General features: G+C 43.5%; 7 protein-coding genes across 7 annotated transcripts; 4 read left to right on the forward strand and 3 right to left on the reverse strand.

Annotated features, from left to right (window-relative positions):
* Positions 1–376: 376 nt before the first annotated feature.
* arrb2b (arrestin, beta 2b) lies at positions 377–10,722 on the forward strand. Its single transcript, XM_068587772.1, has 15 exons — positions 377–408; positions 563–703; positions 4,594–4,624; positions 4,715–4,775; positions 5,723–5,767; positions 5,856–6,052; positions 6,537–6,664; positions 6,790–6,925; positions 7,012–7,096; positions 7,276–7,348; positions 7,917–8,054; positions 8,185–8,268; positions 8,521–8,597; positions 8,717–8,771; positions 9,036–10,722. Exons 2-15 carry the CDS (start codon positions 681–683, stop codon positions 9,124–9,126), a joined length of 1,224 nt encoding a protein of 407 aa, XP_068443873.1. The 5' UTR covers positions 377–408; positions 563–680; the 3' UTR covers positions 9,127–10,722.
* A 118-nt stretch (positions 10,723–10,840) lies between these two features.
* Positions 10,841–13,227, reverse strand: med11 (mediator complex subunit 11). Its single transcript, XM_068587954.1, has 3 exons — positions 13,022–13,227; positions 12,580–12,710; positions 10,841–12,456 (listed from the first exon to the last, which is right to left on the reverse strand). The coding sequence occupies exons 1-3, from the start codon at positions 13,089–13,091 to the stop codon at positions 12,232–12,234; spliced, it is 426 nt and encodes a 141-aa protein (XP_068444055.1). The 5' UTR covers positions 13,092–13,227; the 3' UTR covers positions 10,841–12,231.
* A 77-nt stretch (positions 13,228–13,304) lies between these two features.
* On the forward strand, positions 13,305–24,514 carry pelp1 (proline, glutamate and leucine rich protein 1). Its single transcript, XM_068588233.1, has 19 exons — positions 13,305–13,449; positions 13,639–13,703; positions 14,375–14,480; positions 14,605–14,754; positions 14,978–15,049; positions 15,154–15,213; positions 15,338–15,494; positions 15,948–16,080; positions 16,169–16,256; positions 16,448–16,536; positions 16,642–16,755; positions 16,884–17,034; positions 17,309–17,462; positions 17,569–17,624; positions 17,727–17,860; positions 18,625–18,727; positions 19,845–21,446; positions 23,097–23,411; positions 24,077–24,514. The coding sequence occupies exons 1-19, from the start codon at positions 13,309–13,311 to the stop codon at positions 24,167–24,169; spliced, it is 3,783 nt and encodes a 1,260-aa protein (XP_068444334.1). The 5' UTR covers positions 13,305–13,308; the 3' UTR covers positions 24,170–24,514.
* A 2,638-nt stretch (positions 24,515–27,152) lies between these two features.
* Positions 27,153–39,088, forward strand: alox12 (arachidonate 12-lipoxygenase). The gene is made up of 15 exons (XM_068588099.1): positions 27,153–27,402; positions 28,846–28,992; positions 29,089–29,290; positions 30,453–30,534; positions 30,626–30,748; positions 31,129–31,235; positions 31,418–31,590; positions 31,721–31,864; positions 32,240–32,443; positions 32,785–32,871; positions 32,949–33,118; positions 34,174–34,295; positions 35,447–35,547; positions 35,632–35,802; positions 37,445–39,088. Exons 2-15 carry the CDS (start codon positions 28,846–28,848, stop codon positions 37,622–37,624), a joined length of 2,013 nt encoding a protein of 670 aa, XP_068444200.1. The 5' UTR covers positions 27,153–27,402; the 3' UTR covers positions 37,625–39,088.
* rnaseka (ribonuclease, RNase K a) lies at positions 38,392–41,382 on the reverse strand. The gene is made up of 4 exons (XM_068588100.1): positions 41,246–41,382; positions 40,450–40,529; positions 39,609–39,732; positions 38,392–38,860 (listed from the first exon to the last, which is right to left on the reverse strand). The coding sequence occupies exons 1-4, from the start codon at positions 41,318–41,320 to the stop codon at positions 38,843–38,845; spliced, it is 297 nt and encodes a 98-aa protein (XP_068444201.1). The 5' UTR covers positions 41,321–41,382; the 3' UTR covers positions 38,392–38,842.
* Positions 41,383–43,005: 1,623 nt separating this feature from the next.
* Positions 43,006–47,812, forward strand: zgc:92664 (uncharacterized protein LOC436695 homolog). The gene is made up of 5 exons (XM_068587882.1): positions 43,006–43,335; positions 44,340–44,434; positions 44,530–44,768; positions 45,349–45,456; positions 46,397–47,812. Exons 1-5 carry the CDS (start codon positions 43,315–43,317, stop codon positions 46,459–46,461), a joined length of 528 nt encoding a protein of 175 aa, XP_068443983.1. The 5' UTR covers positions 43,006–43,314; the 3' UTR covers positions 46,462–47,812.
* Positions 47,813–63,176: 15,364 nt separating this feature from the next.
* On the reverse strand, positions 63,177–64,595 carry si:dkey-6n21.13 (P2Y purinoceptor 3). The gene has a single exon (XM_068588095.1). The coding sequence runs from the start codon at positions 64,593–64,595 to the stop codon at positions 63,177–63,179; it is 1,419 nt and encodes a 472-aa protein (XP_068444196.1).
* Between the last annotated feature and the right edge of the window lie 5,207 nt (positions 64,596–69,802).

The raw sequence follows: 69,802 nt of genomic DNA on the forward strand, positions 1-69,802 counted from the left end.
GTCATGTTTGACATGGATGTTCCACCAGAGAAATACTTCCCCTCTAAACCTCTGATGAGTTCATTTTACCAATATAATAATAAGGAATGTAAAAAAAAGAAAGAGATTTCTGATTATAACTTCTGTTTTTCTTCTTCCTTATTCTATTAGTCATCTCATGCCCCCTTTAGATGTATGTTGTGGCCCTTTGGAGGGTCCCAACCCTTTGGTTGGGAACCCTCACTGTTGTAGACGACTGTTGTCGTAGATATAACTATGACTTCAAGATGACAATGAAGGATTTTAAATACAGAATTTTATTGGAGTAGCTTGACATAATGAAAGTAGTAATAGTACTCTGACTTTAGAACCTCAGTACTTCTTCCACTAGGTGCAGGTACATGGAGCTTCCCTTAGACGTGTACTGAGGTAGAAAAGCCTGTTTCTTATTACTGCCACCAATACTAATATTTGTTTGTGTGTATGTATGCTGGTTTGCAGGTGTATCGCAGTATATTGGGTTATAAGGTGTCCGTCAAAATTACATGTAGGCGTGGTTTTTGTCCCTAAACTGCGGAAACAGGCTGAATTACTCTAAAAAGCAGCAGCAGCAGCAGACGCAGGACACACGGGACCAGCAGAGACAACGGACCAGGACTACCGAGACCCACCGTCTACACGGTACCGAGGAGATAGAGACGATGGGGGACAAAGCGGGGACCAGGTACGAGAACCGCCCCGTTGGCTCTTGTGTTTCTGTCACGGTTCGGGAGGAGAAGTCGCAGCTCCGCTACATTTACTCGTGAGGAAGGGAAAAAGGGAACTGATGCAACTAAACCGGACCAATTCAATCTGCTGTTTTTACCGCTGTCTGCGCAAAGAACTCTATGAAATCACATTCACGTGACTCTGGATTTTAGAGGACTTTAAATTGATTTTTTTTTTAAAAACTATACATCAATAAACATCGATTGATACGTAATGCCGAATTGAAGAGTGGGTGCCAAAAATACGGAAAAGTGTAAAGTCTCGCCTGGACGTGTCCAGTGTGCAGCTGTAACGTTTGCCGTAAAAGAAAAGTATAGATTTTGTAAAGGGGGTCTGGCGTAACTTCCTCTTCTGAGAGAAACGCGCTGGTGTCGAGCACCGGAGCAGAAAGAACGTAGCACCGTTTCTCTCTCATAAAAAGGCGAATACTCGTTTTGACTTTTACGTGGCTGATTGTTTAAGACACGACAGGCTATAAGCGCCATATACAGAGGTCTAACTTAGTTAAAACCGGACACAAGTGGCTCATAACGTCGCTACTCTGCTGCTATCGTATGTTGCTGGTACAACAGAGGAGTTGAACGTGTTTGGTCGGAGACGGTTTTTGAGAAAGACGGACACGTATTCCCGTGTCTCGACGTAAATGTCACTGCGAAAGTCTCCAGTATAAACACAAGAGATATCCCGGGAGATGAAGGACAATTTGACAGGTTTCTGTGACGGTGTCTTTTTCTTCTTCTGTGGTGCCACTTGGAGTCGCCAAAGACAGAAAAACGTCGGAGGGCCTTTAAAGGGTAGTGGTCTGAAAAGAGGTCTTTTGTTAACCGAGGGTTTGACAGAGGTTTGACTTAATTGCTGAAGGCCACCGTAGTAGTCCTGCATCAACCTTGGAAAAGGGAGGAGTGTTCATTTGGTTGCAATCTGCAGCCTCGCCACTAGATGTCACTACATTTGTCACTACATTCCCACAACGTGGTCATTTAAATGTTGATTTAAAAATGTATCGAACACTTTAAAAATGATACATTTTCTACTCAGATATGTTCAAGATGTATACAATAATAACATGTGTACGATTAGCCCTGAGTGTGTGCATCTTATCAACCCTGCTATACACTGAATACTTTTCTTGAGCTACTTGATTTTCAATTAGAGTACAAATGATATAAAACAATATGAGGGGGTACCAGACTACTTAAGCCTCATATTAGCTAGCTTTCGATACATTCTTGCAGGATGGATTGTTATTTTTAAGTGGTTTTAAAGCAAGCTTAAAAATGGAGAAAAAAAATACCTATTGTTAATGTGAAATTGTAAATATGAGAAATCTTTGGAGGTCAAGTGCTGGCTGGCAGTTGGATCATTTCCAAACCTTTCAAATCTCTTGACATTTGATGATTTGACTTTCATGTAATTCCATGTTGTGGGTTGTATTCTGTCCTCGGTGCTGACCTCAGTAGCTTCATGCCTGGCTGAGTTGAGTTTTATGATGATTACATGTTTTCTGTTGCCTGTAGGATAAAGGGGTTGACAGGAAGGGGTTCATGTGTCCTCTTCTCAGGAAGTAATGGACATTTCTGTGGATAATCAGGATGTGGATTTTGTTCTTTGCCCCTGTTTTCTGTCCTCAGAATGTAAACGGCAGCACATTCCTGCTAATGTTCCCAAAACTGCAGCAGTGGGCATAAACCTCGAGCTCACGTGGGCTCCTGAAAGCTCTCAACGACAGCTCTGCTCTGCGACAATCTTCTTCCTCAATAACGTGAACGACGAAGCCACAGTTCCGTGCTTTTGTGATCGTGTACACATTGACATTCATTTAGTTTTTCATGGTTTTATGAAGCGAAGCCCGCGAGCTGGTTCGTCACGATCCCAGTGTTGCGTGAAGCCTGTTGAAATGGCCCTGCGCAAACAATCTAGCCTTGTTGATGCTATCAGAGAATCCGAGGGTGGAGATTTCCTCAAAATGAGTCCTGAATGGTTCCTCGAGTGTGTTCCCCTCGCAACGTTTTCTCCCATTGTCCTTTCGTTAAGTGCTATTGCAATTTTTCCATTGTGGTGATTGATGTGTCCCTCAGGATCAGAACTGTTCCACGCTGTGTGCGTAATCTAATCGGGACACAAGCGCCACGCTGTTGTTGAATCTGCTCTGTTACACACACACACACACACACACACACACACACACACACACACACACACACACACACACACACACACACACACACACACACACACATACACGCCGGTGAGAGTAAATGTAAAAGTAAACTCCCCGTCCTACAGTTCATTCTGCTGCCAGCCATCGCTGCTGCTGTCTAGCTGCTCTCTTTTCTGTTTACGCAAGTGTGTGTGTGTGTGTGTGTGTGTGTGTGTGTGTGTGTGTGTGTGTGTGTGTGTGTGTGTGTGTGTGTGTGTGTGTGTGTGTGTGTGTGTGTGAAGGGCAGGAAATATGACGTGGTTATACAGGGTCTTTAGTGTGTATTGGAGTGTAATGAGAGCTCCCACTAACAGCTTGTTGATGTCCACCAGAGACACTAAGCAGGCCTTGATGTTTCCCTTGTTTACTTTGAAACGAAGGCAACGCCACATGGACAAATACTGTCCCTGTGTTAGTCATGTGACCAGCTTTTCTGACGTGTTGGTCATGTTTAGAGTAGAGACGGGAAAGGTCAGGGTCATCCTGGTCGGTTTGGAGGATTCTGGTATTGGAAGTGTTCTGGTTTTTTGTTTGGTCAATACCCTTTTAGGAGTACAATCACGTTTGAGCAGGCTTCGGTTGAATGCCGATAGCCGATGGCTTCAGAGATTACCCATAATGCAACTCGGCTGTCAGGCTGGGAACTTTGTGTGTTTAGCAAATTCTGCACAACACAATCATATGAATCTAAATCCATGGACAGGATACGGAATCCTGAGAGTCTCATTGTGAAGTGGGTTCAAAAGGAATGTTTAGTTGTTGATCAATGAAAGTTCAACCCAATGAATAAGTCATTTTTAATTCAAAGTTTCACTTTAAATTCTCGATTTGTTTGTTTATTTCTGTTAGCCGGTGTGACATTATTGTCGGCTCCTGACATAAAGACAGATGTGGCTCATGGGTAGAGTGGTCGTCTTGGGACTGCAAGGTAGCCTGTTTGATCCCTCGACCCCCATAGTCCTCATGTCCAAGTGTCCTTGACTACACTTGCACTAAACCCTAGTTGCTTCCCGGGTGCTTCCCAGCAGCCCACTGCTCCTTAAGTAGGAGGGGTTAAACGTAGGGACCAAATTTTGTAAATCGCTTTGGATAAAATGCATTGGACTTGATGAATCCCGGCTGTATTTCTATTTTATTCCTGGTATTTCCCATCAATTCCCATGGAGAAGTTACCATCTTGAATATTCCCACAGTGTTGCTGCCCTACGCTGGGCCATCGGAAAAGCCACAAAGACCGAGCTCCAATAGTGATGTGAGCATCGACCAGCAGACCCTGTGTCACATATCTTCTTAAAGGGCCGGTGCAGCAGACCCTCTGGCACATATCTTCTTAAAGGGCCGGTGCAGCAGACCCTCTGGCGCATGTCTTCTTAAAGGGCCGGTGCAGCAGACCCTCTGCCACATATCTTCTTAAAGGGCCGGTGCAGCAGAAGTCTGAGAGACCAAACCATGACACAGAAAACATCTGTAATGATCTGAAGCAGGTTGCTTGAATAATGTCAGGGGCCTTTTCAGTCACAGCGCTGCTTTGAATTTGTGAGGCTCTGCACCGGTTGCTGATATCAATAAATTCCAATGAATAAATTAAACGCACACAACTCTCTCGCTCTCTGTTTACAACATGTGCTCTCTATCTCGTTTTTCAGAGTCTTTAAGAAGTCCAGCCCCAACTGCAAGGTGGGTGTGTGTGTGTGTCTGTCTGTGTGTGTGGGTCTGTGTCTCATTTCTTCTCCTGAGTTATCGTAATCGCTCTCTTTCCTTCCACAGCTCACAGTTTATCTGGGGAAGCGAGACTTTGTTGATCACTTAGACCACATAGATCCAGTTGGTGAGTCTAAACACACAGTCTTTCTGAATTGATTTCTAATGATCAGCAGGGGGCAGAACTTTGATCCTTTCACGTTGTCGTTTCACGTTTTTACGGTTTGCAACAAACCAAGATGAGGAACTGGAGGCTTCAGGCTACGAAACGGTGGTCCAGAAGCCAATGAGTGACGTGACACCTTTGGGAACATTACATGGAACTTACCCTAAACCTGACTTTAACCACTGACCCCAAAAATCAGCTTCTTCTAAATTGGGGCCACAGCTTTTTTTTTTTCACAGCGGCTAACTGCACAAGCCATCCCCAAATAACTAGTCCTTAGGGAAATGGCTACCTTCAGGTACCCAAGTCAGACACACACACACACACACACACACACACACTTACACACACACAAGCAGTTGAGTGTTTGGTCAACAAATAGATAATTTTTTATCTACTCTAGCTTTCACTTAATTCCTTAAAGGGACACAAACACACACACATTTTCGCGGCGGAAATGCTTTCTTTTCCCGGTGTGTATAATACTTACGCCACAAGTTCAGAGGCGGCATTTCTAAACTAAACACATCTTAAAAGGGCCAACAAGAGCCCCCACCTCAAATGTGAGATGGAGATGGTATTTTGCCCAAATTTGGACACAACACGCGTGTCCTGTGCAGCCTTCGGCATCCTATGATCTAGAGTCAGCCAGAGTGTTGAAGTGAAATGTGCCAGCTCTGAATCATGAATGTTGTTAGTTTGGTCACACCTGGGAATTGATTATTTTCTGAATTAAAAAAGGGACCCTGAATGCATCATAAGTATAGGTCACTGTCAAACACAGAGGGAGGTGATGGGGATGGTCTTGGATGAGAACGATGGACTGATCTAACTGTGTGTGTGTGTGTGTGTGTGTGTGTGTGTGTGTGTGTGTGTGTGTGTGTGTGTTGTGTGTGTGTGTTCTCTAGACGGAGTGCTCCTCATAGACCAAGAGTATCTGAAAGATCGAAAAGGTAGGAAAACGAGACGGACGCAAGGTAACCGAGTGACTGAATGACCGTCCATTTGATCCATTTCATCCATGCCTCCGTCCGTCCCCAGTGTTTGTGACTCTGACCTGTGCCTTCCGCTACGGCCGCGAGGACCTGGACGTCCTGGGCCTTTCCTTCCGGAAGGACCTGTTTGTCAACACGGTCCAGGTCTTCCCTCCTCTGCAGGAGACGAAGACGCCTCCGAGCCGGCTGCAGGAGCGGCTGCTGAAGAAGCTGGGTCAGCACGCCTACCCGTTCCACTTCACTGTAAGACTCCCGAACACCGACACGACCTGAGCCTCCGCTTCACCCTGACCCCGACACACTAACAGATTACCGCTGATTTGAAACGCATTTTGAGCCTAGAACAAAGACACGACCGCAATATGTCACAGCTTGCTGACACGCAATACATGCAGCGTGTGTTTAAAGAGCATGGAGAGATTAAAACTCACGTGGAAGATATTTAGAACATGTGGTCGTGGTGCGCTTCAGCCTCTTGTGGCCTAATTGAACATTACAACAACACACTCTTAATCCTGATACAACTTTAAAACAGTTAACCTGCTAAAACAGGTGGTGAATTTTTATTCACCGACTGTTTCACAGATGATTTGAAATGAAAAAGTTTGTATTATTCTGGTTCTTAAGTCCTGAACACAGTAGAGAAAACAATTATGTTCAGATTCAGAAGATTTCATATTGTTTCATTGCCGCCATTTGGATTTCACCTTGTTTGACCTCGTGTCAGATCCCCCAGAACCTGCCTTGCTCAGTGACCCTCCAGCCGGGCGCGGAGGACACGGGGAAGGCGTGTGGCGTGGACTACGAGCTCCGAGCGTTCTGCGCTAAGACCGCGGAGGAGAAGATCCACCAGAGGTGAGACGCGTTCAGACACCTGAACCTACGACCGCGCTAACCCCCCCCGAGCCCAATACAGTGAGGCGCTCGAAGGAACCGCACGTGAACCTGCTGTGTGTGTGCGTGTGCGTGTGCGTGTGCAGAAACTCCGTGCAACTGTTGATCCGGAAGGTCCAGTACGCTCCAGAGAAGCCGGGTCCTCAGCCGATGGTGGAGACCAGTCGCAGCTTCCTGATGTCCGAGAGATCTCTGCACCTCGAGGCCTCGCTGGATAAAGAGGTGACACACTTGCACACTTTGATGACTCACACACACACACACACACACACACACACACACACTGCTAAGCCTCTGTTTCCCTCCAGCTGTACTACCACGGTGAGCCCATCAGTGTCAACGTCCACGTCACCAACAACTCCACCAAGAGCGTGAAGAGGGTGAAGATATCCGGTAACTCCTCTCGCGCTACGGTTTCAGTTATTACCATTTGAAATGAACGTAGTCAAAGAACTTTTTCACCACAACGTATTGTTGTTTGCAGTCGAGTATTGATCCCACTCGTCCTCGTTGACACGGTAGAGGGCTGAGGGCTAAAGGAACTACTAAAGTAACTCCTCTCTGTCTGCCAGTTCGTCAGTATGCCGACATCTGTCTGTTCTCCACGGCCCAGTACAAGTGTCCAGTGGCCCAGGTGGAAGCAGAGTGAGTTTTTTTTTTCTTCTATAAGGTCCTCTTGTTCATTTCTTGACTTGGAGTCCGGCTCATCTTGGACTTCCACTACAGATGCAGGACAGCAATCGTGGTTATTTCAGCCATCTCTCTGGGGTTTTGAGTCACTCTGTAGTCATTTTGTGTCTCTTTGTATTGTCTTTATATTTCTCTGTGGTCGTCTAGAGTCTTCCTGGTTTGGACAAGTCTCTTTGAGGGACTTTTTCTAGATTATGGCCAAGGGGGGGGCCCTGACAGTTTGGGCCTCTTGGTCTTTGTCCAGTAGACCCATTTAAGAATCCCATCATGCCATCTAGGCCTTACAAGTATTAGCACTTCTCAACATAAAAACGGGTTCCACAGGGATACATCTTAGGTCTTGTTCTGTTTACAATCATCCATGATTGTGGCTAGCATTAGTATGCAGGTGACGCTACATTATTCACAGCTGAACGTTGAATGAAATAGCAGCAACATATCTTACAGCCTCCTGAGGCATTTCATTAACGACGTTCCATTGTGCTCCTCTGTCCCTGACCTTTACCCTCACTCACGACCTCAGTGACCAGGTCTCCCCGAGCTCCACCTCCTGCCAGGTCTACACTCTGACCCCCATGCTGGGTACCAACAGGGAAAAGAGAGGCCTGGCCCTGGATGGAAAGCTGAAGCATGAAGACACCAACCTGGCCTCCAGCACCATGTACCCACACACAAATACACACACACACACACACACACACACATCTGTATCTGTCAGAAAAAGGGGACTATTTTCTCTCCAAACTAGCTCATGGATATGTCTCTCATACCTGTTTGAATGTGCCCTGCAGCGTGAAAGAAGGGACCAACAAGGAGATGATGGGGATCCTGGTTTCCTACAGAGTCAAAATCAAACTGGTGGTGTCGCGTGGAGGGTAGGTGAACCCACTCAAGCTTTGTGGGTAATCTAACCGCCGTGCTTTGACAATCAGGAAGCGTTTGTGGAATAAAATAAAAATGACATCTCTGGTTCGGCTGCATCCATTTGAATGTTGAAATGTTAGCAAAATGATATTGAGTGATATTTTTTCTCTCTTTAAATTTGATTAAAGAGGTAAAAACAGATTTCAGATGTTTTAATATGGTGGGTGGTAACGAGGCCGATGCTTTTGTGTGTGTGTGTGTAGGGATGTAGCCGTGGAACTTCCTTTTGTTCTGATGCATCCCAAACCTTTAGACCAGTCCGGCTCCCAACCACAGACAGGTAGGACACACACACACACACACACACACACACACACACCTCATAACAGTTACTAGTGTAGCGTGTGAGCTGGGAGGATTAGAGAGTCATTTAATCACTTAATGTGTTCTTGTTTGTAGTCGCTCCAGAGCCTGATGCTACCGTGGATGCAAACCTCATCGAGTTTGAGATGAAGTAAGTGTGTGTGCACGAGTGCGTGCGAAGCAGCATTTATTCAATCTGAACAGGTTTGGTGCGAGTTCAATCTTAAGTAACCGCGTAATGGGAAGTTGCCGTAGAGTTTAGTTTGTTTAAGTGCCATGTACTTCCCTTATATTGGAGGAAAAGCAGACTCACACCAAAACCATCTAGATTGATAAACCGCTCCATCATCCGCATACGACTGAATCCTTCCTCGGTGAATCTTCTAGTAATCGTAGACATTGTTTCTCTTCGCAGCACGTCGCCTCAGGTCGATGACTTGGTGTTTGAAGACTTTGCTCGCCTGGGGCTAACGGGGATGAAGGAGGAGGGCGACCCCTTCTGTTAGCAGGGTCACCCGTCTGTGTGGAACACCCGGGACATCTCAACCCTCCAGAACCCACCAAGAAGAACTTGTGAAGACCGCCTCCTCAGTTTTAAATGTCCCATTTATTGTGTCGGCTACTCGATGTTTCTCATACTGGTTCTATGTTCGTGTCTGACTCGGGCAACTATAGTGTCAATTTAGCCAAGCGAGGCTGCAGTGAGATGTGTTTGCAGAAAGTGCTGCTGCTTGACTTTTTCTGCTGGTATCAGTATTATACACGCTGCTGTGATTCAGGAATTATGATTCTAACAACTTTAAACAAAGGTATAAAAAGTGGTATTTTTATATTGACGATAGGCCAGCTGTTGTCTTCAGGGGAACCTCTAACTTTGACTGCTTCCTATTGATTTATCCTCCGCCTCACTATAATGAATTCAATTTAAAAAAAGTGTTTGGAGCAGCGAGAGGGTATAGTTCAATAAACAGGAATGATTTTATTTTTATAGTTATTTTTTGTATTTTGTGGAATATCTATGGAGTGAACTAACCGTGATGTAAACTGATGTTTAATGTCTGTTGAACAGCCAGATGGTTGTTTCAATCTAGCTTTAGCGTGAGATCAACAGTGGTGGAATGTAAGTACATTTACTCAAGTACTGTTTGATGTACTTTGCTTTTGTGTTACTTCATACTCCACTACTACGTTATTTGACACTCATAGTAACTTTGTAGATAAAAAAAAAACATTTATGTTTATCTGATGCAGTATTCTACTGATAATCTACCTATTAGTACAACGTATCTCAAATTGGCTCCACAAACTATAACATTAAAATGTTTAAGAATTAATAACATAATATTCTATGATCATATTACACTTTAAAAGGAGCCATTCTGCATAATGATTGTTTAATTTGTACATTTAGTCCATGCTTATGTATTTAAAGGCACAATGAGAAGGATTTGTTACTTGTGGTTTGTGAACTCCACATTCAAATTAAGCCCCTCCCCCTGTTGGTGGAAAGCCAACTCGATTCCTCCTGGTTTGGGAACGAGTGTTACAACATTGTGCCTTTTGTGTGTGTAACTTTATTTTTGTTTTGTTTTACCTGGTCCCTATCATCCCATATGTGGTCCAATTTCAAGAGGTCCTTGTCCCCATTAGTCACTTTGAGACAAAGTGGGAAAATACTCATGTGACACTTTAAGTTACATTTTCCATTCAGTACTTTTACGTATAATGGAGTATTTTTAGGCGATGGACTTCTTCCACCACTGGAGGTCAGCTCTTCTTCACCTGTACACAATGTGCTATCATCAGTGCTAGCACTGTAACGTTACTGTTCTTGTCAGAGCGCTCCGCTCTATCATCTGGGCTGTATTTACTCTCTGGTGGGGAGTTGGAACAGTCTTTCCGAGAAGATGCATGATTATAATTGATGAAAAAAAAATGTTCTTTTTCATTTTTTCCATAAAGATAAAATGTGAGCCGTGTAAGTGAAAGACACGGCAGCTCTAATCATTCCAACCAAACCCGAGATGGATAAAACCCTTCACATGTAATTTTGAAGAACATATTACAAGATACTCTTATTGAAATTATGTTATTTTACTCAATAAAATGTACAAATAATCAGTTGAATGGAGTGTTGTGTGCTCTTTGCCGAACATGACAAAGACTGAAATGACTCCTTTCAGTGACTAGTGGACAGCTGCGTCATTCACCACAATATAGTTGAGCAAGCGTATCGAGGCCAGATATAAGAGTGACGTCGGGAGCGTTAATGAGGACAGTTTGGCATACGTCACTGAGGTTTTGAAGACAAAAGACACTTGTTTACAGATTTGGGGAAAATAAATGTCAGATAACGTCCATTAGTATCAGGATTCATTCCAATTAGCCTGGTTCAGACACTTAAACGTTTGCTGCTGACTTCAATGAGGGAGAACCTCCTCGGTCGGAGAAAAATCATGTTTTTCTTTGTTTCTTTCGCTGCCTTTTAAGTTGTTAAAGCGATTGTTTTGAAGTGTGGTAGTATGAGGCACTTCTCCATAGCATTAGCACAGTAGATGGAGTTTGGAGAAACAGACGGAATACCAGCACAGGAGAAAAGTGATGTACTGCTGTGGACGTATTTAAAAAGAATTACTGGAAACAATCTACGTCCGTTTAAGTGTACGCCATATTTAGACTATTTCCAATGCTTTACCTTGCTGTAAGACAGCCCTTTCTGACTGGCTCTCTTTAGAGCCACTAGACTCCTTTTGACAAAAACAGAATTTTTACCTCGCAGAACAGAGTTGCAGGTCAACCACTAACTCCATCGTTTACTTTTTTATTGTGTATCTTTGGTGTTTTGAAAGGGGATTAGTTCGGACTAACTAAAGTCACAAAATAACGCACACTAATAAAGCAACGCCCAAGTTTTGTGAAGTAAATTACTTGTAAAAACTCTTTCACAGGGAAAAAAGGGAAGAAGCCTGAGTGACAGCAACAGAGGAGGATCCCTCTCCCCAGATGTACAGATGCAATAGATGAAAATATATATAAAATACTATACTTTATAAATTAGTTGTATAATGTACAACTAAACCGATATTTTAAAAAATTGGGTGTCTAAAATACATTACTTTGTTCCCATGCTGGTTCTCAAAACTACATCGACTGTTGTAATACCCTGGAGAGGTTCCACACACTTCTAAACATCTGAACCATCCCTTGAAGATCCCATTCAGTCAGAGTGCCTGAAATGACCACCCAAAGTCAATTTTCACTATATTTTTGTCACTGGTAATACTCCATCAAAACTGATGGTTGACTGGTTGAGAAAATGATACAATTTGCATTCCGTCTGTTCAAATACGTAAGATCACAGTCTGAATCCGCTGAAACATTTGGGACAACTTTCTTTGTATTAGAGGGATCGTAACACATTACAAACAACAAAATATACCGAAAACATAATCTATTAAACTATATTGTTAAACACAAGAGTTGTTCTTTGCATTTCTTGTGGTACTTCAGTGTTTGTATAAAAAATTGGAAAAGGATTGATGAAAAACTGTTAAGGCTGGTGGCAAATACAGTCATTAGAGTGAAATGCTGCAGTAAACGTCCCTCTGCTCTCATGTCGGCGGCTGTTGTTGTTGTTGTTGCTGCTGCTGCTGCTGCTGCTGCTGCTGCTGCTGCTGTTGTTGTTGTTGTTGTTGTTGTTGTTGCTCCAGCATGACCTCACAGGTGCGACCCAGTTCTCCCAGTTTGACCTTGGCGTACTCGGCTCTGTTCAGAGCCATCTGACAGTCCTTCCTGGCAGAATAGGTGGAACCCTCATGCGGCTGACCAGTAGCTACCTGCAGGAGAGAAAAAAACAAACACAAAAACATTCACCTGAAAGGCCAAACTGCATAATCACGGTGGAACTGTTTCTGGAACCGTTTCCTGTTGCTGACACAAACACCACCAGAGTCTCTGACCTGTGTGAGGTATCGGATCTGGCCGCTCAGCTCGCTCTCCACTCGGTTGACGGAGCCCTGGAACTGGACCAGCTGTCGGTCCAGCAGGCTGGCGTTGTGTTTGTCCTTGGAGAGCTCCAGTACTATGTTACCTGCAGGGGTTAGTGTACAAGTACAACAACGTGCAATCAGCTGTACGTATGACAAGGCTTTTCTGATAATATGCACACATTTCATTCATATGGAGTCATGTTTGTGTCCACATGGTGAACGTAGGTCCAATATTTACGCCATTTTCTTGTTCTTCTTCTCTTCCTGAGAAAGATAGCTGTATCTTTAGCTGCTTATTTTTCCTCCTTATGTTCACCAGCTAGCTTAAACACGATGGACATTCACAAAAGTCATCATAACATGTTCATTGGTGCAGCTTTCGGAGAGCCGCTGCGCCATTTGGCGTCCTCACCGGCGCACTGCAGGATCGTCGCGACCTCCTTCTCCACATCCTCCAGAGCTCTGAGCCGCTCGTTCGCCATGAGCGGGTCCGGGGACGCTACACCGGGTAACACTCTGCGAGAACGAGTGCTGCTCGAGTCCACACGGCTAACCCGGTGCAGAGCTGGGCTAAATGGGCTTTACTTGGTCCGCCTCTCGAAAGACTGGCGCGTGAGCGGGCTGAGCGACCGAGGCGGCACATCAACAAAGACGTCACGCCGTCGCGCTCTTGTGACGTCGGCTTGGCAGTAAGGCAACATGGCTACATCGGCGTGGCTGCGGGAGGCGTCTGGTATGCGGCTAACGGAGGGCTTGGTGTCGGTTCTGAAGGAGCAGCGTCCAGAGCATCTACCCGGCCTGTTGGCCAGCTACAGGGAACATGGCGTGTTCCAGACGCAGGTGGAGTCCCGGCCCGGAGAGGAGAGGAGCCCGTTAGCTTGGTGGCTAGTTACCTGCTTAGCCTGTTAGCCTGCTACACGCTTTGTGGCTCACTGAGCTGACATCTGGAGCAGCTGCATATGTTGCGGTGTTTTTCTTTTAAACTCATAGTTGAGGCATGCATTTTAACGCCTGCGTTTATCTCTGCAGAGCGCGAGCGCCGTCGGGGGTCTCGTGGGGTTCAGCAATGCCAAACTGGGCTCGAACAAGACCAGGTGAGAACATGACATGCCCATTTCGATTTTAAAAAGCCAATTGTCACAATAAACATGGTAAAAGTTCAGAAATGAGACTCGGTATGAGTAAAAAAATAAAAATATTTCCGTCATTATTGAATTAAGCTTTGTATTTCGCTATTAGCGTTGCTATATTAATTGTTGCCTGTCATACATCAACTTGTAAAGTTAAGTAACCTAATCCTTAGACTGGCAAAAACATAAACACTTAACTTAAATATTGACAAGCCTATAGGCTCAATAAAGACCAAACATTTTTTAAGAATATAAAAACATCCAAACTGCTTGTTATATAAATAATTGTGTTATACATACCCAATAGCACTTTGCATTACAACAACGATTCAAGTTTGGCAACATTTTAAGATAAAGATATGACGTTACCACATGTACTATAAGTTCTCTGTGTGACAATTTCATTTTATAATTGAGATGAATATAATTCTAGATTTAAAGGAGGGGGAAAAGTACATTATTAGTGTTAATGTTACATTTATTGTCAAACACAGTCTTGATTCATATATCGATCCAAATTTGAAACCTCATAAAAGGGCCGACAAATAACAAACAAGCTGTGTTAGTGTTAGCATGGAAACTGTTAGCATGGAGACTACATCTGTGTGTGTGTGTGTGTGTGTGTGTGTGTGCAGGTTTGAGGGTCTCTGCCTGCTCTCCATGATGGTGAAGGACAGCTCCAGTGAGCTCTTTCAGCAGCACTGCAACTCCTGGCTGCGCTCCCTGCAGCACGTCATACAGGTATGACTCGTACACACGTTACACACTCACAAACCCGAAGCCGCCGGTCTGCCTCTATTAAAAACCTGAATTATGGCAAAGTGGAAAACCCGAAAGTCTCCCTCCCTTTTTTTTCACCGTTTAGTCTCAGTCTCCGGTTCAGACCATCCAGCTGGCGGTGAACACTCTGAAGGACCTGCTGCAGTACTCGTCGCAGCTGCCGGAGCTGGCCAGGGAGGTCGGCCTCAACTCCATCCTGGGCCTCCTCACGTCTCTGCTGGGCCTCAAGAAGGAGGTGAGGGCCACTATCGAACGCTGCAGATGAACATTTAACATTCTAGTCACCACCGCTACGAGTATTACATTGTACATACAGCCATATTCTGGGTCTTTTTATTATTATTATTACTATTATTATCTTATTAGCTCTGGAAACTTAATCAGGTAGTCCTTAGATGAATTGACAGTGACTATCGGTTGTAGCAGCCATCTTACCTTTGCTCCACCTGTGATCTCAGTGTGAACTGGCAGCCATGGAGGGGATCACGGCCTGTATGACCTTCTACCCCAGAGCCTGTGGATCCCTCAGGGTAAGACACAAAGATGGACGGCTGAGATGAAGAAGACCTTAGCGACGGATATGTTTCTCGATGAAGAAAAACTGAGCCTTTATTTTGAATTTTTATTTTTTTAGGGCAAACTGGGAGCGTATTTTCTTTCCAAAATGGACAGCAGCAACAAGAAAACACAAGCGGTTTGTGACTCTCAAAGCAGATTTCTTTTGACAACATAATAATTGTAACTCTAAAGTTAACGTTATTATCTTATCAAAACTGCTTCTTATATGAAGTAACTCCGCCTCATTGTCATTCTGTCAGATGGCTTGCCTGTGTTATAGCCGCCTGCCCTGTCTGGGCGGCCTGTTGGACAGAGGGGTGGGTGCCGGCAGAGCTGAGGGCTGGACCAATCAGATTCACTGCCTGCTGGCCTCAGCCAATGGGCTGCTGGCTCAGATCTACCAGGGTTCGGAAACAGGTACACGTTTCTGTCTGTGATGGTTACCTTTGTCTATAGAGCCCTTTTCCTGAAATCCTCATTGTGTGTATTGTTTCTTGCTGACTGACACTGCTAGCTGAGCTCACCTAGCACCACGTAGCACCCATAGACCGTATATAAGATGTGGTTGTAGACATCCCATAGCTTTGTACACTGCTGGTTTGAAGCCTCGAGTTAAGTCATTTTGCTATGGATTATGATTGTCACCATGTTTATTTTTGTATAAAAAGAATAGAATAAATCGAGAGAAGTAGAGTCATTTGTATAGACTTCTATACAACCAGAAGAGTCACCCCCTGGTGGTCAGGAGAGAGAATGCATGATTTAAGACACTTCTGCCTCGGCGTTACTTGGCAGAACCGGAGGTTGCTGCCTGGTTGCACCTCAGCCGAGGAAGACGTCATTAAGTGCGGTGTGCTCTCCACCCGACAGATGGAACGGTGCAGTACGAAGGCCCGGGCGTGGAGCTGGCCTTCCCTCACCTCGACCAGTCGGATCCTCTGCTGCTGCTGCAGCTCCAGGACCGATACACAGCTGTCTGTTTGGCGCTCAAACACACACTCAGGTACAACACACATGCACACATACTCTTTCAAGGGATAGTTCACCCAAATCATTTGGAAAAAATATATAACTCTTATCTCTCTTATCAGGATGGATCCAGCCTCCGCAGTCCGGCTGCCTGTCCGAACAATACTCAACCTGGTGTGCCGAGTCCTCGCTGTCAGCTCCAAGAGCATAGTGAGCACACGCATACACACATTCAGTATTTCACAATAGCGGGTGTGGAGGCAAGACCCCCTGATATTTTATCACACTGAAGAACCAAACTCATAAATGAAACTACAAACTTGAACTACCTCCAGACTGGACTCAACCTCTGGCTGACATTTTTAATTGTACATGCAAATAAACAATATTTTGTCTGTCAGCATTTATCAGGAGATGGGAGTATGAGGTTGCTGGTCTTGCCCGTCATACACACGAACACACTGGAGGTCCTATCGGCTCTTATCGCAGCGTGAGTATCGTCGTGCACAAACACACGTTTGTATTTGAGTTCATAAACTTGAACGGCATACTATTTGTGTAGTGCTGATGCTGTGTGTGGTTGTGTGTGTTGCAGTGTACGTGGCGGCATGGTCCAGTACGCCGCTGTGCTACAGAGGCTGTTCTCTCAGACCCTGTCGGCCTGGACGCCTCAACCTGAAGCCAGTCTGGGGCAGCAGAGAGCCTACAGGTAACTTTCTACAAAGTGGGTGGTGGGGACACACACGCACACGTTGCCTGGACCCTTTTTGATTTAGCTCATGCGCTTAAATGTCTTGTTGAAGCATTTGTCCCGTGTGCGTCGTCTTCGTCCCTCAGCTCGGTGCGGGTCTCAGTGTACAGGGCCTTAGAGCTGTGGGTCCAGGTGGCCGGAGCCTGCGCCAGCATCCTTCAGGGGAGCCCCGGCCACTCCGAACTCCTGTTTACTCACCTGCTCAGTGACATCACACCGGGGGCGGAGTCTGTCAAGGTCGGTCCCACGCGGTTACTTTAAATGTTTTATCTTTTTCCCCACATTAACATGTCTGAAAACCCTCTGTGGTCAAACCAACTCCTGAACGATGAACATTGAAATAATAATAATAATAATAATAATCCATATTTAACCACAATGCATCCCAACCAAAACAATCCGCCTGCTTTTTATGGATTAGCTTTTTGAACCCGAGGGTATCCAGTAGTTTTACGGGTGGGACACCCGTGAAGTGTTGTCTTCAGCTCTGTCTCGCTGTCCCATCCTGCAGCTTCGGGCGGGACTGTCGGCAGACGCAGTCCCGGGAGGGAAGCCTGGTCCGCGGAGGACAAAACATTTGGTCATGGCGGACACAGTCGGGCCGTCGCTCCAGAGGAAAGGAGACCAGTTGGCTAATCAGGATACTTGCCTTTTGGCCCTCCGGGGTGAGACGCTGCCTCTCTTGGATTCCGATCCGATACACTCGGCTCTTAACGGTCTGCCGGTCTTCTTCGTATCTGCTGTGCTCACATGTAATTCTTCTCTTCACAGCACTGAGGCAAATCATCCTGACCAGCGGCACACTGCTGAAAGATGATTTACACAAGGTAAATGTTGCTCGCTCGATGGACGTCTCGGTTTGTTCTTGTCAAAAGCAAAAGGTTATTCTGTCTGTGAGTTATTTATTTTTGCTCCAATTGTCCTCGCAGCGTCTCCATGACATCGTGCTGCCGCTGTGCGTGCGTCTGAAGCAGCAGCAGTCCAGCAGCAGCATTCTGTCTGACTCTGCCGGCGGCGTCAGCGGGCAGTACAGCAGCCCGCTGCCCCGACGAGAGCTGTACAGGTACGAGGGTGCAACAATGTTTTGTTATACTTTTAATGTAAATGAAAGATCCTATATGAAGTGGATTATTTATTCATTTGTTAAATAAAGCCAGTGTTGGTGATTTTGAGAACCTAAGAGTGTGCAAGATTACAATAAAATGGTCCAACTTGAAAACCTAGTCCAGTGTTTAAAGTAGCAGCACCAGCTCCAAAAGCTGCTGAAAGTCACCAAGTCAGCGACACTGACGGGCCCCGCCCCCAAACATTATCTTCATAAAGGTAAACTACAAACATCAGATCATTTGGTTAATTGATTGCTGTCAGATTGTAATGAGAATCTCAACAGAAATACCCCAAAGAATTTGACGAAGATTATCAACCCTACCTTTTTATTTAGTTAATGCCTATGATACGTGTCAAGTGCTGTCTGATCATTTGGGTTGCGTTCAGGTGGCCAACATTCCACTTAAAAAAACTTTGTGACCAAATGTTATTTCTCTAATGATCTCTTGGCAGACTGACCACGTGATTTAATTCGATCATACAATATGACGAAAATATGACGGGGATTAGAGAGTAAAACACAAGCAGACATCTTCTGGGATCAGCTAACATCCTAAACACTGGATCCTACATTACCCATGATGCAACTGAAGTTTATTTTCATTAGACAGCTCTTGCCTGAGTTGACCCCTGTGTTGGAGGTGAGACAGATGATGGCTGCTGGATCTTTGCAGTGTCGACGGACTCATATCTGTGTTTTTGTTCTTGTGGCTCTTCCAGGTTACTGCTGGCTCTGGTCCTGGTCCCATCGCCCTGTTGGCCTCCACCTCTGAACTGCGCCGTGTCCATCCTCAGCAACGGACGCAATGACCGGAACCTCAAGGTGACCGCTGAGGCAGTTTGAGGAACGGCTCGATGAGTTAGGACTTTTCATACCTGCAAAACTCCTCGCTGTGAGGCAGCAGGTCGTTCACAAAACTTATGTAGATCTAAAGATGTTTCAGGGCGCTTTCACACTACCGTAAAAGTCGGGTTACAAGCCGCTCCTACCTTCTGTGGGTGTCCCCGCTGTCGCAAGCTAGTGCTGCTGCTAGCAGCTAGCTCCCAGCTGTTGCTGCTACTGCCCGAGGCTGGTCCCGCTACCTTCAGTGGTTAGCGTGGAGCTAGCGGGGAGCTAGCGGGGACACCGACAGCAGTAGCGACTAGTAACCCGACTATTACGGTACATGTCATCATTCACACACTGATGACAGGAGTCCCCATGCAAGCTGTCACCCGCCCATCTGGACTAACTAACCATTCATACCCATTGACAAAGTAACACGTTTATTCAGGTATTGTAAAGGACGAGCACCTCAAATGTGTACTTGAGTATGTCTTTGTTCCTCTACTTTCTCCTTCCGAGATAGATATTATACTTTGTACTCTATATCTGACAGCTTTATTTACGTTGCAAATTCAGATAAACAATACACACTTAATCAATAATTAAGTTATGATGCTATTATCAGTATAACAATATCAATAAGGTTTTATTGGTCCCCAGGGGGAAGTTCACAATCAGTATATAAAGTAACATGAAATGTATATAAAAAAAAATTAAAATGAGCTCCACTTTTACCAGCTGCAACATTAACGTGAATGAATGAATGAATGAATGAATGAAAAGTACTTTATTAATCTCCAAGGAGACATTTTTTTGTCATACTAGCAGCATCCCAATGCAATAAGCTAAGCTAAACACACAGATAAAATAAAATAAATAATAACAGGAACAGGGGTAACAGATCTATACATAAGTAAGAAATAAGTATAAATATATATATACATGCAAGCAAGCGAATAAACACATAACTGCATCAATCATTTTAATCCAATTATATAATATACATTGTAGTGTTATGTAATAATGTATCTCAAAAGGCGGTTTTAAAATGTCATGTACTATGGTTCTATATGGAGCAGTTTTTAATGAGCATTTCCCTCTAAACTTCTCTCAGGTCTCTACATTCTGCTCTGAGGCTCTCACCGTCTGCAACTCCCTCCTCCACCCCCGCACTCCCTCCATCGCTCTTCCCCTGCCCCCTCTCACCCTGAAACCCATCCCGACCGCCTCCGTCCTCCCCTCCTCCCAGGGGCCCACCATTGGACTCACTCTGCCAACGCTCCTCGGGGGCCCCGCCCCCGGTCCTCCCTTCCCCACCCGCCACTCCATCGGCCTGGGTCCCGCTTCCCTGCTGGGCTCTCTGGAGAACCACCTCTCCCTGGTGCCGGGGCTGCCGGGCCAGGGGCCCACCCCGGGAGACATGATCCTGTCCCACCAGCAGGACCCCGCCGGGCTTGGCCTCCCGGAGGGGCAGAGGCCCGTGTTCGTCCGCTACGACAGAGAGGAGGCGGAGGACGTGGAGATCTCTCTGGCCAGCGACTCGGACGACAGCGTGGTCATCGTTCCGCCGGGGATGCTCAACCTGGAGAACCAGCAGGACGAGGCGGCGGCCTCCGGGGCTCAGAACATGACCTCTGCCGCGCCGGGAGGCGCTACAGTCTCGCTAACGGGAGGAGACCCCGCCGCCATCGTGCCCACCGCCGCCACGACGATAGACAGGGTCTCGCTCCCCAATGACCTCGCCACCTCCTCCCCTCTCCTCACCACCTCCGCCACGGCCATCAACTCCTTCCCTCCTCCCAACTCCTCGGTGGTCTCCCTGGTGCCCCCTTTGAACTCCAACACTCTCGCCGCTCCGCCGGGCGGCCTCGGGGACTCGCTGCCCGGCCGACCGCAGCTCCAGCAGATGCTGATGCAGCCCTCGGCGTCGGGCCAGCCCGGCCCCATGGGCATGCCGCTCCAGATGCACCAGCTGCAGAATCAGCTGGGCCAGCAGGGGCGACACCTGCACCAGCACCAGCCGCCGCCCGCCAGCAACGAGGACTCCGCCGTCATCAACATCAACAGCACCGACGAGGAGGAGGAGGAGGAAGAGGAGGAGGACGAGGATCTGGACGAGGAGGAGGAAGGGATGGATGAGGAGGAAGAAGAGGAGGAGGACGTGAGCGATTTCCCCGAGGAGGACTTGTACGACGGGGAGTATGATAATTATGACGAAGAAGAGGGGGAAGAGCTAGAAGAGGAGGAAGAGGAGGAGGACGAGGATGGGGACATACCTCCACTGGAGGGAGCGGAGGACAACGATGGAGAGGCGGGTGTAGCGGGGGGGAAGGTGCTCAGAGCGGCGATGGACGAAGAGGGGTTGGCTGGATTCAGCTTGGAGGGAGAAGCCGAAGGAGGGATCGAGGAGATCCAGACCAACCGATCGCTGTTCGCGGAGGACCGGATAAAGGTGCAGAAGGTGGAGAGCATCGGGGTCCTGGAGGAGGCGCGGGAGGGGGAGGGGGAAGAAGACGAGAGCGAAAGGATGGACGACCCCACCATGCCGCAGATCCTGTGCGTCACCGGGGGAGCACTGGAGGAGAGGGAGGAGACCGAGGAGGAAGGAGGGGCAGCGGGGGTGGTGCTGGACGGGGCGGAGCCCTGGGAGGAGGGAGCCAATGAGGTCGAGCTGACAGCCGCCGCAGAAGATTGCACAACCAATCAGGTTCAACAGGTTAGTCGCAACTTTAAAATTTCCCTTTTGAGGCATAACGACGACTTCAGAGCGTCAGAAAGGTGGAAGGATGAAAGAAACTTCTAAAACTTGAGTTAGATGATGGGAAAGCAATAGTGTGGGTCCTTTGCATTTAGCTGAACAGGGATGCTGCTGAAGTCCAAGCAACCGAAAGGAGTTGAAGGGTGAGTTTTGTATGAGCTGAAAGCTTCCGTGTTAAGTGTGAAGAAAGGAGCTGAACTTTGATTTATAATATACGGTAAACTAAACGTATAAAATCTGAGCTGTGAAAGCAGTTGACGTGATAGTCTGCATGCTTTGAAGTGGGGTTGTATGACGTCTGTCTCGTTAGTCGGGAGATGGAGTTTTGAGAAATTTACTCTTAGAAAAATTCACTGGACCCCCTCGGAGTAAAATCATTAAAACAAGAACATTTATTCGTTGCAAGGAAGGAGCAGAGTCAGAAGTACAAGGTGATAGACAAATTGCATATCCAAGACTGCTCAAAGATCTCTCAGAGAACCACCTCTTAAATACTCATCATGACCCACTAACAGAAACCCTCATGACGTCTTCGGCCTAATCGGGAACCTTTCCCGTCGTCCTATAGAGTGGTTTGTAAGAAACGGTCATATGATAACAAAGGAACTGCACGTTCTTTCAGACTGAAACATACAGATTCCTCAGTCTCACTTCTATCAGGAGACATGCTGAGTTTGTATGTAAGATTAAACAGAGACAGTAACAAAGGAAGTCTGAATATAACAATGAAATAGTAAATGATTAAGCGTGAATATTGTTTTTCTTCCAACATTTCCCCCATTTTTATACTCAGTATAAACATTGATTTAAAGGAAAACATTTGAAAACAAATAATCACATTAAAAACGTTCTATTTATAGAGAAGATAGAAACCTTATTTTAGGATAAAAGCCGCGATGGCCTTGTCGGTCTGAGCCTGTCGCTCTGCCTCTCTGCTCACTGTCTCAACATTTACCGTCGGGGAAACTCCGTTGACACAAAACAGGGCTGTCCGACACCAGGGTGAAGCTGTGAAAGTATTTCAACTAGGTGTCTAAAATACATCCACAGCAGTACATTACTTCGCTCCTGTGCTGGTACTCTGGTGTCTGTTTCTCCAAACTCATCTACTGTAGTAATATATTGACTCATACTACCACACTTCAAAACATACAAACTATCCGTTCGACAGGACAAAAAGGAGTCCATTAAACATATCCTTTGAAAGGAGCTAAAGTGGACTAAAAGGAGTTGAGGTGTGTTTTTATTTTTAGCTGAATTTAGTCGACGGTTCACTTGGTAGAAGGAGGTCCGGTCCAAGAGGTTAAAGGGGACGAAAGTGGGGGAGCAATGGAGGCTGGTGTTAGATATTAAAAAAGACTTGATGCTTATCCGAATGATCGTGATACTTTTTCTACAATATCTTAAGAAAAGGGGAGTGTTTATAACAAAGGCACACTCGGGCTAGAATGAGGAGTCTTGTTTAAAACCGGCAGAACTCCAAGCACTCGTCCCTCTTCAAGCAGGGGCCTCGGAGCCTCCATCACATGTTTCCGTTCCAGTAGTGGTCGATAAATACAGCTGTTGTTGTTCCAGGGAAACTAAAGCAGACTCCCTTCACCTCCACAGGAGCTGGGAGCTGAGCCGGCACAGGAAGCCAGCGCGAGCGATAAACAGTCGCCCGGCCATCAGGAGGAGCAGCTGTCGGCCGTTCAAGAGGGAGACGCGGCGGCAGCCGATCCCGAAACCTCGACGGGAGCGAGTCCAAAAGAGCCAGAGGAGACGACGGACGCCGAGAAGAGAGAGAGCGTGACAGCTGAGGAGGCGGAGGGAGGAGGAGGAGAAGAGTGTGATGGAGTTGGAGAGGAGGGGAAAGGACTGAAGAGGAAGAGGGAGGAAACACCCATGGAGGAAGAGGCGGGGCCAGTCACTGAGAAGAAAAAGGTAACGGTTCATGGAGATTATTTACATTAGTATTAAAGGTACAGGAGACTTGTCTGTTTCTGTACGGTAATACAAATCACCAGAGTTTATTCTAATGTGAGTACGGAAAGTTTATGCTGATGAAATTAAGACGACCGTAGAAACAATCACAACCTCACAGCCATGCAAAAGTGGCACAAAAGGTTTTTTTTTGTATTGGCTGTTTTAGTTTGGCATAATGGTTCTGGGTCAGGATTTCTGGGAGCAAAACCTTTTTTATTTTAAGCACACTGTAGCCGTTAATTTGTCATTGCACCCCTGCAGAACATGAAAAACGTAAAAAAAAATAAAAATAATGTTTTTGGCTCCAATTCCATAAAAATATCTAAAAGTCTTTTTAATGTGTAAAAATAGAAATTTTTTGACTTTGCCATTCAAAATACAAGTATTGATAACAGTGTCTTTGACCCTGCCAAACACATAACTGCCACACATCATATCTTGTGAATAAATATTTCAGACACCCTTAAATCAAAAAAGCTGCCCCAGCTGGATTATCTTAAACCATCAGGGATGATACAACAGAATCATGTACTAATTCGACACGTGGTGAATGGAACTATTTCCTCATAAAGCTCTTGTCGGTTTGAACATAACGCACCTCTAATGGAAGCGTGCCTCTGCAGGTGGACGATGAAGTCATGGCGTCCATGTTGGCGGATTTCGTCGCCTGTCCGCCCGACGACGAAGACGGCGCCTCCGGGTCGAACCGCTCATAAATAGAGACCAACCTGGACTGATGCGATTTGAAGTTGCCGTGGATACAGTAGTTACTGGATTACTTGTGACATTTCCAGGGTTTAGTTGCCTCCATAGAGCAACTCCCTTTTCATTACAGTCATTCAACAGTGTCCAGATCAGCATCATGCTTTTTTTTTCTTTTAACTGTATTGCCAGCTGGGAGCCGCACTGCGCCGGCCGTTGGGACTCTTTACTGTCCCATCGTAAGTATAAGAAGTGAGTTTTCTTGGATCTGTGCGTACCTTGTATGCTCTTTGTTTTGTCATCACTGTCATTTGCTTTGTTATAAACGATTGAAAAAAATAAATCAAGCGTGACTTGCATACACTGTTTTCACCTGCAGTTATAATCGCATCAGTAATTTAGCTTTTTCTTTCCCCTCATTACGTGAACGAACCCAATGACGTCGGTCGCTGACCCATTGTGACCAGAACGATGGAAAGAGATTGTTTTTGGGAAATTTAAAAAATATAACTCGACTATTTTTTTGTGATGGCAGAAATCTCAGCCAGATGTGTGAACACTTGGACCAATAAAACCAAACCGTTCAAAAGAGACAAACTCCCCCTTTACGTTCAGATGGTTAAGTGAGAAGTCCATACTTCAAAGTTACCGCTATGGCGCTCTTTGCTTGGAGTACGTTTCCTTTAGTTCAACGTCGCGTTTAAGTCACTCTTCCGGTTCACATCTGACCTCACATGCCACATGTGCAGGGTAACTGTGAGAGGTTCTGCTTCTGAACCTTTTTACCTAACTGGAGTCCCTCAGGGATCCATTCTGGGTCCCCTTCTCTTTTGGCTTGACACCAAGTCACTCGGCTCATTTATTCAGTGTAATGATTCCGGTCTGAACCCCAGGTTGCAGCATGGATCTCTGTCTGGCTGCCGTCTCTCACTGCATGTCTGCACACCGCACCATTCAACCTCGACAGCTCTGAGCTGCTCTTTCTTCCAGGAAAGGTGCCTCCCGTCCGTGACCTCTGCACCAACATTAACAATGGTGACCACCTTGGTGGTGTCCCGACTCGGACTGCGAGAAGTGTGACCGCCTCACTAAGGTGTTCCATGGTGGGTTTTTTGTGTCACACATCTGTTATCTATCAGAGACTAAGAGAACCAAGGGAACACTGAATAGAGCCCAATAGTGATTCACAGCTTTATTTGACCACAGAGATAACACAAGTGTGGCTCTGGGGTAAAAAAAAAAAGCCTCTGCACGTGCTTATGAACGCACCCAAAACATAGACTTGAACCACATCGAAGGATGAGCGCAGCTGGATGGGAGCAGATGAAATCCAGATGAGAAAAGAGAAAGGATTTAAAGGGCCTCAGTGAATCATTTTGTGAGATCTACTAGCAGAAGTAGAATATGATATTTAAAAGTATGTTGTCATTTGTGTGTTATCCAAAATTGTCAAGCAAGTCAGGACACGTGTTGAGCTCCACTGGTGCATTCCACGACTATAAATATGAGCTTCCTGTTGTGTTTAGCACCGAGAAGAAGACAGATCTTTGAGGTTGTATAAATTCTCAAAGTGAATATTCCTGTCAGACAAGTTGAGAATTGTCTCCTATACTTCTGAGTGTTGCTGAATCCGCTAAAACCCGTCCTACCTCTCATTGCCCTCTTCCCATATGTCAGCTCCACATTTCTGCAATGATGCAGGTTTGACTTCCTTGGCTCTTTGCGAAGGAACTAAGTCTTTCAAAACATTTAAAGAAACCCGAGTTAAATGTAAGATACATTTAATACCTTGGTCACGTTGCTGCGGTCCGGCTTTTAACAAAGACTAAAGGAGAGTGCAGCGTGTCAGCCTTCACTGCAGCGTCCATCAAGAGTGTTTATCTGAACCGCTCTGCATGTAAGCCACCAGCTCACACTCGTTGACCGTGTTCAGGGTCCACAGGGTGCTCACACCACTCCCACACACATGCCTCAAGTCTTTGGGGTTACAACATCTGTGCTTCATGGCTGTTACATCATCGCCATCATCATCGCCAAGTGGGGGATGAGGTGATGTAAGCCAGGCTTCCCATATTACCAAATAACTACCAAGTAACTTATTTAGTCCACTTCAGTAACCTGCTCCCGCCTCTTTGAATATAGAAATGTATTGGCTTATTATTGCCTGGTAAGCTTGGTACTTCAAAACACTTTTCATCCTCGACTGTTCGTCCCAATATGTACAAGAAATCCAGCGGGTGTCGCCGTATCTTCAAATAACGCACCTCTTCAAATCGCCAAAAAAAGGTCTCTTTTTGACATATCAGCCTTACTAAACACAATTATGTAACTTGTGTTACATCATTATGATTATTATAGACAAAAATAATAACATAAAAGTAACTAAAAGTGATAAAAGTAAAACGGTTACATCCAAATAATACTAGTACCTGGCAATACTACTTATTTATTAATACATTTACATCTAAAGGCATCTACTAAGATATTACCAGCATTATCACAGCAGACTGATAGTTTCTTTAACTGTTGAATTTGTTGCAATAAAAGAAATAACTAAAAAACACAGACTTTTCTTCCACTGCTTTTTTCTTAGTGAGGACATTAACGGATTCATAAAATATATCCTGCATACGTCGTATTTTCATTTATTCATAGTTTATCATATTATTTAGTAAATGGACAAAACAGGAAATGGAATGAAGCAAAACTCAAATGAGTAAAATTGCAATAAAAAAGAAAAATGTGACGAAAAATATGAAGTTTTTACCATGGAAGATTACCGACTACCATCAGTAACGCTCCTTTAAAGTCAGAATGTGGTCTGCTGAAACGTGAGCGCTATCTCCCAGCCCCATCTGTGCAGCCCTGATATTGACCCAACTTCCCTTTAGCAACTCTCTCTCTCTCTCTCTCTCTCTCTCTCTCTCTCTCTCTCGCTCTCCCCCACACACACTCTGTTGAAAAGCAAGGTGAGACCACACAAAGGACTAGTGTGAGAGCAGTCGGTCGAGCTGTGAAGTAAGAGAGAGAAAGAGAGAGAGTTGGAGAGAAAAAAAGACAGCAGAGGAAGGGACGATGTGTGCTGACCCAGACAACTGTTGAACTCTGAGATCTGCGACGACTTGCAAAAGAGAAGAAATCCGGAGGTGAGAGGAAATAAAGAGGGAAGTGCCACAGTACAAACAGAGCCTGAGGAAATCCAGAGGAGGGGACTGGTCCTCAGCTGGGAAAACTATTCTGGACGAAGGTGAGTGTTTCTCTCTCTCTGGACACTCTCATGCTCACAAACTTAAATTCAAGAATGTACGTAACGCTCAGCTGATGTGAACTCACAAAACAAGTATACTTGGAATGAAGAGCATATTCAAACTCCAGACATGCCTTCAAACTTTTTCCCTCTTGGTAAAGCGTCCCGTCAACCACATGACTTATAACGTGTTTATAACGATGGAAGCAACTCAACGGAGCTGCCGGTGAGTTTTTGGCAGCTCGGTGAATGTGTTTGCTCTCACCACAGTCTGAACCTTCGCTGGCGCTGCCATGGAAACTGTTTCATCACTGAACCCACAGTGTTGGCTCAATGCAGAAGGCACAAGTTGCTGCTTGGAGCTCCTCCACATGCACAAACATACATATAAATACACTCACCGACCACTCTATTAGGCACACCTGTGTAGAAATAGCTCATCAGCCAATCACAGGGCAGCAACTCAATGCATTTAAGCATCTCGACGTGGTGGAGACGGCTTGCTCAAGTTCAAACCGAGCATCAGAATGGGGAAGAAAGAGGATTTAAGTGACTTTGAAAGTGCCATGGTTGTTGGTGCCAGACGGCCTGGTCTGAGTATTTTAAAGGCTGCTGAACTTCTGGTTTCACACACAACCATCTCAGTGGAAAATAGCCAGTGGGCGGCAGTTGTGTGGACGATAATGCCTCGTTGATGTCAGAAGTCAGAGGTGATAGAAAGGAAACAGTAACTCAAAACACCACTCGTTACAACCGAGGTCTGTAGAGCACCATTGGTCCGATGAGTCTGGATTACAGCTGCGACATCCAGCTGGTCGGGTCAGAAAAGTAACTTTGACTTTGAAGCTGCCAAAGAAGAAAGACGAGAGCGGGAGGAGCAAAAAGCTGTTCTACTTGACACAAAGGCTGCTCAAGTCCAAACCCGCTCCAGGTATACCGGTTATCTGTTGTCCCATCAGCTCATTTGCAACGGCGGTAAACATTTGCTTACTCTGGTATTCAAATTATTACCAGGGAGTTGTCCTCATATCAGCACAACAGTGCCCTCGCAGAATGTGTGACCGCTGGTTTATTTACTGTGGTGAGGGGTTTGATTCCTTCAGAGATGCTGCAGAAGACAAGCTTCTACGTTTACAAGCGGTGTTGCAGACTCACAGGGGTCCTCCATCATCTTTTATTGAAGATTTGTATCTGCAGTACACTTCTTGTCACATGGGTCGTATTGTTCTGATAATTGAAGCCTACTTTTAACATTTGTTTTTTACTGATTAGAGGGCCTAAATCCATTTATTAGATCTATTTACAAAGTATTTCATAATGGGTATATGTGTTCAGTTACACATACATAAAACTGAAGGCGGGCCATCAGGTCTAATCAGTGCAAACTCATATGCAACAAGAAGTTCAACGTGCAAATGTGTGTGTGTGCGCTCTTGTCCTCAGATGGCGGTCTACACTGTAAAGGTAGCAACGGGTACATCAGAGTATTCAGGCACCAACAACTACGTCTTTGTGACCCTGGTGGGGGAGAACGGGGAGAGCGAGCGCACCGTGCTGGACAACCCCGGCCTGGACTTCTGTCGTGGAGCGGTGAGTGTGTGTGGAGTGATGATGACGAGCGATGCCGAGTGGACCGATGTGTGTTGGCCGGTATGACTCTCCTTCTCATCCCTTGGTCTCCGTCAGGTGGACCAGTACAAGGTGACCAGCCCTTCGCCTCTCGGCTCCCTGCTACTGGTCAGACTGGAGAAGCAGAGGTACTGGTTGGAAGATAACTGGTTCTGTCGCTACGTCACGGTGGAGCCTCCGGGTGGAGACAAAGTGCTGACTTTCCCGTGTTACCGCTGGCTTATAGGAGACGTCAAGGTGGAGATAAGAGAGGGAACAGGTAGGAAGGATTCTAGGGATTCAGTTGCCACTACTCACGGATGCAGAGGGACAAACGCCTCTTGACAGCCGAGCATCCAGGTCTATTTCGGTGCTGGCGCAAGGCCAATGACATGCAAATCCTGTATGTTTGTGTGTAAACAGATCATTCTTTCAGCTGCAACGGAACCTGCTATGAACCAGCATGAGCCTCGGTGGATGGAGTAGGCTAGACATGGCTAACTTGATATCCACGGTAGCGTGAGCTTGTTACCGTGTTCCAAGGTGGTCTTGTACGTGGATCATATATGCAATCTGTACGGCGGGACCATAGCAAGCCCTGCGCAGCAGGTTGAAAGGTGACTCTCGAGCGACACCCTAACAGCAGCCAAAACTACAAGTAGTGGTAAAACCCCCGATTACCTAGCCATTGTCCATTGCCGCTACATGCTCGACCAGGATTGGCTCAGTCCAGCGGCTAGTAACACAAACGAGGCTCAGACAGATGCAGTGGATTAGAATTAGTGTGCCCCATCGTCAATGACGGGGCTCCTGTATACATGCCTGCTTCAAAGAACTGTAAGTCCACGCCATGGATGCTGGAAGTAGAGAGGTCGTGACTCACTGCCATGGCCCCTCCCTAGTGTGCTAATGCACAGGTCAGGGTTTTTTTGTACTCGCGCTCGTCCCGCCCTCCCCCACAGCCATGAGCAAAAGGAGTAACCCTTTCAGACATGAATCAGACACAGACACAGCTTCACTCTCCTTCAGACCTGTCAAAATAGTACATGACATGTGGACGTCCATGCAGTCTTTGTTAATGTAGAAAAAGTCCAGCATCGTAGCGGTTTCGATGCGCTTTAGGAAGCAAGTTCACTGGACGCGCTTGTTGCTGGATGAACACCGCTGCTCTTTTACCAAGGCCTAGCTTTCCCATCATGCAATGCTAGACTGTTGGCGTCTCACCATTACTGTTTTTTGTGGCAAAATTATTAAGCAATGTGTCTGCACAAAACATTTTTTTGTACTGTAACACTAATATATCTCAAAATACAAATGTCTGGGCAGAGGAAGACCCTCCTGTTGGTTGGTGCCGCCCCTCTGACGTTGCCTCACGGGCCTCACGGGCCCCTGCAGGTCTGCATTGTTGCTTAAGGTGCACTTTCCCTCTGATTCTTGTGCAGCAAAGACGCTGAGAGACGACTCTCTACCCCAGCTGCTGGCACACAGGAAGACAGAGCTGCAGGAGAGACAGGCGACTTACAGGTCCGTGACACACGTAGCGACACAACAAGACTGGGTTGGATGTTATTTTTCTATTCATATTGGCGTCAGGCGGTGTGTCCCTGTCTTACAGATGGGTAACGTGGACCGCCGGGATGCCCCGATGTATTGATGCTGAAACAGAAGCAGATTTACCTCAAGACGTCCGCTTTGACAACGAGAAGAGGAGCGACTTTGAACATTCATTACATTATGCGTAGGTGGTGCACACACACACACACACACACACACACACACACACACACACACGCACGCCTGTCTACCCATACTTGTGAGGACCCCCCACTAACGACAGGCAATTGCTGCCCTCTAAACCTAACAATAACCAACCCGATGCAATGCATAGCCCCACCACTTAACCTAACCCTAATCAAAACCAAATTCTTAGCTTGACCTTAAAACCAAGTCTGAACCTTTAAAGAGTCTCTAAAGTAGTGTCTTCACAATGCATGAATATCCATACTACAAGGCTTTAAAACCGACACTGGTCCACCGCTTCTCCTACAATGTGCTGTCCAATCAGATGTGAAGGCCCACAATGTGATCAAGTATACGTGCACCTTGTCTTCCCATCAGCTTGCTCGAGCTGTCTCTGAAGAAGCTGGCCATCCGGTTCGGGAAGTCCTGGAGCGACCTGGACGATTTCAAACGGATCTTCTGGAAGCTGCGAAGCCCCATAGCTGGTGGGTAAATACCTGGCACAACCTCTTTTAGATTGGCTGGAGGACTCCCTGCCTCAATAATTATTGTCCTTGTTAACAAGATATACGGACTTGACAAGAAAGTACCTCAGATGGTGCAGATTGATCTGACATTGACCTTCAGGGTTAATTACTCATCCAGTATGTGTGTGTCTTTTACTCAGAGTACTGTATGGACCACTGGAAGGAGGACCGGTTCTTTGGCTATCAGTGTATGAACGGCTCCAACCCGAGGATGCTCCAGAGGTGCAAGAAGCTGCCAGACAACTTCCCTGTGCTACCAGACATGGTGCAGAGCTCCATGGCTCCCAGGACCAACCTGGACAAAGAACTCAAGGTGGAGAAAAATTGTCGCTACAAATAATTGTGACACAACAAGTACAGTAAACTGTCTGTTCATTCATCTCATACTCTCGGCTCCTTTTATGTTCACATTCTTCTCAATCTTCTACCTACCTCCTGTCCAGGCAGGTAATATCTACCTGTTGGACTTTGCCATCATGGACGGGGTTCCCACCAACACAATCAGAGGCAAACTTCAGTACATCGCTGCTCCACTCTGTCTCCTGTACCAACACCCAGACGACGGACTCATACCTATTGCTATACAGGTATTCACACCCATCATGCCCAGTAACGAACTCAACATGTCACTGATGTACATGCACACAATGGTTTAGAATGTTTTATTGGAGGATTCAATATTTTGTGAAAGTCTGCCAATATTGAATGAAAAACCTAAAAAGGACATCTGAGATTAGTGAATGCATTCTTAAAACACTGAAAATATACGAATATTGAATGAAAACCTGAAACTGTTGAATGTAAATCTAATAGAAAATATAGAAAAACCTGAAAAATTTGACTAAATTCTGGGGGGAAAAAACTAATTGCAGTTCATCATATGGTCTGGGAGATCCTACACATGTTCCCTTTAATGCGGTGGAACCTGACTGCCTGTAACGGTCCCACCTCCTCATCCCCAGCTGGAGCAGACTCCGGGCTTGGACACGGCCATATTCCTGCCCAAAGACCCGCCCCTGGCCTGGCTACTGGCTAAGATGTGGGTGCGTCACTCTGAGTTCCAGGTGTTCCAGCTGCTGTCTCACCTGCTCAGGACTCACCTGGTGATAGAGGTGTTTTGTGTGGCCACGCTGAGGCAGCTGCCTGCTGTGCACCCGATTTATAAGGTAAGTCTTATTATTCAGAACTGTAGTTTCCAGTTAGTCCTTGGCTCTGATTGGTTGTTTTTCTTTGGGTGCATCTTGCAAATGCCGTAAGGACCAATAAAAACAAGCAGAGGTACCTTGTTTTTTCACATATTATCTGTCTCATGTACTATCAGCATATAGTGAAAGTTTGCGTAAATATGACAAAAAGTTGTTTTCATAAAAATTACTAACCGCAACCAAGAGAACCAAGTGCGGGTCACATGGTACTTCTCCTCCATGTTTTTTCCAGACCTTGACTAATAACAGTTCATTGGTTGTTGCTATTCTTTAAGACTCTGTTCTGTGTCTTCCCGCTGCAGCTCCTGGCTCCTCATCTGCGTTACACTCTAGAGATCAACTGTAGGGGGCGCACTCAGCTCATCTCGCCTAACGGCATCTTCAAAAGGGTGTGTTACTGGGCCCTTAGCCTCCTCACAGACACATTATGCAGTTAGAAACAGTCTGACGGTGGTTGTGTGTGCAGGTTGTCTCTACGGGCGGTGACGGCCTGGTGATTCTGGCTCAGAGGGAGTACAAGGTGTTGACCTACCGATCCCTGCAGCCTCCTCATGACTTCCTTGACCGAGGCGTGTCCCAGCTCCCAAACTACTTCTACAGAGAACACAGTCTCATGCTGTGGGAGGCCATACTCAGGTATTACACCCTACACTCATACAAGCAACTCGCCGGGCACTACTGCTGGGTCCGCTGCTTTTTTCTTAAAGGGAAATTAGTGTCTTTATCTCCCATAATTTTTAAAATTCTGAAATGGAATATGTAAGTGCTTGGTAGTAGTTAACATATTTCACTATATTATATATACCAGTTGTACCAGATGCTCACTATCCACACTGGATACATCTATAAAAGAAATGTCTACAGCACACAGCTACCAGTCTATACTCGTGTCCTCCTATCTATACCCAGACACTTTAAAGTCATCACAGTATTAAAAAGCATAGATGCAGTTTCACTGCAGCTCATTTTATATCTGGATTTTAAAAACATTAACTATAAAAAGTACTTCGAATTAACTTAAAGTGACATTGAAATGGCTGTGGAACACAAATCAAGTTTTATATCATCAGCATAAAGAGATATTTTGTATGAAGACGTTCTGGATTTTCAGTGCATGTGGGTTAATTAATTTTTCAAACAAAATTGATGAAAAGAGAAAGCCATCATTAAAGCTGATGCGATATATAATAACTACTTTGTCACTGGGAACATTTATCATGTTAAGATATTAATTTTTGGGGTTTATTGAATAAAGTCCCGTTCACATTAGTTGCTGCTTCCTCTGCGTTTCAGTAAAAGTCAAATAAAGTACCAAGTATGTGTAACATAGTTTGCATTGTAAAATGTCTATCTTCATTAAATTAACCTTTGTTGAATGAATATACAAATCATTGGCTTGACCAGCAGGCCCGCAGAATGTAGACACTTTAATTTCCACTTCTGAAATATAATTAGAGAATTATGAGTCTTTGGGGTGGAAGATTGAGTTTTTGAACTGTTTACATGAGGTTTTATTAGATTCACATTTCTGTCCCAGGGATTATTAAACACACCATAACATGGAGTCTTGGTTTGGCTCGTCTAGATTTCTGTATGTTGGGTTGAGTTTCAAGTCTTTAGTGTCCATATCCTGCACACAAGCTCCCTTGAGGACACCACTGAGCTGCATTAAGCTGTGCCTCTTTCTCCAGTTTTGTCTCAGGGATGGTGGGCCTGTACTACCAGTCAGACCATGATGTGCAGGAGGACCTGGAGCTACAAGCCTGGATCAGAGACATCTCACTGGAAGGCTTCACAGAACTCCCCAACTTTGGTCGGTTATTAATATCCTGCATTTGTATCCTTATTGCCACCCAGGTAAAAAGCATTCTTCCAGCGGTCGATTTTTTTTTTATAAAGATCTTAACGGCACTATGTAGAGCTCAAAGAAGATCCTTGTGACGGTGGCCATTAAGTGAACTGCAGTCAGCCTCCTGTTGCTTGCACACTGAGTGTTATTACATCACAATCATATATCAAATTTAGAATAACGCTCCTATATTTTATTTGGACCATTGATTTTATTAGCTTGACGATTCAAAAATTGCTTTATTAAGTCCCGATACAAAGCAACAAAAACCAGATCCACGCCGCATAGCTAATGTACAGCCACCTAGCTAAGGTACAGCCAACTAGCTAAGGTACAGCCACCTAGCTAAGGTGCAGCCACCTAACTAAGGTACTGGCAAATAGCTATGGTACTGCCACCTAGCTAAGATACTGCCAACTAGCTAAGGTACAGCCACCTAGCTAAGGTGCAGCCACCTAGCTGAAGTACTGCCAACTAGCTATGGTTCAGCCACCTATCTAAGGTACAGCCACCTAGCTAAGGTACTGCTAACTAGCTAAGGTACAGCCACCTAGCTAAGGTACTGCCAACTAGCTAAGGTACTGCCAACTAGCTAAGGTACTGCCAACTAGCTAAGGTGCAGCCACCTAACTAAGGTACTGCCAACTAGCTATCGTACAGCCACCTAGCTAAGATACTGCCAACTAGCTAAGGTACAGCCACCTAGCTAAGGTGCAGCCACCAAGCTAAGGTACTGCTAACTAGCTATGGTACAGCCACCTAGCTAAGGTACAGCCAACTAGCTAAGGTACAGCCACCTAGCTAAGGTACCGCCACCTAGCTAAGGTACTGCCAACTAGCTAAGGTGCAGCCACCTAGCTAACCTTAGCTTAGCATAGATTACAGTTGGCTAGTAGGCCACCTCTGCCTTGCGTCTCACTTTTCAAGTAGATGTAGGCGGAGCTGTAGGGAGGTAAGGCACTTGGGAGCTAGCGTAACTATCACATCCTTCTGGTGTCTCCATATGTACCGCATGTCAAATTTATATGTAAGTTGCAGGAATCATTCAGATAAAGGGCCATCAGACATTATGCATAGTTTGTGCATGCAATTCTTGATGATGGATGTCTGCTCAGGTCTGCCCAATAAGCTCGGCACCAGAGAGGAACTCTCCACCCTGCTGTCAGTGGTCATCTTCCATAGCACCGTGCAGCACGCCGCCACCAACAACGGACAGGTGAGCACCATGAGTCACAGTCACATCCAACACAGAGGGGCTTTAACTCATTCTCTCTCTACTGATGTTTTTTTCCCCTCCCAGTTTGACTGGTGTGCCTGGGTCCCCAACACCCCCTGCACCATGAGACACCCTCCACCAACAGACAAGGATGCTGTCACCATGGAGATGATCATGGACACCCTTCCGGACGTCAGCCAGTCCTGTGTGCAGATGGCTATCACATGGCATCTGGGGCGGGCACAGCCAGATGCAGTGAGTCCATCTGTCTGGTTTATGTGGCAATAGATCATATATATTACATTCAACTTTTATTAGGCTGACGTTTCTGTTAGTGAAAGGGTCGGGTTTTGGGCAAGTGAGAAAAAAAATATTCTGGTCATCAATTTTCTCAGTCTGGACATAATAGTTTTCTCTGCTGTGTATATGATTTAAGAACAGGGCCCCATTGCTCATACGTGACTTAAAGTCGATCAAAGGCCCTATTATCCAGCTTAAATTGCAAATATTCACAGCGATTTGGCTGTGAATGCAGCATAACACCGCCGCCCCCGCTACAACACATAAGCATCGCAAAATATCAGACAAATTAAATGAGTCAGTGTTGGGAAAATGTATAGGCTAATTTTAAGTGCCTCATCACCCAAATCAATCAGATTGTAATTATTTAAATGTGCCTGCTGGCAGTAGAATATCAATTAATACATGCATAGGTATCATGGACTATATATGTGTATATTCAAGTGGGTGTAAATTACCATATAACTCAGAGTTTGAATATGTGTATCGGTGGATCAGTATGTATGTATTATTCATAATCAGAAATTCAATTGAAGCAGTGAAAAGAAATTGTGTGTGATTCTCTGTGTTCTTCTTATCATGACTCCGCCTTAATCATTTTCTACAATAATGATATGTATGGTGTACTAATAACACCGTCTTATAATTATGAGTGCTTTCAACACATCCATAAGTTCAACTATGTTGTACAAACATGTACCACTCGCAAAGAAGTGCAAGGCTGTGATCCACTCTGTGATCCAGTCTGCATACAGTATGTGAGACAGCCAATGCTCGGCTGGGTGTTAGAATAGATCTTGGTGATCTCAAATAACTCTTCTCTCCCTATAAAACTAATACAACTAATATCACTCCTTTATCAATGAGGAATGGAGCTGGTATTTTTGTCCGGTGGGAGTGGCCAGCTTATCTAGTGAATTTCACAAAGGGATCCAAACTTGCTTTGTGGAACCAAAAAGCCTGACCTGCGTCATCTTATCCTGAAAATTATCCGGCTAACTCAGTAAGCCAGATACGAGGAATAGGGCGCAGGTGAAAAGAAAAGTTTTGTGTTTGTTGTTGTAATACTCATTTTGGCCACAAGAGGCTGAATTGCACGACTATCCCATGTTATAAATAACACACGATACTTAACGTTTGTGTTTAGAGTGCTTGGATACATTAATTTCTAACCTGTTCTCAAGTCATAAACACTGGAGAGAAAACTATTTAGTTAACCAGACTTGTATTCTCCTGACTCCACAGTTGAGTCTCTTTACTCTCTCTTATTTATTCAAGACACAACCTTACAATAAAGGGGAATGGACTTTAATCTATTTGGAAAATAATTAACCAGCCTTGTGTCTTTTCAGGAACAAGGTGTCTGGTACTTCCTGTTTCCATAGGGACCATTGATGTCTACAAGCTGACAAAAAAAATCTGAAAATTAAAGCCAGACATGGTCTGCTAGAACCCAGAAAAATGTATTGTCACGATAAACACAGCTAATTATTTTTGTATTCGGCTTCACATTGCCGCTGATCTTTCAGACAACAAACATCATAATGTTCACGAATATTTTATAAACTATACGTACTGTGTGTTTCCTCCTGCCTAGATTCTTCTGGGCCAATACATAGAGGAGCACTTCACTGAGGGGCGGGCCCAAGAGCTGATTGACAGATTCACAGCAGAGCTGAAGGAGATTGAGAAGCACATCGCGAGTCAGAATGAAGGACTGGAGCTCCAGTACCTGTTCCTCCTGCCCAGCCGCATAGAGAACAGCATCACTATATAGAGAGACCAACGGATCTGTGTCAAAAAACATTCTCATTGCATCTACTGTAAACTACGGAAGCCCCGAGAGGCCAGTAAGAGAGAAATGAATACATTCTGGTTTTCCATTTTCTAAAGATTTTAACAGTGTGTAAATTAATCCCACGTTTCTTTTATTTTTGTGGGATTCATTTCTCACCATTTGCGTTTAGACCAAGATGGCAAACTCTGTTACTTCTTTCAAATTTGTTGAGTCCTATCAGGTAGTGGTGCGCTTCAGCCTCTTGTGTCCGACATGAGTATAGTACAATAACATTGTAATACCAAAGCCCTTTCGGTGCTTCCGTAATGTTGGAATAAACAGATACAATTTTTTAAAGTATTTTTCTTTCTATGAATATTAGACCTTTTATGATTTCTATGACATTAAATTGAACATCCAATGTGTGTAAAAGTCCACCGGAGGCCGTTTGGTTGTGTCCGGGCCACATCAACACCATATCTGCCACGGCATTGTTTAACCCTTCATTAGTGAAGCATTAAATGTACTATTTTGAGTGGAACGCTGGAGATAGAAAAATTGCTTTGGTCTCTGAAAACTTTACATTGGGTGGTCAACAGGGAAGAGGTCAAAGGTCATGGACCAGGGGTTGGTGGTCAGTCGAAAAACCGTGGAGGAGATTTTTGCAGCAGCTGTACACACACCGAGTTAAACTCTTTTTGTCAGTGCGCCCTATTCATTTTAATATTTAGACAATATTTTCATTTAAATGCATTTACCACATTATGATCTTATATTCTGGTGAAAATTGTTGATGTATTGAAAAGCTGGAAAGTCAAAAACAAAGAACTTTCAAGAAAAAAAACAATCTAATCTCATCACTGAGTTATGAACATACTTTTAATGTTTGAAACGGACAAATCAACGTTACAAATCAATGATTTCAAGCTAAAAGAAATCAACATGATTTGACCAACATCCCACACACAGACAGACACTCTTGTACAGTACAGTCAGGACAATAATTTACAGCCTTTTACATTTTTCAAGACAAAGAATCACGGAAACTCTGGAGAACAGCTATTTACGTTCCAGGTTTTTGTTTTAACAAATTCTGTCAAATCATTTCAGCACTTTTGGTGATCAGAGGTAGAATTAATCTCATTTTAAATAAACGGATCGGCCCTCGCACAGCGTCCCAACACTGCCGCTGGGCGCCCTTCAGTCCAGCAGGTGGCGCTAGTGCACCAGGTACTCCTGGAAAACAAGGAGACAAACAAAAGGCATCATTAACAGCAGCAAAAATTATATTTCATAAATGAATTTAATCATGAAATATACTGATGGATAGTTTTAAATAATGCTCATGATATTATTACCTAGACACATGCTCTGTTCCTTATTGTTGATCGTAATGTGTGTGATTTTATGTTCAATCCAGCAAGATTTTATTTGGGGGATTACATTTTCCGCCCCTTTTTTTCCTTTTTGGTGATTCTATATTAAAAACCTGATTGTCTCCTATTTGTTATTTTAAAAAGGACCATATCCTGCTGATATTCAGGTTCATGTTTGTGTTTCTACAAGAACATGTTCACGCGCTTTAATGTTCCAAAAACACATGTTTTCCTCACACCATCTGTCTGAATGCACCTGTATCCCCCCTCGTCCCCCCGTCCCCCTGAAACGCTCCGTTTAAGCGCCTGTCCCTTTAAGGTCAGTCTGTTGTAATTGGCTTGCGAGAAAAATATGGCGCACCTTTGCGAAGGTGAAGCTCTCAAGCCGTGGGCGGCACTTTAACGAGTGTGCCACAGGAAGGGGAGTCCAACCTGAGTGGCTTGTCGAGTCATCGGCTTTCTGATCTCGACACGAGAACCCCTTTGATGTCTCAACGCTTCCTAAAACCCACACTCACATCTGCCCGGTGCAAGGTCAACAGGGGTTTAACAAAACATTTAATTAATTTTTTTTTTTTAAAAAAAAAACACCAAATAGATGAAATCACCTTCTGCTTGTTGAGCTTCATCTGGCAGCACGAGAAGGCTGCAAACAGGATGTAGATACCGGCCGCTATGAAGCAGTTGTAGCCCACCTTGTTGTAGAGGGCGTAGATCCTGTCGGGGTTCTCACTGAGGGGTGAGGACACAATGCAGCATTAAAAACCTATCAAGAAGTGCACATTTAACAAAAAACAAAACACTTAAAAGCACTGTTTCGATATGGGAATGTTACCATTAAAGAAACTGTGTGTTAAAAGGTGCAACGTGTTAAGATCTGGACAGAATTTCAGTTTAGGCTTCAGTGCTGACGCTGCACAGATAGCTACTGAAATGGGGGCATTAAGCAGCTAGCCGTGCTGACCAGCAAGCAGCGCTAACCAGCTAGCAGCGCTAACCAGCTAGCCGCTGCCCGTCTCGTAATACTACTTGTAGCCTGAGACGCGACAATGAGACTGTGTAGTGTTAAGTATGTCATCGGGCCAACAGTGGAGGACGAAGGCGTGAACGTTATAAGATAGCGGTATTGTTTGGAGCGGATCCTTTGCTGCTTTTGCACTACGAGCAGCAGCGTTGCTGGCTCCGTTGTCGGCAAGTAGCTGTTGGAAGCGAACGCAGCATCAGAGTTTTAGTCATTTTTGTTGACTTTTGCGTATTGTCGGCCTGCTGTTAGTTTGGGGTTTGGCTTTTGACTGGAACTTGTGTTCACCCGGCATAGAGGTGAGACGGCGGCCCCTTAACCCCAGCCAGATCTAGCCGACTGGCCCTCTAAGCAGAGCTGCGGACGAGGCATCAAGCCTCCGAGCGGCCGAGTAGATCTGGAGTGAGGTGCGACAGTGAAAGCCTCACTCATGGAAGATGTCCTCCGACACGGGCACGTCCTCAATCAGCACTGCTGAATGGGTGGAGAAGAAAATCCCCAGCATGGCCTGAGGAAGAGGAGGGAGACTCTTAACTGAAGGGCACACTTTAGTCAGAGGAAGATGAAGATACTGAACGAACAACATTTGAGGCTCTGTATGTGATGAAGACCAGGAATCAGGAATCATACCCTAATAACTCATCCAAAGAATGATTTGTCAATGTCAATATTTCATGACACCAGAATCAGAATCGTTTTATTGCCACGTAAGTTATTACAAACGAGGAATTTGTCTTGGCGGAGGGTGCATCATAAAACACAACAACAACAAGGAACATTTAACTGTACAAGTGAAAGTATAAAATTTGGATAAAAAAACAAGTAAATCAAATCATCAAATTAATTTGACCAAACTTGATTAATTCATGGACAACATGCAGGCAGTGTAGAGAACAGTTCACTTAAAAAAAGACGACAGAAGAACAATATCTAGCTTTAAAAAAACTAATGATTGTATTTTTTTTATTCATAAAAAAACTAAAAAATAACCGTATCACGTTGACGTGCTCTGACTTGTTCCTGCAGTAACTCCGTTTGAGCGCAGCTGGTTCAGTTTTATGGTGATTTTGGAAGTTGTAATTTTGTATATTTAATGTCAACGCGAGAACAAATTAAACCCGCGCGTTGTCTCCTTTCGACACGGTTTTAGATGGAGAAAAAAATCCATGCATGATGACCGAGAATGAAAACAAATTCAAAGTAAAGCAAGAGAATCCCACTCACCAACATTATAACGCCCCACGAGCTCAACACGATCCCGCACGCGGCGAGTTTGGGTCCGCAGATCAAGCCACGCATGATTTAAACTCTGTTTTGCGACAAAAGAAAGTTGACTTGCTGGCCCGACATCGGTCACTTGTCCTGTCAGATGACTGTGACTAAAACCCGGAAGTGTTGGCGAGGCTGAGAGTCGAGTTCATTGAAAAACTTTTTTTTTTTTTTTAAGTTAATTACTGGCTTAAAAGTCAAGGCAAGTCAAATCAAATTGTTATGTAAATATGCCGATTCATATATATTTGATTTGGTGGTTTAATGACAAAAAGACAGAGAGGCTCCCATTAGACTTTTAAAACGTTTATTGGTGTCAGAAAGTCTGCGCGTGAGCTCTTTGAGAAGTTTTTCACCTAAATTGTCCGGATGTAAACGTATGCACCACGTGAGTTTGCGATCCTATGTCACGTGACTTTCCTATCGGTGATGCTGCATTCATGTAATGTCTGTAGTGGGAGAGAACAAGAAAACGTACTGTTTATTCACGCGTTATTTTAAAGTGGTCACACTTTGGTTGATAACTCAAATATTTAGCTTTGTTATGAATAGTTTCAAAGTGAATGCAGATACACACTGTGCATATATGCAAACAAAATAGCTGAATGGATGAAGTTGAATATGTTATTCTGTTCGGATGTAACAGCTGCTGGTGTATTTAGCCTGCTCGTATATACTGGTTTAAACGACACAACGACGACGCGGTATTAAGTCCATACGCTGCCTTCAAGTACCGTCGGAATTACTATAATATTCAGTCCAAGCACAACAATTTTCACAGTTTCTCTTTATCCTTCTTTACGTTGTTGCTTTGTGTACTGACTTTTTTTTAAACTCACTGTTGTAGTTTACTGGCATGTGCTAAAGTTGTAAGTAAAGTAAAAAAAGAAAAAAACCAGGTCCTTTAAAAAATAGTGCCTTCGGACAAGTTCTCGTTATATTGTAAAAACATATATTCCCAGTTTATTTACAGAACTGTGAAAGTATTAAATACAAGTTCAGTTCTGAACACGGTCCACTTCAATTTAGTCTACAAGACGTAATAGTCTCGTTGGCGTTGAAATGGGGACTACGGTTTCGTCAAATGTGACATCTGAGTTTGAATAAAATTGAATAAAAATAAAAAGATTTGAATCAAATTGATTTATATAATTTGGTAAACCAACACAAACTTTGGTGGTATTGAACGGGGGAGGCATGCACCCGCTCATCATCTGATGCTATGAGTGGTTTTATGTGTTTTCACATGTTGTTTTCTACTGCCCCATATGTATGTGTGCCATATATCAGTGTCTGATTCTGTAAAGCTGATTCCAAAAAACAAATCCAAAGATCATGATAATATTGTAGAATACAACGAAAACACACTCTTGTTGGGATAGAAATTTATATGGCTGCTATAATTTCTGCAAACCACCAGATGTCACTGTTCTGTGTGATGCGTTCAAGGCCTCTAGTTTTCAGTTTTTCCCAATGGCTTTCAAAAACAAGATTAATTGAAACCACTTAAATGTACATCTAAATATCAGCCCCTTGAAAATTGACCATTAATGTCATCATTGGGTTCCTCCTTTTATTTTTTACATTTCTAAATCTTACTGTCTGTATGTTTAGTGTACTATTGTTTTTAATACAAGAAACCCCAAAGCCCACTGTTGCGCAAATGAAGAGCATCACTGAACGTGAAAATTACGAGGAGACCTTGAAGGCGGCACTCTCCTTGTTGTATTCCGCGCTGTTTGTCTCCAGTTGTAACGTTTTTACAGCAGATACAAATAAACTTTCATAGTAAAATGCAGCTTTTGGTTCAAAAGTTGGACTTCTCCGGGCTCCGACGTGCTGTACGCGGCGGAAGAGGAGATTTCTAGACACCCTGTTCCATCTGGAGGAGCACCACATGCTAACTGTCCTAGCTAGCGCTACAATTAGCGTCGTAGCAGCGGTTCCGTCCACTTGACGGTGTCACTGAGGCTCGTAGACTATAAAGACTACACACAGTCCATGGTACCACCTATATCCGCACAATGACCTCCGCTTCCACTAAAGTAAGTCATTTTTTACAAACGAACTACTGAGGAGTAGTTTTCCGCTGCAGTTAACGAGGTCGGAATAATATGAAGCTCGTTATATATTACTTTCAACGTATACAAACGCTCGAGCCCCTTGGTATGTTTCCCGCCGCCGCTCGCGGAAGCATGAATTGTGAATGAAAGGTCACCGCCCCGTTGGGATATGGATTCAGGGAAGTCGGCTCTTTGATCAGTTTCAAAGTGTGTTTCCATTCAGCTTCTTTTATTAACTGTGCACGCGAGAATCTGCGTGTATGTTCTCACGTTGTTGGAGCAAATCCCTGCTGTTAATAGCGACGCAGTGATACTCATGGAACTTGGTCACGCATGGCTATACTGTTAGTTTGTCAACATACTTTTGTTTATGTAGTCGATCCCTCGCACTGTGCATCATTCCCCGTGGATTGATGCACACTTCCAGACGGGTGAAGCCGATAAGGAAGTGTCAAACTTCAAACCAGCATTTTTTAATTATTCTAATGACCAGCAGGGGGCGACTCCTCTGGTTGTATAGAAGTCTATAAGAAAATGACTCTACTTCTTTCTTGATTTATTCCCTCAGTAAACATTATAAACATGAGTTCATGTCTCACTCTCTAGTTTCAAGTCTTCTTCAATACAGCATGATGTTCATTTAGTAAATTATGGTCATTTAGAGTCAAATAGACCATAAAGCAGGGTATACTTTAGGGCGGGCTTACTGTGACTGACAGATCACTGCCGCTATCAGAGCTGTATGCAGGTTCCAAATATGGTAACTTCTGTTTATTGTTTGCCACAGTTGTATTCCGAGATGGCGAAATTGCGAAACTCAAGATTTTATAGTGACAGTCCACAAACCAATGGGTGACATCACGATGAATACACTCACTTCTTATATAAAGTCGATGCATACTCCATGGAACTACATTTCCAGTTACTCAAGTCTTGCGTTACCAGACACTGTGTCCGGTTTTAAAGCTTAAGTGTGTGTTCCACAGGTTGGGGAGATCTTCTCTGCAGCTGGAGCTGCCTTCACCAAACTAGGAGAGCTCACCATGCAGCTCCACCCAGTGGCGGACTCCAGCCCTGCAGGGTAACGCACTCCCCAAAATTATTGTACATATTAACGATGAATGAAGGGTTTGCAGGTGTGTTGAGGCCGCTAACCCATGTGGCTGCTCTTCTTAGTGCACATCCTCCCTCCAGCGGTCAGGCGAAGGGCACTGTAAAGAGAAAGCTGTACGAAGACGGGGCTCTGCCCGCATCCACGGACGGGCCCAAGAAGGTCATCAAGAAAACGCTTGCCGCTGTTACCGGGAAAGGCACTCCGACCGGCATTGCTGTGCCCAAAGCTCAGGTCATTGTGACATCAGGACTACAAGGTTCCCCCTCCAGGCAGCCCACGCTGAAGAAACAGAAGACCGCAGGTGAGTCGGGAAAACTGCAAGTTTACTATGACCCGTCATCCCTGCAACGTAAAACTTATTCTTCATCAAACCTGACAATTAAACAAAAACATAGAATCCACACATTGTTTCTTTTACTCCTGGGTGAACAATGTTGATCAGCAATCGATCTCCATCTGGCACAAAATATAGTGTTTGTGTGTGTGCCTGTGTATCTATAAATAAAACAAATAAATCTATGAATACATTTTATATATAGTATTTGGAGGAAGTAGTGCATGTGTTAATATATATATATATATATATATATATATATATATATATATATATATATATATATATATATATATATATATATATATATATATATTCCAAAATGCTGACAACAACCTACGGACTTCATTGTGAGCCGTTTTATGTCAGAACTATTTTCTGTCTTACATTTTTTTGTAATGCTTTTAGGACAACTGCTCTTTTTATTGTGATGTTTTACAATATCTACAAGCACATGTTTTTCTTGTGTGTGTGTGTGTGTGCGTGTGTGTGTGTGTGTGTGTGTGTGTGTGTGTGTGTGTGTGTGTGTGTGTGTGTGTGTGTGTAGACGTGACGCTCAGTGCTCTCAATGACTCCGATGTCAATAGTGATCTTGTGGACATCGAGGGACTGGGTGAAGGCTCCAACTCCAAAAAACTCAACAACTTTGATCAAGGTGAAGTTCATGAAGGCATCACACAGAGGGGGTTGATGTGGGAGGAGTTTTGAGGACAGCTGTTCTATTCACAGCATTCTGCCCCGCCCATTTCTGCCCCACTAAACAAAATGGTATTGTTTCTGGTACATCGCCTAGTAGCGCCAGTAACAGTGAATTATATTTGGGAACTTTCCTTAGCTACCTTGCTACTTGCTAGTAAACACAGACAGACAGGCAGTTTACTAAACCAACAGACTGGTTTAGTCAGACAGACAGCTAGCTATCGCCAAAATTGGTAGTTCTTGATTACATTTCATCCTATTATATATTTAGGACTCCATGGATTAAACATGCAGATCTCTGTCTACTTCTGCAGTAAATTCCCATTTGGATATTTGGATAAACCAATCACATATTTTGTATCTAAATGGTTACTTTCTCACCTTTTTTTTAGAAATGAATAAAATGTAATGGCAGCTTTTTGAAAGCATAAAAAGAGATTAAGGCAGACATGTGCAATTATTTGAGTTTGCTTCGCAAAATAATCTCAATTCCACTATGAATCTAATAAAACATTGTGTTTGTGTCAAAGCCTGATAGCTCAGCTTCCTCTGTCACAGAGCTCCATTGTAATCCAGAAACTATTAGAAGCACATTAATGTCGCACTGATTTACATGTTTCTTTCATGTTCCTTTATTACCATTAACAATTGTATTGTGACTCAACAAACAGCATCCTGCTGCCACAAATACTCACCAAAGCACTAAAAGTGTATCAATCCGATGCTGAAAATGATGTCTAACACATACACTACTTCCTCCTGTAACGTTTGTTTAAAACTATAGTGACTCGCTTTTTCCAGAAGTTTCTGAGCATAAAAAGAAAAAATGAAACCATACATCTGCGAGGCTCAGACCGTGACTAACTTCAGACTTGTGTTGTTTTGTGTCCCCACAGATAACCTGAACCTGGACTCAAGCCTCATCATGAACCCCGGTGACCTTCCTTTGCTCTCCCGCTGACCTTTGACCTCCCGTAGACTTGAAATGACGGACTAAATTACGATAATGAGGGCAAAGTTGTGATGAACTGGAGTCTGAGCCAGAAGCTGCCGAGCACTCACATTGGAGTAAATGTAGTCGTAATGTGTTGTAGGACTCTTATCCAATCCAGCACTTCACACTGAGAGACTTGTTGCCACGATCAGAATCATGTTGGATCATGTAAACGCATTGTTTTTTTTACTGAAATAATTTTGAATTGAGACCATTCTCTCTCCTCTTTATTGACTTTTGCTTCAAAAGAACATCCGGAAAATCCCAAAAGAGAGACTTTATGCCACGAGGAAGCTGTTCTAACATTCCTACTTCCTGTGTTTCTTTAAAGAGAAGCCAGGAAAACAAACACCGCAGCAGAGAAAGCTCGGCTGCATCAACCAGATGAAATGCTTTCCATCCAGAAAGGTTGGAAAGCAGATGTTTGTCATTTTTCTATTTCATGTTCAATTCGGTCGTGCAGCATTCTGCTAATGTTTGTATTAGCAGGTGTTCACACAAGTTTGTGTTTGGGTCAAACATATTGTAGAAGTTGTGAGAGTATTTAGAACAACAAAGAGTGATTGGTTCTGGTATATTTTCAGTGTATTGGACGCAGTTACTTAATTCTTTCCTTCTTCTGAACTTGCCAGTAAACTAAACTACAAACTATCCATCGGGGGCAGCGCTAGTTCAGCAACCGCTCGTCTGCAAAGTAAAATAATAATAGTTTTTGTCAGTGGAGTCATGTGTCTTTGAAGCGAGCATAGCAGCTTCAGTTCCTCGTCAGAAACCTCTGTCTGACGGCGAGGTGGTGAAACTATTCTAAATGTAGAGCTTAAACTGATTGATTGGTTTATTACGTTTTATTATGTCACTCACATGCTGGTACTCCTGTTTCTCTAAACTCCATCTACTGTAGAACATGAAGTACCTCATACAACCCCACCACAAAAAATCCAAACTACAACCGAAATATTAATTCAGAATAATAAGTAGTTGCTACTTATATTTAAGTTAAGAGCTGGTATCTACAACATATCTCGTTGTCTTCAATAGATTGAGTTATTGCACTTTGAATAAACGCACAGAGCGCTCAGTGCGTGGGGGCGGAGCTTTGGGGCTCTGCAGGCTCGGGCGTGTCGTTGGCAGCGGCCCGTCGACTGCACCGTTTTGCTGCTGTATCCCGGAGATAGCCCGCTAACGCTACTACCTCTTCACTTCCCTGGAGTCGACGAGTACGAGCGGGTAGCCAACAGGAACAGGAGCCAGTCGGCCATTGCAGCTCTGAATGGTGTAAGTTCTTCCCAAGCTAACGGATATTTTGAACTGAGGCTACCGATGATAATAAAGTAAAAGTCCTGCATTCAAATTCTTTTAAAGTGTGTATTGAGCCTTTTGTTTATTATAGGATACAATGTGTTTCAATATTAAAAATAAAAATGTCATATCTAAACATCTGTTTGGGGCCGCAGACAGCTGCCCCACGATAAAATGTCTATCTACATTGGTGGAAGGTGGAGCCTTCAATTCTAATATGAAGCTGGATATTCTAATGAATAATGATTCATAAATGTAACATTCTGGGAGTCAAATCTGAAACGGCAACATAACTAGTAACATTTATCTTGTAAATTAAATTAGGGTACAATGAGTGAGAATAGCAAACATTTGTTCTGTGGTGATGTAAACATGATAAAGCTGTTTGGGGCCCTTTAAGAGGGGCCCTTGATTGAAAGACGAGGAGCAGGAGGAGGAAGCCACTCGCCGGTGTCTGTCTGAAGTACATGACTCCTCTGAAGCTCACTGGTTAGCATGGTGGTGCTCATTTATTTCTCTTTTCTCACAAACAGAAATGCTAAAAGCACGACCAATGTCACTGAATTAGTGTCGGTTTCAGGACAAAACTTGTAACCAGCCAGTAGCTAAAACGTCATTAATACAGTTTGTAAATACTCACAGGTTTCATATCAGGATATTGATCCATCTTCCTGAAAGCACTCGCTCTGCTTCTTGTCCTATGTTTCCATAGCTATTGCAATCGTATCAAAATCCATATTTAAACTTATAACATTCTGAACATTAAAGTAGAAATGCAATAAGTGATTTATGTGTTTCTTCTCTAGGTTTTCAAATAGCCCGCGGGGGAATAAAAAAAAGAGCTGTGTTATGGTTTTAGCATTTTTCCAATTAGTTGCAATGTAAGTACAACTACATGTCAACTAAAGTAAATCACCAAAATCATTATGTGGCCATTTCTGCCTGTTCAATTTGATAATGCAATAATACAATAATACACAATAGTAACAGACTGACACATGAACATCGTCATTGTTTAAGCAGGAGTTTAGGCCAACAGAAACCACATTTCTGTTTGTATTAATTTACATATTTACACACAAAATGTTCAGTGAATATGTTGGCCATGTACAGTATTAGTTGTGTTACAAAGTTATTGTGCTAATAAATGTTCTATGGCATGTTTAACTGGTTGACAACTAAATGTGATGAATCAGCCATCGGATTCTTTTCATTTCAGTCCAATATGAAAGTAAAGCTTGATCATCATGTCTGACAACAGAGTAAATGACTTCCACTGACGAAGACCCTGAGGTGGGGTTGAAAGCCCAGGTATAGTAAGTAGACTTTGATAAAACATGTTTAAAGCCTCGTGTGGCTCTGCTGACATTTTAATGAAATGATACATGTTCATTTAGACAATGAAAATGTACAATATTCATACTGATCAGATGCTTGCTGGCTATGTGAGATGCACATGTATGTACTAGTTGTGTATGCACGTCATAGTTTAGTAGAAAGAAGTGCTCAAACATCAAAGGATCAGACATTTATATTTTTTATATTTCAACTTTTATTAACAGTCAGTGTAAGAGTCGCTATCCAGTCATACCTTTGTCAGCATTTAAAGACCGATTATTAATAAATGACAGTGCAGACGAGGTACACATCCATTTGATGATGATGATAATGATATGTACTTCATCTCGTGGTGATGAAGAGGAGCGTCTGGCGGCAGCAGCACATATCATACTGGCAATGCAGAGCTACCAGTAATGATGTGCTGCTACAGCCCGACACACAGCGCTCGCCTCAGATATTCATGTTCACTGAATACTTACAGATTATGGTGTTTTATGACGATCAGTAACACACCAGGTTTGGTCCATCTCCACAAACGGCCACTAAAGTCACATGATCAGATAAACAAACCCACACACACACATACACAAAGAACACTTTCACTGATCAGAAGGGCTGCACGGTTGGGTCCGTATTTATTCTGGATGATTCATCTTCTACCAGATTAAGTTGAACTGTAACTGAAGTAAACATTTACAGAATCGGAACTTGCTGCGACTGTTTTTCCCAGCAGGTTGACGTGTCAAACAGAAAAAATAAAACAACTATTTACTACAGGTCAGAACATTTGGCATTTTCTTATAAATCTTTGTTACTTCTGCACCCAAATTAGAGTACTTATTAATATTATATATATATATATATATATATATATATATATATTACCACAGTAGAACAGAAAAACTATTGATGAGAAGTAGGGAAAAAACCTATATGGATATATATATTTAAAGAATGCAATTCCCCATTTTTATTGTTATTTAGTATTTGAAACGATTTCATTGAAATGTCCCCTAAACTGTTTGTTAATCCAGGTTCACAATTTATTAATCACACTTTAGTACCGCATTACTTTTTAATTTTTCTTATGCTACAATACAAAAATGTAATGTTCCCTTTAACAAATCATTTAGCCAATTATCTCATTTAATCAACATCATTCCTTTAAAACAAGAGACAGCATCGGCCAATCACAAGTTCAGGTTTATTCTACTTTTGCAGTCGTGTATCAGTGACCACCAACCATCACCTGTTCCATCCAGACGGCTGCTTGTGCGGACAGCTGGCTCAGCGTGGTGTTCATGCTCAAGCTGACACACACACACACACACACACACACACACACCGAAACACTCTGAAGTTCTGATTGTTACTGATAAAAATATATTTAAAAAATGTTCATGTTGCTACTACAACACCAGAGTAGATACCTTTTTCAATATGTGTTTCTTCAAACCCTTTTTAACAAAATAAACCGGAGTCCAGCAGCAGTAATGGGAGCAGCATCAGCCGGTGCACTGGGAGCTGTTCCCAGTGTGTTGTTGGGAATCCCAGGGCTCACGGTGGCAGCACATAATGATTTGGAGTGATTCAGCACAAAATCTGCAAAACATGATGTGCTGCTAGAGCGCACCCTGGACACCGAGACCAGGAGTCCATCAGCTTCCTGCTGCGGCTGAAACACATCGGTTCAACAGTTTAACACCAGACAGGGACACGGTGCCATTTGTCATTTTATTTAGGAAACTGTTTAAATTTCATAAAACCACCTAAACATCTTAATTTAAATGTATAAGACATGCATATTAGCTTCAGATTTCTTCAAAAAGAGATTCTCTTGGCTTCAGTGGAACAATCAATAGTAAATGACAGAATTAATGTATTTTATTGAACAGTTTTTTTTTTATTATTCTGTATCATTTGTATGGGAATAATAACAAAATGGGTGAAGAGGACAAAATGGAGGAAGAAAAAAAAAGGAGGAAGGACTGGAAGTGAAGAGGAGATGAGACACACTGCTTATCTGCTTCCAGAGCTGCTGGAGAACAACGCTTATGTTCACAACTATACTGTGTGATTACAATCGTGACAGGCCATGACTTTAGCTTTCTTTTCCTGCAGTTGTGTTTAATCAGCAATAAAAATACTTTTGCTGGGGATTAACCTGCTCAATTTTTCAGGCCCAAAATTCCTGCTATTGTACTTTTATTAACACCTAACACAAACCAACTGAATTACATCAGAAAGCTGTACAAATGAAATGTAACATGCATAGGTATGATGCCTGTGATGAACCGCCATGCTGACAGAAACAACACCAGATATAAAAGGCAGAAACTGTCCACAACATTTCCTATAACACTGATGTGTGGATCTATTCCTGATGATGTGTTCTGTCTCCAGACATTAAACACATCTCAACTAAATATTTTTTATTGACGAGACTATTTGATTAGTTAACAGTGTAAAAGTGTCATATCGTCCTGCCGCGATTTCAAGATACTGCAGTAATTTTTTTCAATCTTCTTTCAGTGTCTTAGCCAAACTCTGACATGTGGACACGTGTGATGGAGCTAAAATGAGTTTTTCTGTCCCGAAAATTTCATATTTTAAAGAACCCAACATGAAGAGAATAAAAATGACCTATGGGAGAAAAGGTGAGCAGCATCTCCCCTCCTGAGGGTCACACTCAGATCTCTGGAGAGAAAGATGAGTTAGTGGCACAGATTGGCCGGTCACTTCTTGATGATGTGGCTCAGACTCAGTTTAAGTACCTCTTATTATGCTTCTTGTCATATTGCTTAACACAGTGGACCTCACAGAGCGCAACATCTGTTATGTTATATGTTTTATTAACCGATTCCTCGTTTGTTCTGTAGAACTGAAGTGTCCACCAAAGTGAGCTCTTTTAACTGCAGGTTTCATTTGATCAAAGATATTCTATTAACATGACATAAAAGCAGAGACAAGGCAGAACACAACACACCCCATGGATTAAAAATCACACGATCAGAATGACCTAAACACAAGAAAAGCCAGTAAATGGATTGGATTCCCAGGCAAAGTGATTCCATGAGCAGCCATATTAAAGCCACATAACCAGGGAAAAGCAGCCAGAGCTGAGCCACGAGAGCAGAACGAGGCGGTTCCACCAGACAACTGGAGGAGGTTCTAAAGGGAACCATGTTCACACCAACAACACTACAGTTTTACACTGAGGTTAAAGCAGAACCTTGTCCGCTCTGGAACATAAACGTGTAAACAAGAGCCATAAAACTGTTGTTTTTAAACTGGAGTACTATCAGTTATGGTGAATGATATGATATGGGTAAAATCCTGGCTATTTTATTTTTATTCAGATTTGATATGGCAATATTGGCATAAATTGTGACATAGTACATTTTCTGGCAAATCAATTAATACATATTTCGTGGATAAAAGCCCAGAGTTTGTTTTTGAATACTGGACAAATCAAGTCACACATTTCAATAATTACAACATTTTATAAATATCCAGGACTATCTTACATCTTATCTCCCTAATTTGATTTTAAAAGGGTAGACACTGTGGTGTGAAAACAATATGATGGTTTGTTTATTTTTGATTTGATTTTGTGTGAAGGACATCACTGCAATAAAACATATTGATAAAGCTTACATTTCTTGAAGTGTCAGAAAATAGTGAAAACAAAAAGCTGCTCATCCTGGTGTTCAGAGTCCGAGTATCAGATGTGTGTTTTGGCCAACAGTCCAAACCCAAACATACATGTTTGACATCTTAGCTTGATAAATGAAACTAACTAACCATTGTTTTTATTATTAATTAATCTGCACATTTTCTTTCTTGATAAATTCAATTATGGTGAAGTCTTAACATTTATAATGATATAAAATGCTCACATTTAGGGGACTGGAACCAAATATTGTTTTGCATAAACATCTATCAATAATCAGATTGTTTCTAATTAAAATTGACTAATAAATTAATTGACTATTGTTTCCACACTAAAATACCACATATAAATAACTCATTTTCTAAAAGTAAAGCTGACACAAAGTTTGAGGGCAAGAGAGGAAGGAATCATGGCCTGTGAGCACCACACCCGAGTGACATTTTTACTTTGAGAAAAGTTGGATTTAAATGGTAAAAATGCTCAAATAAATCAAATGATTACCACAAATGAGATTCTATGAAATCAAATACATGAAAAAAAATCTGATCAAGAATTTAAAACCAGAGGAGGAGGAGGGGGGCAACATTTCAGACAAATCAGACAAGATGAAGGGGGGAAAAGCAGCTGAGCCTCGTGGAGCCACACAGTCAATCAGAAAGAGCTGCTGAGGGACGCTGATTGGATTCCAAAACAAGAGGTCATGTCAGCAGAGAGAGCGGCGAGCAGACCCCAACCTACAGCCTCACGCAGGGAAAGAAAAAAAACATAGAGAGACGAAGGAGGGGTGAGGGTGAGAGAGAGAGAGGGAGAGATGGCAACTAAAAGTGTAGTGGAGGCAAAGGAAGGAGAAAGAGGCAACGCAGAGCTGAGAGGAGCTGAGTGGCCGGCTTCTCTCTCCATTCACAGCAACAGAGGCCATTTTAAATGCTTTACAGAAAGAAAGAAAAAAAAGAAAAAAGATTCACTTACCGTCTGCTGCTGGGATCACAAACCGACTAAAGGAAGGACGCACTGACTAAGAACACTAGTTATCTAACACAAGGCCCACCTTCCTCCCCTCACTTGGGTGGATGCTCTCAGCAAAAGGCCGGTGACACGAGCCCGACACCTCAGTGATAACACACGTGAATTCAAACTAAATGGGAAACAACACACGCTCACACACAGAGACACACTAACATTGAGGCCACAGGATGACTAAGACATTCAAATAAAACCAGAAAAAAGCGGCAGGCCGAGACAAAAAAAAAAAAAAACGTCACACCACACACACACACAAACACACGTATCAATGGGAATATACCCAGTCTGCTATAGTGACAGGGAGAGGAGAAAACAGGCCTGTTAAGGGGTTTCTGGTTGCTCCTGCTTCTGTTAGTAAGGGGGGGTGGGGGTGGTGGGGGTGTGGTGGTGGTGGTGGGGTTCTGGTCCCAAAAATTGGCCCCTCAAAAACTGAGGCTCCCCCCCACCCCACCCGTCCCTCCTCCCCCCTTCATCCTTCCTTCCTGGCCCTTCACATGTCGACCTCCTAGCTATGTGAGTGTCTCCCGGTCCTCCTCAGTGCTGCCTGCTGCCTCGCTGGAGCCCCGGCTACGCACACTGAGACAGCGAGGAGGCTCGGTAGGCATAAAAACCTACGGGGCTGCAGCCTTTTTCCCTGGCCATCACTTTCTACAATACGTTCAACATTTTTGGGGCCGCCGAAAAATCGGGGAAAAATCTGGGTGGCCCCCGGGGGTGTGTGGGGGACAGGTGCAAAAGGCGGGGTCCGCCGGTGCCACCGTTGGCGAGTAAAAAATTAATTTGTTTTGGAGGGCGAGAGGGGGGCCGCAGCCGAGCGCTGAGCTGTAAGCCTGCCAAGCAGCTCTGCTGTCAGAGGGAGAGAGGGAGGGAGGGAGAGAGAGAGGGAGGGAGGGGGAGAGGAGAGGGAGGGGAATAAAATGAAGAAAGTGTGGCTTCGAGAGGAAGCTCTCTGCGCTTTCACGGTTTGAGAAGTCCGCTTCTCGCTGGTGAAGTTGCAGAATATAAAACCATGAACCACAGCGGAGGCACGAGGGCACAAACAGGCCCACTTCCACACGCCCGACGCGCAGCAAGAGAAAAGGGGGCAGGTGGACTCGCATTAATGCAGAAACACGCTGGTGTCGCTGCACAGAGGCCGCTCTCGGCTCTCCTGCATTTTCGCGTGTCACTCGGTCATGAGATGGGAGTCGGCGGGAAGAAGGCCGGCCCTCAGACTGGTGAAAGTGCTGCTCTCAAACTACACTGCTTTACCAGGAGGACACGGAGGCCCTGCCCACACACACACACACACACACACACCTATTTTATAAAAGACCATGGCTCTGCTCTCAGTGTGTTGGTTGAATTCTGACAAAACTAATGTCGTCAACTAGACACCAAATGGACTGAATGTGCAGCTTTACTCAGTTTCACACCAGTTCCCACAGAGACGTCCATGCACTAGAAATGATTTACACACAGTGTGTGATAAAGATCACAGGGCTCCAGGCTCACCCCATCATTGCAGGGTGATAACTAAAGTAAGGCATGACATTGAAACTATGGCTATGACGACGCACGGCCTCTAAAAAGTGTCGGTTTGGAGCCTCAAAACGTTTTAAACAGACAATAAAATGTGTTTGAATCACAAATCGAAAACTTGGATCTGAATACCCACGGTCAGTTTCTCACTATACATTTGTATTAATCAAATATTTCCTGATTTTAGTCAAAATGGTGTTTTGTTTGTATTTATTGTGTAGATTTATTTAAGTAAAGTTCTTGTTTGTTTGAAGTTGGGCACTTATTGTCACGTGCAACAAGAAATAAATGTTTTGGTAGAAAAGCAGGTGTTTACTGAACAAAGAGAGTCATTGACAAAAGGTATAAATGAGGATATCTGTATCAAAAATCAGGCACTGACACTAAGAATTTCCATATTAATACCCAGCTCGAGTTTTGAGCTTTTATCTTTTAACTGCTCTGGTCCAATACAAAAATTAATAGGTTAACCAGTTAAACAATTAATAGAATTTTTAAAGTAATTTATCAGGCAAAATACAACAGCATCTCGTGGAAAAGTGGGGCTTTTAAAAAAAACATTTCATATAATTAAACTGAATGTATTTAGGTTTCTGACTGTTGGTCGGACATCTGCACACGTAACCTCAGGCTCTGGGAAACTGGGATGGGAATTTATTGATTTTTTTCTGGTATATTATAGACTTTTTAGTGACCAATCCAAAAATTATCGACAAATGAATTGATGATGAAAACTATCTTCTGCTCTAAACTGCTTTGTAGATTTTTTTCCTTGAAATAAAAAAAGATACACAGTTACAGTGTGTTCAGTAAATAATTAATACTAGTAAATGTAATGTAACAACTTGAATGCTACATTTCACTCTAATATTCAGAGCAGACAGTTATGAACTTGAGTAAAAGAATACCGAGGAGCCTCTCAGGCCGGCCTTTAGTTATTTAATTTCACAGCCTACTCTTGATCCCTTCTTTAAATATGACCTAGCACTGAAACAAATAGACAACTCGTTGGTCAGTTGGCAGCAAACAGATGGATGGGAATTTTGATAATGTCCAGAAAAAGTCCACAAAATTCAACAAGACATTCTGCCTTAAAAGTAATTGATTTTACTATGATTTGCAATGTGGGGATTTAATTCTATAAAATGACAATACTCAATATAATATCTGATAATAAATATATTCCACTTCACTGTTACGTGAACACCTGTTTTAGATAAAGTAGCTCAAAACGAGACTGGCTTCAGTCAATTCAAAAGTCATATTTCAAACAAGTTCAAGGCAGACAATAGCCATTATTCAGGGGTCGAGACCCAATTAAACGTAGGACTGAGCGTTATATTTGTCCAGTTTATCCAACAGTGAGACTGCATGCTCAGAACCAGTCTTTACTAAAGGACTGCTGGGCAGTGGGACATGGAGACAAAGTCTCCTCAAAATTGTTCTTTTATTAATCATATTGGGTGTATTGCTCTAATAACTACCAGCACAGCACATAGCTAAGCTAGTCTTCATTAGATGGTAATACCAGACAATAGCAAAGTGAGCTGTTGTATTCCTATTTTGCATTTTGCTGGGGAAATGCCACTCGCCGTTACTTACATTAAACCACGCCGGCGTTATATAGCTTATTCTAGCATTTTTGCTCTGGCTAAGGGAAAGAGCCTGGGCCCTTCGTATCACTGTATAGTATCATGTGCAGCACACAAGTGACTCCCTTATAAGTATGTAAGTGGTGAGCTAGACGAGGACGTGTGCGGGGCCGCTCCACCGGGACGCTGCTGGCAGCTTGACAGACGAGCCCTCAGGAAACTGCTGAGTCAGTTTTCCGACGAGTTCGTTTGAGCTCCTTTTTTTTTCTCTTCTTCTTTTTTTTCTCTCTCTCCTTCAAAAACCGAACTGGATTAAACTAGTTTTGCACCGTGATGTAGTATAAAGCCGTTTTTTTTTGTTTTTTTTTTATCCGGGTAAAAGTGTCATTTCGCAGCGCATTTAGTCGGGAGGACCGGCGGAGTGGGCTGGGGGCTTCGGGGAGGGGGCTGTGACGGGGGAGTGTCCGCTTCCTCAACTTTACTCACTTATCTCCTTAAACTCTTTTGTACAGAAATATAAAACAATTCCTCCCGTGTTAATGTTTGCCCGTATATCGAAACGGTGTAGCTTTTTTGTTGTTCTTCTTTTAAAACCGAGCGAGCTCATTGTGGACCCGGGGTAAAGACAAAAGAGCCCCGGGAAGCTGTTCGTGCTGCGACACAGCCTTTGTCTTCCGCAGCAGTTCATTACAGCCACCAGGCAGGAGGTTACACCACGTACTCCTCCAGCACTTTGCTCCACTGTAACACACAAAGCACTCAGAAGCCCTCAAAGAACCGCCCAAAAATGATCTTACTTAATCATACATGTGAATAAAAACACACCAAAAATGAAGTATCTCGTGTAACATTAGGAGAAAAAAAAATTAAATGACTAAATTACTTACCTTCCGAGGATAAAACAGTGTCCAGAAGCAGAATGGTGTTAAGGTATTCCTCGCTTTACAGTAATAAGGGAAAAGAGAAATAAGCTGGTGTGTGAATGTATTTGAAGCCGGACTCATTCTGTGTCAGTGGAGGGTTTGAAAGTGGCGCCAACAGCTCCGCTCCTCGGCTCCCCACGCAGCCGTCCCACACGCAAAAAATAAATAGAAATTCAAACGCGCGCGCAGCAATATTTCACTCGTATCAAAATGTGCCTACTGACCAGCACAATCGATCCCTGTCGTCAGTTTTGAATAATATAGCTCCTGTGATTTTTATTTATTTTTTATGTTAAATAAAAATAACCGTCACAGGCTTTTCTCGGCCGCGGTGCAGGACGGGAGATTGTGCAAGGCGGTTGTGTTTTGAATATCTAACCGGTCTGAGAAGAGGAGGGTAGTGTCTCCCCCTGCAGGGACCGTGCACGTGTGTATGTGTGTACGTGTATGTGTGTACGTGTATGTGTGTGTGCATGCACATACTTTTGTGACGATTTATACTTGTCAAGCAAAACGTTATACATAATAATACTGTAATATCATAGTCATAGTGTGGATTTAAAAAATCCTTTAAACATGACGTTTTAAATTCATATTAGAAGAGATTCAACCTCTGTGAACTATGTGTTACCAGTACATTGCAGTGTCATTGCCAAGATTTTAGCAATACTAAAGTAATTAAACTTTGATGAATTAATCAGCAGTTGCAGCTGTTGTTGAGTTTGATCTGTAAAAAGTAACTAAAAGTTGCCCATTATTTTATGTACAAAATACAAAAGTGAGACAGATATGAAGAAAGCAGACATGTAGGATGATATATGCAATGCTCATTTTACTGTATTCATAAAATATGTTACACCCATATTCTGTCTCATCGGCCAAAATACTTGGAGCAGGACCTCACAATGTCCTTAATGGGTGCCACAGTCTTGATTATAAAGTGTGGTAACTGTACAAAGTATCATTACTCAAAAAAGAAAAGTATTTTAATGACACTGTGCATGAGGAAATGCAAAACAAATACTCCATCTTGAAACAAAGCATGTGACCTCTTTTAAGACAAATGATGCCACAAACCCACTTTTTTTTAAACATAACTTAAAAGTTGAATCTCAGTCAAAGAATAGGCAATGTCAAATACACAATACCATTTTGTGTTTTTTTTGTAATAGTTGAAATCCAGGTGGTTTATCGTGTTTTGTCCAGTGTTCCGTTATCTCAGTAAATTGAACTTCAGTAAATTAAACTGGATACAGGCCACCAGCAGGGGGCGCCAGAAACACAATCAAAGCTTAATACTAATTGACCATTAATCTGATATGAAGGCCCAATCCCAATCTCTACCCTAAACCCTCAAACCCTGAACCCTCAGGGATTTACTGACACCAGCTGCTAAATGGTTGAGTGTGAGAGGCTGTGAGAGCCTGAATATGAACGGGACAGCACTTTGCGGCAACATCAGGTGACTACATAAAAGAATATCGTGTACAATTGTGTATTTATTTTATACTTTTTATTTACTGATTTGAACATCATCCTTACAAGATGAAAAGTCATTTTAAAGTATTTATTTACTTGTTTTTGTCAAAACAAAATGTTTGATGAATGTAAAAAAAAAATACATATATATTTTCTGCTTGCATTCCTATAATTCATGTGCTTTTATGTTCCATTTTGTAAAGGAATTTTATCGGTATTTTAAATGCCCACATGCCTCTTTGTTTACCTTTTTTTTACGTCTTCATTTTTCCATTGAGAACTGCATGTTTAACCTCACGTTTCAATGCATTGTGGGTAATTCCCTTAGACAAATGATGACTTACAGAATTAGTTTTAGAAAAAGGGCTCAAAATGACTGCCACAGAGCCCTCAGGAACTCAACAATTTGACATTGGGACACCCCATTGTCATTATGGCTGCTTGGAGCTGGTCCTGCCCCCTGCCATTGCCCTGCTGAAGCCCGTCCTCTCTACTTCCTTCTGCTGACATGGATTGTGGCTATTTGGATCGTGGTCCATGCCTACTACTCATTATTTGAATAATTTCTGTCATAATCATTGAATGTGCTCCTCTGTTGCTCTCCCTCAGGTTTCTTCCTTTTTTTCCCTGTGAAAGGGTTTTTACCATCATCATTTGGGGGAGTTTTTCCTGATCAGATTTGAGGTCCCGGGACAGGGATGTTAGGTGTATAGATTGTAAAGCCCTCCGAGGCAAGTTTTGTACTTGGGATTTTGGGCTATATGAAAAACTCAACCCCTAAACCTTCAAGGACTTCACAGGAGCGCGCCTCAAAGTCCGTGTGTCCGTAAGGGTGGAGATTGGGATTGGGCCGAACTCATTTTAAGGCAACAGGTGAATGCCATTGTTGTTATTAGACTTCTTTGTTCCGGCCCACAGCTGACAACGCTTGACACTTTGCAAAGGCATTAGTCCTGTCCCTGCTGCTGATTGGTTCATTGCTCGTCTACGCGCTTTGTGTATTGGTTGAATACTTTTTAATTAAGGCAACCGCTGTTTCATGTCATGATGTAAAATGTACTCCTTCTCATTGTGTCCGTCAGTGCGGTCAACATGCCCCAGTGACCTTTTTGATGCCACCACCAGATGGTGCCAAGATTAGAAACATTCAGAATGCATCACTGATCTTCAATAGTTCCAGTAACAGAACAATAATCAATGAGCCGTTTTAGTACAGAATGTACATATGCATTCTCGTAACAGCTGGAAATGTGAACGTGTTAGAATTCTCTTGAAGGACTTTTTATTTGCTCTTATAATACTGTTAGAAAAATTCACTCGACCCCTCGGAGTAAAATCATTGAAACAGGAACATTTATTCGTTGCAAGGAAGGAGCAGAGTCAGAAGTACAACATGATAGACAAATTGCATATCCAAGACTGCCCAAAGATCTCTCAGAGAACCACCTCTTAAATACTCATCATGACCCACGAACAGAAACCCTCATGACGTCTTCGGCCTAATCGGGAACCTTTCCCCTCGTCCCATAGAGCGGTTTGTAAGAAATGGTCATATGATAACAAAGGAACTGCACGTTCTTTCAGATAGAAACATACAGATTCCTCAGTCTCACTTCTATCAGGAGACATGCTGAGTTTGTGTGTAAGATTAAACAGAGACAGTAAGATGAGAAGTCTGAATATAACAGTGAAATAGTAAATGATTAAGTGTGAATATTGTTTTTCTTCCAACAAATACATTCAGAGCAATAATATAGCAAAGTGTTGTTATAACAAACAACTATGAGCTATGTGAAGCTATAGTGGAGTCATGTCTTGAGCAGAGAAAGAAGTCACACTCTCTCTCTGTGTGTTTTGTAATCTAAGCTCTGATTTGTTTACATAGACGGGCCAGCCGGGCCCCACATGGCTGCCGCACTGCACTGCGCTCATACGGCGTTTATGTGAAGATCAGCGGATCTGTGGTTAGCAGCGTCATCTCACAGAAACACCAGGCTCTGGATTCACTGGGTTGCATTTATCATGTTTATTTAGGTTCCCGCTGGGCTTTGTGGTGTACCAACTTTCAGGTGAAGTAGTTTGGAGACTTACTGTTTGTTTCTATCCTTCATCTAATGCAACCAACAGGCACAATTTTCATTTGTGCAAGACTTCAGTTCAAGATTCATTTAACTGCATTAGTAGATCATTAAGAGGAAATATGATAGAATAAGAAAGTGATACAGTAAATACGGAAATAGTCATAATGTTGATGAAAAACCACTAAATTAATGTAAATTAGTGTAGGATGGGGGTTAGAAACATTTCATGAACCTTTCATGAATCGATTATTTCACTGTCGCCATCTTGAATTACGGCATCGTGTTGCTGTTTTATGCATCCAATTAACTGAAGTTATCATAATAGGAAACATTGGTTTAAAAATAATTCCTGAAAGAATAAATCAAGAGAGAGATTTTCTCATCTTTCATACAATCAAAGTTATTTTTGCGTCTGGGGGGGGGGGGGGGGTCGTTTCTAGATGGTCATTGGAGCAAATGAATGTTTGAAGACAATTCCACATGGGTTTCACCCGGCCAAACCGGAGATCGCCACCTGGTTCAGACCCCTGGCGTTGTTGCAGAAGCGTAACCCACCTTCTAGTTCCCCTGTAGCTCTGTCAGTACTGTTGTTATTGTTTGTACTGTTTGCGCTGTAAACTACTAGCCGATGTTAGCTACTCACCGCCGTCGCCTTGTTGAGATTCATTTGGAGGCAATCTTTCAATCATAGATATGGTCTGAAATTTTTATTTAGCACCTTTGTGGATCCAGTATGCTTAAAAAAAACACTAAATGAGAAACAGCGTCGTCTAAAACTGTCTAAAGTCAACAAGTGTCAGAAGTGTTTCTGAGTGGCACACAGTTGAAGACACAGCGAAGGCTTGTCTTCATAGAGAGGATCAAGATGAGATTAACTGTCAAATGAGAATAACGGTGCACACTTCCATGGTAGTGGACTCACAGGAAGTAACACAAGAAGTAACTGCACAGAATCACTGTGTAAAGTAGGCAGGAATGTAGGATTGTTGCTGTTGGAAAGTTACAGGACTTGTCTGACAATGTGAAGTGGTCTGTCATGCACTTCATGTGCGGTTCAAATGTCCATATCACCATCAAGTCAAAGAAACACAATTGAGGAACTCTCTGCTCGGCTGGTCCAACTGGAACATTTTAGTCATGGATTCCATGAACTGTGAATCAACATTTAAGTGAGTTTCTTTTATTTTTCACATACCTTATCTGTATGATTTCTATGGAGGGTCAGATCGATATAGCGTATCCTCCCCAGATTATTCCCGAAACACGCACATAGGGTCACGCCACAACAACAGTAAAGCTTGCCCAACACAGTTTGTCAGGTAAGCATCTGAAACCCCCTCGTGAAACACCCGACTGACCCGACTATATTTGTCACTTCCTAAAACCTGCAAGCCGACTTTACAACAGTAATTAGTAAGGTGTGAAAGTATGCCTTCAAGGAGAGACATTTTTACTTGGTTTAATCTGAAACACATTATAAATATACATACTTTAAAACAAAATAACAGATTTTCACCATAATAAGCTGTCACATTCATGTTGCATGTACCCAGTGGGTCACTTTCAAAGTCTGACTGGTAGCAGACCAGTAAAAAGGCACATATAATTAAGAAATGAAAGGCATATTAGAATTCTAGCTCATGTCTTTTTTAATCTTTGCTTTTGTTACAGTGATTATATTCTATAATATATATTTAGTTTTCCAGTAAAGGTCAACCTACAGTTCATCTAAAATTATTAATTTCATTCCTTATTCAACGATATATCTGACTTTAGCTCTGTTCATGTATGACGGACTGTGAAAGGCTTTATTCTCCTTATTGTCATTTCCGGCCTCCATCCCTCCCTCCTCGGCGTCCTCTCCTTTCCCCATCATTCTCAGTGGCAATAGAAGCCCAGCATGTGGTTGGGTGGAGGTGTTTACCGCCTGACAGCAGTGCGCTCCCCCTTTGTCTTTAGTCAGGAAATAAAGGAGGGCGTTGAGCCATGCGTTGAACGACGCCAAAGGCCTCGTGATCTTATAGCACATGGAGACCATGGTCATAGTGTGACAGGGGACTCCCTTGGTCACTTTTAGCAGAAGGAAGATGGTTCTAGTAACATGAAAGGGGAAGAAACACAGGGCAAAGAGAATGGTGATGGTGATGATGGTCCTGATAGATTTACGTCTGCGGTTGGCGTAAGGGGAGTGAGCACCCAGGAACATGGAAATCCCCTCATCTCTTCTCAATGTCCTTGACAGTCCATTGCTTCCTCTTTGTCCTCTTGCAACTATTGCCGGGCTACTCTCATTCCTCGCGTTTCCTTCTCGTTTCCCATCTCTCTGACCTCTGCAGGATGAGGGCTGAGAATGCAAAGTCCTAAATATGGTCAGAACAACGTGAGAGTAACACCAAGCAATGATGGAAAAAGGCCCAAAAAAACCCAGCAAATGGAGTATGATGCCATAGGGTACGTAGTCAGAAAACTCCTTATCTATTGCATCGTCCCAACAGTTCTGGTACTCCTCAATGACCCCTCCCATGTTAGCAAAGCTGGCATTCCCATTTTTCGATGACACCTCGCGGCTTAGATTGTCAATACTGCTTGTGTTGCCGCCAAGCCCTCCAAATCTTGTCACGTGACCAGTCTGAGCAAACCGGAAGATAGGGCAGGTCAAAGCAAACACAACGATCCAAACCACGACACAAGTGCTCTTGACAGCCTTCTTGGTCTCTAGTGTGATGACTTTCATCGGGTGGCAGATGCCGAGGTACCTGTGGACGGATATACAAGTGAGGAAGAAGATGGAACAGTAGAGGTTAAAGTAGAAAAGAAAACGGACCAGCCGGCACATGAAGTCCCCAAAGACCCAGCGGTCACGCATGATGTAGCTCGCCACCAGGAACGGCAGTGACAGGCCGTACATGAAGTCTGTCGAGGCCAGGTTTACCATGTAGATCAGAGAGGCATTCCAGCGCTTGGTTTGGCGAAAGGAACGGTAGAGGATGACAGAGTTCAGGGAAATGCTGAAGAGAAACGTGAAAGAATAACAGATGGGGAGGAAAATGTATTTGTAGGATTCGTCTATGCTGCAGGAGGTAGACGGAGTAGTGGTGGAGGGAGTGGCAGAGCTTAGTAAGTCATGGAGGACACTGATGTTGGGAGGAACTCCACGTCTGGATGACATTGTGAGGGAGGGAGTGATTTTCACGTGAGGGCGAAGTTGAACAAGACTTGTACGTTTGTGGTTCTGTCAAGCTTCCTCTCTGTCATCCTTGTCCCATTAAATGTAGTTGTATATGATCCCGTACAGGAGACTTTCAGATGATTTCAGATAGTCAGATCCATGAGTGGGTGTTCACCTAAAGATAAAGAGACAAATTAGTCAGCCATCTGTACTCATATATAATCTCACAATATGTGATAAACTTCATCAGCTTCCCTTTTACAAGTCCAGAAATGGTTGGTAAGTTCTTTGATGGTCCCTTAACTTTTACCCTTGCGTTATTTTTAAATTGAAATTGTACAATACTTTGGTTTATCACCATCCACCTGAGCTACACATTGCCGCATTCTACAGTTATGTAGCTAACCGTAGAGTGTTAAAAGGCGAGACTACGATTGCACGGATGGTAAATGTCACCTCGTAAACATCAGCATGTCTATACTGAGAGCATGTTGGCATGCTGGTGTTAGTATTTACATCAAAGTCTAACCTTAGTTTTTTCTTGGCTGACATTGATGAAGCAGTACGCCAACCACCCACCACCCACCTCCCCCTATCCTCAGACTGTTTACTAGGGCGTTTGCGTAATCACTTTGACCTCCTGTCGAATGCTGCTGATTCTTAGTGCTTGTTTGCCTTCCTGTGTACAAGGGTATGCTGCTGATTCAGTCCCTTCTCACCCCATTAACTCAGCAATAAGTAACCACACTTCCCCTGGGTGTCTCCATGCACCCTTCTGTACATCAGTCTTGCTCTCACGCCATTGGCTATATCCTGTCTTCACAATCCTAAATGTTTTTGTTTTTTTATGTCACATGTAGATGGGCTGCAGCATCATCAAAGTCAACACAACTAAACAGGATTCACTCAGGCGATGCTTCAGCTCTCAGTTGAAAGCCTCCCCATCAGCTCCACCCCTGCGTATTAGGATCAGCACACAGGCAAGCGCAACTGTGTGTGCGTGTGTTTGTGGAAGTGTTAAGTGAGCCATCTGCAGGTTGTACCAGCACTTCACTTCAGAGTTCAACTAAATAAGGGTAATGTGTCAACCAGTAACATGACATATTAACAGTATGACACCAATAGGTTGTAAAAGGTCCAAGGGCTGTAACTTAAACGTGATATTACATCCTGGAACAGTCTCGTCAATGGGCTTAAGTTTAACCATTCTGATTTAGAGCAAAAAAATAAAATTAAGGAACTTGCTACTAATTGGCTGCACGGTGGTGGAGTGGCGAGCACTGACGCCTCACAGCAAGAGGTGGTTCGGATCCTGGTCTGGGCGGGGTTTGGATACCGGTCTGGCAGTTATTCTGTGTGGAGTTTGCATGTTCTCCCCTTGTCTCTCCGGGGTCTCCGGCTTCTTCCCACAGTCCAAAGACATGCTACATAGGTTAATTGGACTCTAAATTGCCCGTAGTTGTGAATGTGAGCGTGAATGGTTGTCTGTCTATATGTCCCCGTGATGGACTGGCGACTTGTCCAGGGTGTACCCTGCCTTCGCCCCTTGACAGCTGGGATTGGCTCCAGCGCCCCCCGACCCTAATGAGGATAAGTGGTTCAGATAATGGATGGATGGATGCTACTAATGTAGTGAACCATTCAGGCAACCTTTTCCCTTAAATACCAGGGTCTTTGACTACTACTGGGAGGGATTATGTAACTCAAGCAACTTTCATAAGTATGGTTTTACATTTTTATAAGCCAATCAACTACTAACAATTGAGCAATTAACAAACTATTAATGTATAGATTACAGCTAACCATTTATGAAACAATGGTGCAGTGATTAAGAGATGTGAATGCATTTCTTCCATTCCAGGCCTCCGTCGGCTTCCATACATTTTCATGCAATTTGAAAATGTGTTAGGACAGCACAACGACAGGACAGGCAATGTAGAAACAGTTCTTCCTTTCAACATGAACATACGTGAACTTAACAAATAGCAGACCTATTTAGCATGACAGAGACGACTTTAAGTTTGTGTCTGACTTTTAATTAAATTATTTTGAATAAAATTATGCACCGCTACGTGTTACAATCCCTCCTTTCACCTGTATTTTCCCAATGCGAGGTCTCTGTAATGCACATGCTCACATTAATTAAGACTCTTCTTTACATGTTTAAGCTTTCTCCAGGATAAATCCAGCTATGAAAGTGAAGAAAACCTCCTTCTGGAGAAAGCCAAACGTAACCTATTTGTGTCAGTACATCTACATGCACCTATTAACATAAATGAATGCAGACCTGATGTACACTGTGATGATTAAATGACTCAAACATCTTTTAAGAGTCAAGCTAATAGATTTTATACTGTACAGAAATGAATGGAAATGAATGGCTCCCTGAAATGGTAGAAAACACATTTACCACTAATCACAATGTTACATTAGTGCCAATTAGATATTCTACCTTGTTGAGAGATTTTCTCTCTTTTGTTTGATACGTTGATACGTTTGTCAAGGCCCTTTTTCAGGCCTCATATTTGTTGAAACCAATGTCACAATTGCCGCTAAAGATTCTATCACCAAGAGTGCACCTCTTTCTGGAGAGGTTGTTTTCCAGGAGCAGCTAATAGCTTCTGAGAAAACCCACTCCAGCCTGATGTATCATCTGCCTCTGAATTCATATTCCATCTCATTAAGAAATGTTCTTGGGCAAGTTTTTTTCTTTTAATGCAATTAAAGTTACAAAAATGGAACTGAATGACGGTCAAGATATGTGTGCAAGATGTTTTACTGCTTTAGCAAATCCCCTGGACCAAAAATAACCCCGGTGAAGCCCTGAGCGGTGCATTAGGAGTTCAGTGTTTGTGTAGAGGAGACTGCATCAAACTCATAAATACCTGCATCACTGCAATCTGCTGCCAGACAAAGAGCTTACCTGTGCCGGCGAGGACTTCTACTCCATATGGCTCCTGCTCTGTCACCCATCAAAATAATCACAAGAAAAGAGGAAAACATCCAAATGGCTTTGTCTGCAGTGCAGCTGTTTCGTGAGACGCTTCAAAATACACCTTTTTTGTGGTTAATAAATAAAAGATAAAAGCTCAGAAAACATCAGCAGCGGCGTAACAGCAGTTTGCCAGTGACCTTGACAGTTGGACCACTTCAGCTTTCACCTTTTTCTGCCGCTTCTCTGAGCAGTCCAGGCAGTTTCTATGGTAATTCAGTCCCTCCCTCTGTCCCTCACTGTGTGTCATCCAATTCTTCTTCCCCACTTCACCTCTTGTGAGCGTGTGTGTGTGTGTGTGTGTGTGTGTGTGTGACAGAGAGAGAGAGACTTCCTCTCTTGTCACCTGTTGAGCTGAGCTTCATGTTTTGCAATAGATCACATTGAAGACAGTTGAATTGATACGTGTACGTTCACACTTTGTGATCCTCAATCAGACTCAGGTTTAGTTGTGGTACCTTAGCGACACCAGATCCTCAGCTTTCCTCTTAATTAGGGGGATAAATATAGACGTGCAGGCAGTGCAGTTGTGCTGGAGCCTGAGGGGGCAGGAGGGGCGGGGGTGGGGTGCACATAGGGGCCCGACAACAATGTGCTGGACCTTTGTTCATGATTCAGAACGACACTTTGGCCAATGCTCTCCCAAGTTGTTCAATGCACTTTGCTCCTTCGAAAAGGAAAACTCATAACTAAGAACTAAGAACTAGAAAAACTACAAATAAACAAAAAATATTAATTAGATTAACTTTTCATTGTCTTTTGTAATTTTTGGCAGATAAAGAGGGGAAGTCCCTCCTCTTCTGGTCTCCACCATAAGACTTCACATTTGGGAAAAAATATGGACAGAAACAAACATTTTGTTTTTTCCGATCCCGTCTGAATTGGGCCATGAATCACACATATGATTTACATTTTTTTGTGAAAGCAATTGAACTACATCTCTTGTCTTGTGGATTGTACGTCATCGGCACGGCCATTAGCTTGGCTTGCTAGCTAGCTAGCCTGGCGACTTAGCTATGTTCCGCGCACAAACGTAGCATCATCTTATCCGATGCGTTTTATCTGGTGCCTCTTTTTATCAGCCAGGAAGCGAAAGATTTAGAAAGACCGGTTATTGGTGCAAGTACATTTCAATACCAAATACGCGAGCAATGGTGTGTAATAACAAAGTAGAAATACTTTGTTACTGTACTTAAGTCTTTTTTTTATATCTGTATTTTACTATTAATATTTCTGTTGACTTTCACTTTTACTCCACCACATGTTGCAAAGAAAACTGATACTTTTACTCCGATACATTTCCCCTGAAACCTTCATTACAAAATCAAATCTATCTTTAGAAAAAAACCAAATCATGAGACCAACATCGGGAACACAACCACAGAATTCACAGTGACGTCCAGGACGCGAGCTAGTGAGCAACTACATGACTCTACGATGACTGATTTAATAATGGTGTTAGGAAACTGGAACCACGGTGAGCAGAAATGGAAGTACCTGCTACTCCCGCAACAAACAAAGGTGGTGACGAAGACCAACACCCGTGGCCATGTTTGCGAGAAATGTTTTCTCATGTTGGAGTAAAAGATTCTTTGTACCGGATGAAGTGCCTTTCATGCTTATTTAAAGCTACTGAAATATTGGCATTCAAAAACTCCCCATCCAACCTCAGGAAACACATTGAGGTAAATTAAGATTCATCCCACAGGACTGTTGAATATCTTTGGCAAGGGAGGGTCTCTGATCTTTTTTGGCTATACATGGTGTATGTTAGGCTAACGTTAGCTGGCTATCGAAAATCAAATGAGACAATTAGTGTAGTAGACAGATCGCTAGTGAAGAATTAGTGAGCCGAGAACGTGTTGACAGTTATGAGATTTTGTTGATTTGATTCATCTTAGCTTATCCTCCTCCTCCGCGAATCGCCACCTTAACGTGGTGGAGGAGTTTGAGTGGCTCAGTGATCCTGGGAGCTATGTTGTCCGGGGCGTCAGCCCCTGGTAGGGTATCCCAAGGCAAACAGGTCTCGGGGGAGAGCCCAGAATAAGAGTGGTTCAAAAAACCTTGATGGAGTGCAGCACACGGTCGACAGTCACCTCGCCCGGACAAGGGAAACCGGGGCACCCTCCCGGAGCCAGACCCGGAAGGTCCGGCTGGGCTTTCACTCGTGGGGCCCAGTCGGGCTCAGCCCGAAGAAACAACATGGTGCCGCAGC

Source organism: Clinocottus analis, unplaced genomic scaffold (assembly GCF_023055335.1).
Source record: "Clinocottus analis isolate CAN_PGR_092001 unplaced genomic scaffold, fCliAna1.0.p SCAF_21, whole genome shotgun sequence".
Classification (NCBI taxonomy): Eukaryota; Metazoa; Chordata; class Actinopteri; order Perciformes; family Cottidae; genus Clinocottus; species Clinocottus analis.

Bases quoted from the DNA above. Each gene is read 5' to 3' on its own strand.
- arrb2b (XM_068587772.1), top strand. From the start codon at position 681: ATGGGGGACAAAGCGGGGACCAG. The intron at 5,768-5,855 runs GTAGGAAAACGA...GTCCGTCCCCAG, and splicing joins GTATCTGAAAGATCGAAAAG to TGTTTGTGACTCTGACCTGT. The intron at 8,772-9,035 runs GTAAGTGTGTGT...TTCTCTTCGCAG, and splicing joins CTCATCGAGTTTGAGATGAA to CACGTCGCCTCAGGTCGATG.
- med11 (XM_068587954.1), bottom strand. From the start codon at position 13,091: ATGGCGAACGAGCGGCTCAGAGCTCTGGAGGATGTGGAGAAGGAGGTC. The intron at 12,711-13,021 runs GTGAGGACGCCA...TAACCCCTGCAG, and splicing joins GACGATCCTGCAGTGCGCCG to GTAACATAGTACTGGAGCTC. The intron at 12,457-12,579 runs GTCAGAGACTCT...TCTCTCCTGCAG, and splicing joins AGATCCGATACCTCACACAG to GTAGCTACTGGTCAGCCGCA.
- pelp1 (XM_068588233.1), top strand. From the start codon at position 13,309: ATGGCTACATCGGCGTGGCTGCGGGAGGCGTCTGGTATGCGGCTAACG. The intron at 16,537-16,641 runs GTGAGTATCGTC...TGTGTGTTGCAG, and splicing joins CTATCGGCTCTTATCGCAGC to TGTACGTGGCGGCATGGTCC. The intron at 23,412-24,076 runs GTAACGGTTCAT...GTGCCTCTGCAG, and splicing joins CAGTCACTGAGAAGAAAAAG to GTGGACGATGAAGTCATGGC.
- alox12 (XM_068588099.1), top strand. From the start codon at position 28,846: ATGGCGGTCTACACTGTAAAGGTAGCAACGGGTACATCAGAGTATTCA. The intron at 28,993-29,088 runs GTGAGTGTGTGT...GGTCTCCGTCAG, and splicing joins TGGACTTCTGTCGTGGAGCG to GTGGACCAGTACAAGGTGAC. The intron at 31,865-32,239 runs GTATTCACACCC...CCTCATCCCCAG, and splicing joins TCATACCTATTGCTATACAG to CTGGAGCAGACTCCGGGCTT.
- rnaseka (XM_068588100.1), bottom strand. From the start codon at position 41,320: ATGCGTGGCTTGATCTGCGGACCCAAACTCGCCGCGTGCGGGATCGTG. The intron at 40,530-41,245 runs GTGAGTGGGATT...CCTCTTCCTCAG, and splicing joins CGTGGGGCGTTATAATGTTG to GCCATGCTGGGGATTTTCTT. The intron at 39,733-40,449 runs GTGAGGCTTTCA...CTCACCCCTCAG, and splicing joins TCGGAGGACATCTTCCATGA to TGAGAACCCCGACAGGATCT.
- zgc:92664 (XM_068587882.1), top strand. From the start codon at position 43,315: ATGACCTCCGCTTCCACTAAA. The intron at 43,336-44,339 runs GTAAGTCATTTT...TGTGTTCCACAG, and splicing joins TGACCTCCGCTTCCACTAAA to GTTGGGGAGATCTTCTCTGC. The intron at 44,769-45,348 runs GTGAGTCGGGAA...GTGTGTGTGTAG, and splicing joins GAAGAAACAGAAGACCGCAG to ACGTGACGCTCAGTGCTCTC.
- si:dkey-6n21.13 (XM_068588095.1), bottom strand. From the start codon at position 64,595: ATGTCATCCAGACGTGGAGTTCCTCCCAACATCAGTGTCCTCCATGAC.